This window comes from Rattus norvegicus, chromosome 1 (assembly GCF_036323735.1).
Source record: "Rattus norvegicus strain BN/NHsdMcwi chromosome 1, GRCr8, whole genome shotgun sequence".
Classification (NCBI taxonomy): Eukaryota; Metazoa; Chordata; class Mammalia; order Rodentia; family Muridae; genus Rattus; species Rattus norvegicus.
The window spans coordinates 148696214-148768302 of record NC_086019.1 but is presented as its reverse complement, the minus strand read 5'-3'; the positions used below and the strand labels follow the sequence as shown (position 1 = coordinate 148768302).

The 72089-nt window shown below is 38.7% G+C and overlaps 1 protein-coding gene and 1 long non-coding RNA gene across 2 annotated transcripts; one reads left to right on the top strand and one right to left on the bottom strand.

The window, feature by feature from the left end:
* Positions 1–45840: 45840 nt before the first annotated feature.
* Positions 45841–46788, bottom strand: LOC134484904 (olfactory receptor 5V1-like). Its single transcript, XM_063280770.1, has one exon. The coding sequence runs from the start codon at positions 46786–46788 to the stop codon at positions 45841–45843; it is 948 nt and encodes a 315-aa protein (XP_063136840.1).
* Positions 46789–65443: 18655 nt separating this feature from the next.
* LOC134485149 (uncharacterized) lies at positions 65444–71393 on the top strand. Its single transcript, XR_010063098.1, has 2 exons — positions 65444–65967; positions 69490–71393. It is a non-coding gene; the product is annotated as an uncharacterized LOC134485149 (long non-coding RNA).
* The last annotated feature ends 696 nt before the right edge of the window (positions 71394–72089 follow it).

Sequence of the window (72089 nt, the reverse complement as noted above, 5' to 3'; positions counted from 1 at the left end):
TTAGTATATTAGTATACTTTCCCAGAAGTCTTGGAATTCAATTGCCTTTTTTTTTTCTGGAGCTGGGGACTGAACCCAGAGCCTTGAGCTCACTAGGCAAGCGCTCTACTGCTGAGCTAAATCCCCAACCCCCCAATTGCCTTTTTAACTTTAGTAGGACTGCCTTTTCAGGGCATTCCAGAGACATCAGAACTTGGAGAAGCATTTTATCAACAGAATGCTGGCACATTGTTGCATAAGTGACTATCCAAGAGAGATCAAAGAGCCTTTTAAGGTTGTTCTATACTTTTGTGATGAAGCTCACTTCAAAGGATATAGCCACAGGTATAGAGAAATTTATCTTATGTATTTGTGCCCTGAGAAGTATGCAACATTTGAGGAACTTGGTGGACAAATTTCACCTTGATGTAATAGGCCAAATAGGTGTGGGATAGAATTACACACCTAGTAGGGTGTTAGGCAAAAGAAAAAAAGCAAAACATAGGCTGGCATGTAATAAATAGCCTGTCCTCTAACATCTCAAGTTCTTCTGACAACAGACCAACCTGTTGTAAACTACTTAATTACAAAGAGCAGTAGGAATAGGGCTGAGGGTTGACTGACCTAGGGCAGGCAGCTGTCTAACTTCACAAGAAATCCAATCACAATATCCTTAAAGCTAATTGAATCTGACTAGAAGGGTTGTGTCTCAGAGCAGAAGGCAAAATGATTTTATCTAGCTCTTGATTGTAGACACCCCTTGTTGCTGCCTCTGCCTTAAGGCAAAATTGGAATAGACTTGGTGAAGCCGCATTAGTGGCCCATCCTGCCAAGTAACACCAGTATATCGTTAACAGTCCATAGAATTATAACCAACAGAGATTTGGAGGGACTATATTGCTCCAGAAAGGCAGATGCCAGCATGGTGGCCACTTGCCTTTGCCTCTGTAGTTAGTTTGATTAGCAAGGAGACACTAAAGGGACCCTCCAGGTTGGAAAAAATGTGTTACATCTCCTGCTCATATCCTCCAGCAAGTCTCTGCCCCATTGGTTATTAGGCACATAACTTATTATAGGAATAATTGACCCCTGATTGCCATTAAGAACTTCCAAACGCACTGGTCAAACAGTAGTTTGGGTTGAGCATCCCCCACACATCACCCCACACACATACCTCTTATTATGGGTTAAGGCTGAACTTCCAGTGAGGGAACCTTAAAGCTTCATTATTCATTAATGCAGTAGCATTGGCTCCAGTATCACTACTCTCTTGACAGCATAGTAATATGGTCCAGAATATTTTTGGGTGAGTGCTTTCTCTTCTTACTGGGATCTTGAAGGATGGCCCTCTTAGAGTTGAAAGGGAGAAGCAATTAGATTTCTATGGGGGGTTGGGGATTTAGCTCAGTGGTAGAGAGCTTGCCTAGCAAGGGCAAGGCCCTGGGTTCGGTCCCCAGTTCCAAAAAAAAAAAAAAAGGGTACGATTTCTGTGGGCCAGCAGTCCCTGGCAGACTGGAAGCCTTTGCAACACTTTAGGTACTGAGTTTGGGGATTGGGGGATTGGAACAGTCACTCTGCATGTACCTAGACTTACTGCATTCTCAGCACATCTTTGACTATGTTCCTTCTCTTTAAACTTTTTGAAATAAATTGCAGTCTTAGTACTAACTCTTTTTGCAAAGTCTAGTAGAGTTCTTCAATAAAACAATCTGGCACTGGCCTCTTTTGTAGTTTGTAGATTGTCATAATTGCTTCTTTTACCTTAGGGACTGTACATATATTTATACGGCAGTCTTATTTTGATTTAACTTTGGTACGTCCAAGGACTTTTATATTCTGTTATTTTTGTTGTTGGTAGTAATGCGGATGGTGCGTTTGTATATAAATATGTGTGTTCATGAATTTCTTTTAAGTATTTATTAATTTCCTCTTTAAGTGTCTTGTTCAACTTTATAAAATTAAATTAGTTGTCAACTATTGTGTGTGTTTTACATGTGTTGAAACATCTAAAGCTTGCTATTATAGGATACCTTGGCTCCAGTGGTACCCTAGCTGCTGTTGATTTTGTTCTTTTAGGCTTTTGACACTGGGGTAATTGTATGTTTAAATACCAATTGCTGAGTTTGTGTTTCTTGGATAAATGTATTTCCTTAGTTTGTGTTACTTCTCTTATCTTCTAGCATGAGTGCTTTTGGTTGTGGTGACAGATGACTCCAAGGTCTACATATTTTAGTGGCCAGTGAGACCACTGAAATTCAGGTGCTGTTGTTGTCTGTAGGGTGCTGGACCTTGGTATGGACTCTATGATTCTGGGTAACAATACGGCCTCTGATATGTAGGCAAGAGGTGCATATGCTCTGTTAGAAGCTGGGTAGTATTTGAAGGAGCACTGTGGGTAGGTCCTTACCTGGGAATGGGGATAGACTCTTAATTTCTGGGTTCTCATGTAGACTAAGAATATGGAGACAAGGAAAGGGTGTGCTGTTTTGGATGCTAGGTGGACTTTAAGGGGCCTTTTTTGGCTGTGGGTGGGATTTTGTCTGGGTTGAAAGGTACTAACATGTCCTCCTATACTACTATGGCCTTTTCCTGTACAACATTTTAAAATAGTCATTTGTTTCCTTGATATTCAGTGCTTTAGTTCATTATAAATATGAAACACCAGTGTATATTGGATAAGTAATTGTTACAGCTGTCTTACCATTCTGTATGCTGCTCATTTATCTACATGATGGTATAATTTCTAATGGAGAAGCTTCTCTATTTCATAAGATCATGTTTACTAAGTGATGATTTTAGTACTGGAACTATCAGCTTTCACTTTAGGAAGTGTTCTACAGATCCAGTAACTTCAAGGCTATTCACCATTTTCTCTTCTATTAGGTCCAATATACTTGGCTTTATGTTGAGGTTTTTGATTTATTTGTAGCTTAGTTGTATTGCATTAATAAGCATGAATGTATTTGGGTTTTTCTGCATGAAGATACGTACTTTAACAGCACTATTTGTTGAAAATGCTGTCTTTTATCAATTGTGTGTTTCTGCCTTTTAAAAAATTCATAGGCCTCTATATATGAATTTATGTCTGTCTCTGCAATTTGAGTTCAATAAACAATGGATCAGCTTTTGTGCTAATATAATGCTGATTTTTTAAAATAGTATATTTTTAAGTATAGTTTTGTGATACAACTTGAAATTGAAATCATATCTCCAGCAGTTTTATTTATTTTTATGATTGTTTTAGCTTGTGCGCTCTCTCTCTCTCTCTCTCTCTCTCTCTCTCTCTCTCTCTCTCTCTCTCTCTCTCTCTCTCTGTGTGTGTGTGTGTAGTTGCATATGAAGGTAAAAATGTCCTTTTAAGGTCTGTTAAGTATTGTCTTGTAATTTTAATAGCGATTACATCGAATCTGTGGATTACTTTTGGTAGAATGACCAATGTTTCATATTAATTTTACCAATCCATTAGCATGTGAGATTTCTCTATTATTTATATCTTTATCCACTTCGTTCTTGAATGACTTGAAGGTTTGTCATAATAATGCTTATTAAATAAATTTCTTAGATATATCCACAAATATTTTATATTATATGAGGCAATTGTAAAAGGTGTTCTTTGATTATGTTTCTGAATTTTGTCTTTTGTAGATAGGACGTCAATGATTTCTTTTTGTAATTTGAGTGGTGTCAAGCCACTTCACCTAAAGCTATAGGAGTTTCTAAGTGCTAAGGGTCTCTCTCTCTCTCTCTCTCTCTCTCTCTCTCTCTCTCTCTCTCTTAAAGAGCATTACAAAGACTGAGGATTACAGAGTACAATTTAAATCAGCACTGTCTATCAAAGTTTTGCAACAAAATTGATCTTTGAAGAAACCAATGGAACAGAAACATTCCACGCTGTTTAACTTTAGTATCTTCTTAGGTGTAAAACTCTGGTATTCACTGATCTTTTCTGAAAACAGACTGTAATAATGATACATGAAGGTTCTTTTGTTATTTTACTATTTATTATGTGCTGGTTGTTTGGGATATTGCCTTATTCTACCTATATTCTGGGGAAAGGGTTTATGATATAGATAAAAGAATGTCAATAATGGAGTGATTTGCCATTGAGAAAACCACTCGAGAGACAAACAAATACAATAATACTTCCCAATGTCTTGCAATACTATTGTTTAGTTAATGAAAAAAAATAAATTAAAAAAGTACAAAAGGTATGCCACATTGTTGAAAAAAGACAGTTCCAGAGGCTGTAAAATAATTAAATAAAAATGTCCATGATAGGACTAGGCCTCATTTCTGTGACTTGTTGATTAGAGAAGACCCTAAACAACATAAGTTATATAGGTTCCTAGTAGTGCTCTTGTTTATAAGCCAGGGATAGATGTAAAAATCCTATGGTTAAAGACACTGCACATGCATATTGTGACTGTAGGACATGAAGAATTTAAGCTAGGACTAGACTGAAAACTTCAACCATGTTGGCTGGCTTTTACATTGTCGGTGAAGTGGAGGACATGAAGGTTGCTGGTGAACCATCAACAATATTCCTGCTTGGCTTATGACACTACATGTTAAACTATCCTCATAACATGCATTCTATGTCTGCCTGTGCAATCTTGGCTCACTTATCATGGATAAGATTAAGTGTCTTCCAGTTGTATTCATTGCTCGCTCAACAAGAGGGAGTTCAGACATGGTGCTATAAGGAAGATTAAAACCCTGTGGCGGGGGGAGCTATCTCTGTGGATCTTCTAAGGAGATGGGATATATGAGGGAAGCTGTCTTCTAAGTGTATGTGTTTAACTGCATATTTCAATGTTATTGTCAGCCTCAACTCATAACAACTGATGAAGGTATTGAAAACAAGCCATTCAGTAAAGGAGAGGTACAAAGAAGACGCTGAGGCTGTACTTCTTCTTAGAAGAAGAAGAAACATACAAATATACCTAAAAGAAGTTTAGGCCAGTCATTTAGAAAGGACATGCTGTCTCCTAACTTTTAAGTGTACTGATAGTTGGGCAGTATGTTCCAAATTCCCAGTTTTGAGTGGTTTCACCCATGCTGGTATGTTCTTTTGAATTTGTTTCCTGCTTTTGTAAGTAATATTTACTAAAATTTTGGTAACCAAATACAATAAAATGTACTAGTTCAAAAATTGGACTTTGTTTTTTGTGAGTTCCCTATCATGGGTTAATAGATATGTAGGTTTCATTTACCCAAGCACAGTTTTGTAATTCAACAAATTTCAAGATTACATGTAAGGATTTAGAAATGTCAATTCCATATCACAGTCTATAAATAATTCTATTCTGTAAAGTAGCAGAACTAAACACATATAACTATCTAATAATTTGTAATATACACATGCATTGACTAACAAGTTTTTCTAAAGTGTTATCATGTCCAAAGGGATATTGCCATGTCTGAAATTTTACTAATAGTTTTCCCTGTCACAATTTCCTCTTAAGAAACCAATGATTTCCTTTATTTACATGATTCTTTTTATAAAAGAATTATTTATTTTCTGTATAAGAGTAGATTGTAGCTGTCTTCAGACACACCAGAAGAGAGGATTGGATCCCTTTGCAGAAGGTTGTGAGCCACCATGTGGTTGATGGAAATTGAACTCAGGACCTCTGGAATAGGAGTCAGTGCTTTTAAATCTTGAGCCACCTCTCTAACAGACTTCTTTAAATCATGAATTAATAAGAGATTTGCTGACTTACATTAAATTGTAGATTATTGGTGTATTGCACCTATGGAATAATCTAGGACCAACTCACATATTGTCAATGAGCATGACTAAATTAGCTTATAAAATATTTTATTGCTAGAGGGTTGTAAATTATTCAATTTTTTGAGTCCACACACTAGTTCTTAACCTTACACTTATTTCAAAAGTAGTATTAAGGTACTACCTGGTTTATTTTTTTAATGTTTTAACCAGTGCTCTTTTCACCCCCTTTTGAAATCTACTCTCAGCTCATACGAATAGTCTAGAACTAGAATCTCTACTTTCATGTCAAATAATAGATTATTTTATCTGACCTTCAGAATTAGATTAGTGTGAAGTCATCTCTGATGACTAGCTGGAGGCCTGGAGACTGAATGTAGGGAACAGAGGGAGTTTATGGGCTAACCCTAGCTACAACTATTACCAGGTGATATAGGAACTGAAGTAGCCACACCCTATAGACAAGCAGGACTTCCAGAGGAGGGAGAGTAACAACAATCCACCCACGAAAATCTCAACCCCAAAATTTTTCTTGCAAAATGTGAAGGGTTAAAAATGAAACAGACATACAGAGAACACCCAACCATTGACCACCCCATCCTAAGAGCCATCCTATGTGAGAGAGCATACAATAAACACTATTTTTTTTGGTTCTTTTTTTTCGGAGCTGGGGACCGAACCCAGGGCCTTGCGCTTCCTAGGTAAGCGCTCTACCACTAAGCTAAATCCCCAGCCCCACAATAAACACTATTAATGACACTCTGAGAGTCTTTGTCTTGCACAAGCTGGAGGCAGGTGCAGACACCAACAGTCCAACATCAGGTGGAGCTTCCGAAGTTTTGTTGAAAAGTAGGGGATAGAAGTGAACAACCGGTAGGGCTCAAGGACACCACAAGACAACCTAAAAAATCAAATAATCTGGAACCATGAAGGCTCCATACTACCAAAACATACTACCAAAATTCTCTGCAAGTCATAAATATCACCAAGTTTTGTGACTCACTATGTACTTTGGAGGGGCTCATTTTCTGCCAGCTTTACTAATTTCTGTAAAATTTGACTGCCCCTGCGTCCAAGCTTGCAGCATTTGTCAAGAAATACCATGCTATAGTTACTATTCTATTTATCAAATATAAATCTTGACAAATTTTACTGCTGATGTTTAGGACTTCCTTCTACTCATATCCTCATGATTTATGCTACAGCTCATTGAGTTTTATTTTAGTTGAACAGAGCCAAAAGATCAAACTGAAAATTGTACTGTTTTCCACGACTGAATCTCTGTGTTGTATTATGTACATGCTATTTTGCTTTATATTCCCTTTTTTACTTTTGCTGACCAGTATTGTCTAAATTCATGAGTAAAATTATACAAATACTGCAACCTGTATCCATCTAAAAATAGTAAAACATTATAAAGAATGTCTTTTCAATTAGATAAAATTCATGAAGCTAAAAACGCATGCTGAAAGTGACTGAATATCTCCTGAAAGATACATCCAGAGTATGACCAATTTAGAGGTCAATGCTAGCAGCAAACCACTGAACTGAGAACAGGCTCCCTTGGTGGGAAATTAGAGGAACTATTGAAAGAGTTGAAGGAGCTTGCAATCCCATAAAAACAACAATGCCAACCAACCAGAGCTTTCAGGGACTGAAACAAAAGACTACACATGAACTGACCCAGGGCACCAACTGTACATCTAGCAGGAAATAGACTTGATGGGGCACCAGTGGAATGGGAAGCCCTTGGTCCTGCCAAGGTTGGACCCGCAGTGCAAGAGAATATGTGAGGGAGTAAGGGGGATGTATGGGGGAATACCCATATGGGGGAGGGGGAGAGGAGGGGATGCAGGATTATGGACAGGAAACCAACAAGGGGAATAACATTTGAAATGAAAGTAAAGAAATATATATAATAAATAATTTTTAAAAGAATGTCTTTTCAAGCTTTTATAAATATGCGTAGAAGAGATAGCTCCTGATCAACCATATGCCAAACCTGCACAAAGACCAAGTTTCTTGTCTGGAGGGAGGAAAGAAGGGAGGGAGAAAGGAAAGGAGGGAAGGAAGGAAGGAGGGAGAGAGAGAGATTATAGGAACCCTTGAAAAGAGCATGAATACATGCCTTAAATAAATCTAGGATAGAACAAACAAACAAAGTAAATCTCCAATGTATTGATTTCAATCCTACGTTTGAGTTTTCTGCTGTCTACTCCTATTGAGTGTGTTTACTTCTTTTTGTTTTACTGATTTTTGTTGTGTCATTCAGTTGTTAGTATGAAATCGTGCCAATTTCCTTATATACACAAATAGAGGCAACACGGAGATGGAAACCTAGGAAAGAGAAAAGGACCTACAGACAGAAGCATCAACAAAAGAAAACAAGAGATTGAAGAGATAATCTCAGATAAAAGAAACAACAGAAGAAATTGATGCATTATCAAAGAGAATGCCAAATGTAAAAAGTATCAAACTCAAAACATCTAGGAAATTTGGGACACTATGAAAAGACCAAACTAAAGAATAATAGGAATAGGTATAGAAGAAATTAAGGCCTAGGAAAACATCTTTAACAAAATCATAGAAGAAAACTTTCTCAAAAGAGTTAGCTAAAAATGAACAATTGCCTTGGAGAATACCATATATTTTAGACCAGAAAAGAAAATCCTCCCAAGAGATAATATGCAAAACAATAAATATACAGAACAAAGAAATAATCTTAAGAGCTGAAGTGGAAAAAAGGACAAGTGAAATATACAGGCAGAACTATCAGAATTATACTTGATTTTTAAACAGAGACACTAAAAGCCTGAAAATCCTGGAAAGATGTCTTGAAAACCCTAAAAAACAACAGATGCCAGCTCAGATGACATAAAACAAGCTCCATAAAAAAAAGAAACCAAGATATTTCATGGCAAAATCAAATTTCAAATGTATAATTCTACTAATTCATCTCTTCAGAGGATACTAGAAGGAAAACCCCAACATAAAAAGGGTTACTACACCCACAAAACCCAAGAAATTAATGATTTCACAATAAAACCAATGGGGAGAATGATCACACACACACACACACACACACACACACACACACACACACACACACACACCACACTACAAACTACAAGCACAAAATAAAAGAAACTATTACTGGTCATTAATGTCTCCATAGCAATGGACTCAATTCACCAATAAAAAGACAAAGACTAACAAATTGGATATTTAAACAATACCTATCATTCTATTGCATACACAAAACACGTTAGTAACAAAAAATACACACTACGTCAGAGCAAAGGGATAGAAAATGGTTTGCCAAACAAACAGACTTAAGAAAATATCTGCAGTAGCCATTCTGATACCTAATAAAATAGACTCTGAACCAAGAGTAATCAAAAGAGATGGGAAAGAACATTTCATACCCATCAAAGGAAAATACATTAAAATGGCATCTCAAATTTGAATATCTATGCCTCAAATGCAAGGGCACCCATATATGAAAAGAAACACTACTAGCTCAATCACAAACCATACCCAACACAATAATAGTGGAGGACTACAATACCCCACTCTCCCCAGTGGTTATATCATCAAAACAAGGACTAAATATAAACAATGAAACTAAGGGATGTTAAAATCCAAATCAATCTAGCAGATATCTTCAGAACCTTTCACATAAACACAAAAGAACATAGCTTCTTAGAATGTCACAGAACCTTCTCCAAAATTAACCATATAAATGATCACAAAGGAAGCCTACCAGATAAAGGAAAATTGAAATAACCCTTGCATCTTATCAGATCTCCCTAAACTCAGGCTGAACTTCAACAACAGCAGAAACAACAAAAAGTTCAAATACTCATGGTAATAAAACAACTCTCTAATAAATGATCACTATGTCAAACAAGAAATAAAAGAGAAGTTAGACTTTCTAAAATCCAAGAGAAATGAAGGTGCAACATCCCCAAACTTATAGGACACAGGAAAACAGTGTTAAGAGGAAAATTCATAGCAATAAGTGTCTTTATAAATAAATTGCAGAGGTCTTACCCTAGCAATTATAGCACACCTGAAATCCATAGAACAAAAATAAGTAAACACACACAAGAGGAGACAACAGCCCAAAATGTTCAAACTTAAGGCTGAAATCAAGCCATTAGAAACAAAGAGTACAACACAGAGAATCAACAAAACCAAGTGCTGGTTCTTTGAAAAATTTAAAAAGATATAAAAACTCTTAGACACACTAACTTACAAAATCACAAATAAAAAGGGAGACATAACAACAAAAACTAAGGAAATTTAAAAAACACATGTACGTCTTTTTAAAAGCCTACTCTTCGGGAAAATAAAAAATCTAAGTGAAATGTATAATTTTTCAAGGTAGATACCACTTATGAAAGTTAAATTAAAATAATAAAAAAACCGACAAAATTCTCTAAACCCTGAGGAAATATAAAAACACATTACAAATCTCCCATCTTCCCAAGAAGAGGAGGAGGAGGAGGAGGAGGAGGAGGAGGAGGAGGAGGAGGAGGAGGAGAAGGAGGAGGAGGAGGAAGAGGAGGAGGAGGAGGAGGAAAAAGAAGAAGAAGAGGAGGAGGAGGAAGAGGAGGAGGAGGAGGAGGAGGAGGAGGAGGAGGAGGAGGAAGAAGAAGAAGAAGAAGAAGAAGAAGAAGAAGAAGAAGAAGAAGAAGAAGAAGAAGAAGAAGAAGAAGAAGAAGAAGAAGAAGATGAAGAAGAAGAAGAAGAAGAAGAAGAAGAAGAAGAAGAAGAAGAAGAAGAAGAAGAAGAAGAAGAAGAAGATGAAGAAGAAGAAGAAGAAGAAGAAGAAGAAGAAGAAGAAGAAGAAGAAGAAGAAGAAGAAGAAGAAGAAGAAGAGGCTGAAAACCAAACAGTTTTAGCACAGAATTATACCAGGCTTTCAAAGCTCTAATACTAATAGTCCTCAAACAAATCCACAATATAAAACCATAAGGAACACTGTCAAATTCATTTTATAAGGTCACAGTCACCTTAACACCTAAATTATATAAAAACCCAATCAAGAATAAGAATTTCATAATAATTTTGCTTATGAATATCAAGGCAAAAATACTCAATAAAATTTTCTCAAACCAAACATGAAAACATAAAAAAAAATCAATCACCATGATCAATTAGGCCTCATCCCACCAAGGCAGGAATGGTTTAATACACAAGCTGGGATAGACATATTATTGTAAAATAAAACTAATTTTCAACCAAAATCTATCAAAAGAGATAAAGAAGGATACTTCATAATCATCAAAGGAAAACTCTACCAAGATGAACTATCAACTCTGAACACCTATGCTCCAAATGCAAGTGTACACACATTCATAAAAGAAACTTCATTAAAGCTCAAAGCACATATTACATATCACACAATATTAGTGGGAGACTTCAACATCCGACTCTCAGCAATGAACATGTCATGCAAACAGAAACTAAACAGAAGGAGTGAAACTAACAGAAGATATGAACCAAATGGATTTAGCAGATGAATACATATCCCATCCTTTAAAATGAGAATATACCTTCTTCTCAGCATCCCATGATACATTCACAAAAATAGACCACATAATTGGATACAAAAGAGTCCTCAACAGATACAAGAAGATTGAAATAATCCTATGCATCTTTTCAGATCATCATGAACTGAGACTGGTCTTGAAATAGCAACCAAAACAAAAGAAAGCCCACATACACATGAAAGCTGAACAACATTCTACTCAATGATTACTTGGTCAAGGAAAAAATAAAGAAAAAGTTAGACAATTTTATGAAAATGAAGGCACAACATACCAAAACTTATGAGACACAATGAAGGCAGTGACAAGAGAAAAATTCATAGCTCTGAGTGCCTCCATAAAGAAACTGGAGAAAACATACTCTAGCAGTTTGACAGCAGACCTGACAGCTCTAGAACAGAAAGAAAAGAATACATGCAAGAGGAGTAGACATCAGGAAATAATCCAACTTGGGGCTGAAATCCACCACCTAGAAACAAAAAGAACTATTCAAATAATCAACAAAACAAGGAGCTGCTCCTTTGAGAAAATTAACAGGATAGATAATTCCTTAGCCAGACTACATGGAGGGTACAGAAACAGAATCCAAATTAACAAAATCAAAAATGGAAAGGAAGAAATAACAACAGAAACTGAGGAAATTTTAAAAAAATCATCAGATCCTAATACAAAAATACATACTGAACAAAAAATGGAAAATTTCGATAAAGTTGACAATTTTCCATACAGATACCAAACATGAAAATTAAATGAAACCATCTAAACAGTTGCATAACCCCTAAAGAAATAAAGCAATTGGTAGAAGTCTCGCACCAAAAAAAAAAAAAAGCCCAGAACCAGGTAGGTTTAGTACAGAATTCTAGCATACCTTTAGAGAAGACCTAATACTAATACCTCTAACTATTTCACAAAATAAAAACATAAGGAGCACTATCCAGTTCCTTCTATGAAACCACAATTACACTTATACCTAAAGCACACAAAGACCCAACAAAGGAAGACATTCAGAACAATTTCCCCTAAAAATACTCAATTAAATTCTTCCAAACTGAAACTAAGAATAAACAAAAATGATCATCCATCATGATCAAATAGGCTTCATCCCAGAGATGCAGGGATCATTCAATTTATGGAAATCTATCAACATAATCCAATATATAAACAAACTCCAAGGGGAAAATGAATGATTTTCTAATTAGATTCTGAGAAAGCATTTGACAAAAGTCAACAACCCTTCATGATAAAAGTCTTGGAAAGATCAGGAATCCAAGAGCCATACCTAAGCATAGTAAAAGCAATATACAGCAAACCTGTAGTCAATATTAACCTAATGGAGAGAAACTTGAAGCAATCCCACTTAAATGAGAGACTAGACAATACTGCCCACTCTTTCCTTAACTATTCAATATAGAACTCAAAGTCCTAGACAGAGCAATTAAACAAAAAAAAAAGAATGTCAAAGGGATAAAAATTGGAAAGGAAGAAGTCAAAATATCTCTATTTGCAGATGATATGATAGTATAATTAAGTGACCCAAAAATTTCACCACAGAATTCCTACAGTGGATAAACAACTTCAGCAAAGTGGCTGGATATGAAATTCAATCAAAGAAATCAGTAGCCTTCCTCTACTCAAAGGATAAACAGGCTGAGAAAGAAATTAAGGAAATGACAGCATTCACAATAGCCATAAATAATATAAAATGCTTGGTGTGACTGTAATGAAGCAAGTGAAAGAACTGTATGACAAGAACTTGAAGTCTCTGAAGAAAGAAATCAAAGATCTCAGAAAATGAAAAGATCTCCCATGCTCAAGGATTGGCAGGAATCATATAGTAAAATAGGCCATCATTCTGAAAGCAGATTCAATGCAAGCCCCATCAAAATTCCAATTTAATACTTCATAAAGTTAGGAAGAACAATTTGAAAATTCATTTGGAATAATTAAAAAAAAAACAGGATATTGAAAAGTCTTTTCGGCCCTGGAGCGGCAGGCCCCGCAATCCAGACACCGCCCAGACCTGAAGGAACTGATGAACAGTTCTCTGCACCCAAATCCCATGGGAGGGAGAGCTAAAACTTCAGAGGGGCAGGTACGCCTGGGAAGCCAGAAGAGACTACACTCTACCCACATTTCTGACTCCAGAGGAAAACACCTAATGCCATGTGGGACTCCAGTGCACTGGGGCTCTGGGAAAAGGCAACGAAGGCCCTCTTGGTTGCTGCCCTCATGGAGAGCTCAAAAGCAGCGCCCCAGAAGCAACTTGAGCCCCGAGACTACAGGTAAGACAAACTTTTCTGCTCCAAGTGACCTGCCTGGTAGACTCAGGACACAGTCCCACAGAAACAGCTGAGGAGCAGTAGGCAGGAAAGACTACATGCCCAAAAGCAGAATACTCTGTTCCCACAACTGGTGAAAAGAAAACAGGAAAACAGGTCTATAGCACTCCTCACACACAGGCATATAGGAAGGTCTAGCCACTGTCAGAAAGAGCAGAACAAGTTAACAACAGAGACAACCTGATGGCAAGAGGCAAACACAGAAAGAGAAGAAACAGAAAACAAGATTGCATGGAATCATCAGAGCCCAATTTCCCACCAAAGCAAACACTGAATATCCAAACACACCAGAAAAGCAAGATCTAGATTTAAAATCACATTGGATCACGATGCTGGAGGACTACAAGAAAGATATGAAGAACTCCCTTAGAGAAACGCAGGAAAATATAAATAAACAAGTAGAAGCCTATAGACACGAATCACAAAAATCCCTGAAAGAATTCCATGAAAACACAATCAAACAGGTGAAGGAATTAAAAATGGAAATAGAAGCAATAAAGAAAGCACAATGGGAAACAACCCTGAATATAGAAAACCAAAGGAAGAGACAGGGAGCCACACATACAAGCATCACCAACAGAATACAAGAGATAGAAGAGAGAATCCCAGGAGCAGAGGATTCCATAGAAGTCATCGACACAACTGTCAAAAATAATGTAAAACGAAAAAAGCTACTAGTACAAGACATACAGGAAATTCAGAACTCCATGAGAAGATCAAACCTAAGGACAATAGGTATAGAAGAGAGTGAAGACTTCCAGATCAAAGGACCAGTAAATATCTTTGACAAAATCACAAAAGAAAACTTCCCTAACCTAAAGAAAGGGAAGCCCAAAAACATATGAGAAGCCTACAGAACTCCAAATAGACTGGACCAGAAAAGAAACTCCTCCCATCGCATAATAGTCAAAACACCAAATGCACAATATAAAGAAAGAATATTAAAAGCAGTAAGGGAAAAAGGTAAAGTAACATATAAAGGCAGAACTATCAAAATCAGGCCAGACTTCTCACCAGAGACTATGAAAGCCAGAAGATCCTGGACAGAAGTCATCCAGACCCAAAGAGAACACAAATGCCAGCCCAGGTTACTGTATCCTGTAAAACTCTCAATTAACATAGATGGAGAATCCAAGATATTCCATGACAAAACCAAATTTACACAATATCTTTCTACAATTCTAGCACTACAAAGGATAATAAATGGTAAAGGCCAACATAAGGAGGCAAGCTACACCCTAGAAAAAGCAAGAAACTAATCATCTTGGCAACAGAACAAAGAGAAGAAAAACACACAAACATAACTTCACATTCAAATATGAATAAAACAGGAAGCAATAATCGCTATTCCTTAATATCTCTCAACATCAATAGTCTCAATTCCCCAATAAAAAAACATAGAATAACAAACTGGATACACAATGAGGACCCTGCATTCTGCCACCTACAGGAAACACACCTCAGAGACAAAGACAGACACTACCTCAGAGTGAAAGGCTGGAAAACAACTCTCCAAGCAAATGGTCAGAAGAAACAAGCTGGAGTAGCATTCTACTATTGAATATAATCAATTTTCATCTAAAAGTCTTCAAGAAAGATAAGGAAGGCAGGTCATATTCATCAAAGGAAAAATCCACCAAGATGAACTTTCAATCCTAAATATGCTCCAAATACAAGGGCACCAACATATGTAAAAGAAATCTTTCTAAAGCTCAAAACAACTCACACAAAGATATTAGGAGATTTTAACACCCCACTCTCATCAATGGACAGGTCATGGAAACAGAAATGAAACAGAGAGGTAGACAGACTAAGAGAAATCATGAACCAATTGGACTTAACAGATATTTATAGAACATTCTATCCTAAAGCAAAATGATATACATTCTTCTCAGCACCTCATGGTACTTTCTCCAAAATTGAACATATAATTGGTCATAAAACAGATCTCAACAGATACAGAAAGATAGAAATAATCCCATGTGTCTTATCAGACCACCACGGCCGAAAGCTGGTCTTCAATAACAATAAGGGAAGAACGCCCACATACGCATGGAAGTCGAACAATGCTCTACTCAATGATAACCTGGTCAAGGAAGAAATAAAGAAAGAAATTAAAGACTTCTTAGAATTTAATGAGAATGAAGGTACAGCATACCCAAACTTATGGGACACAATGAAAGCTGTGATAAGAAGAAAACTCATAGCTCTGAGTGCCTGCAGAAAGAAACAGGAGAGAGCATATATCAGCAGCTTCACTGTACACCTAAAAGCTCTAGAACAAAAAGAAGCTCATACACCCAGGAGGAGGAGAAGGCAGGAAATAATCAAACTCAGAGCAGAAATAAACCAAGTAGAGAGAAAGAGGACCATAGAAAGAATCAACAGAACCAAAAGTTGGTTCTTTGAGAAAATCAACAAGATAGATAAACCTGTAGCCAGACTAATGAGAGGACACAGAGAGTGTGTCCAAATTAACAAAATCAGAAAGGAAAAGGGAGATATAACTACAGAATCAGAGGAAATTCAAAAAAAATCATCAGATCCTACTACAAAAACCTATATTCAACAAAATTTGAAAATCTGCAGGATATGGACAATTTCCTAGACAGATATCAGGTACCGAAATTGAATCAGGAACAGATAAACCATTTAAACAACCCCATAATTCCTAAAGAAATAGAAGCAGTCATTAAAGGTCTCTTAACCAAAAGAGCCCAGGTCCAGACAGGTTTAGTGCAGAATTCTATCAGACCTTCATAGAAGACCTCATACCAATGCTATCCAAACTATTCCACAAAATTGAAACAGATGGAGCGCTACCGAATTCCTTCTATGAAGCCACAATTACTCTTATACCTAAACCACACAAAGACCCAACAAAGAAAGAGAACTTCAGACCAATTTCCCTTATGAATATCGACACAAAAATACTCAAAAAAATTCTGGCAAACCGGATCTAAAAGCACATCAAACAATCATCCAACATGATTAAGTAGGCTTCATCCCAGGCATGCAGGGATGGTTTAATATATGGAAAAAAGAACAACGTAATCCATTATATAAACAAACTGAAAGAACAAAACCATATGATCATTTCATTAGACTCTGAGAAAGCATTTGGGAAAACTCAACACCCCTTCATGATAAAACTCGTGGAAAGAATAGGAATTCAAGGCCCATACCTAAACATAGTAAAAGCCATATACAGCAAACCAGTAGCTAACATTAAAATTATTGGAGAGAAACTTGAAGCAATCCCACTAACATCAGGGACTAGACAAGGCTGCCCACTCTCTCCCTACTTAGTCAATATTGTTCTTGAAGTTCTACCCAGAGCAATCAGACAACAAAAGGAGATCTCGGGGATACAAATTGGAAAAGAAGAAGTCAAAATATCATTATTTGCAGGTGATATGATAGTATATTTAATTGATGCCAAAAGTTCCACCAGAGTAATACTAAACCTGATGATCACTTCAGCAAAGTTGCAGGGTATAAAATTAACTCAAATAAATCAGTAGCCTTCCTCTACGCAAAAGAGAAACAAGCCGACAAAGAAATTAGGGAAACGGCACCCTACATAATAGACCCAAATAATATAACATACCTCGGAGTGACTTTAAACAAGCAAGTAAAAGATCTGTACAATAAGAACTTCAAGCCTCTGAAGAAAGAAATTGTAGGAGACCTCAGAAAATGCAAAGATATCCCATGCTCATGGATTGGCAGGATTAATATACGAAAAATGGCCATTTTACCAAAAGCGATCTAAAGATTCAATGCAATCCCCATCAAAATCCAATCCAATTCTTCAAAGAGTTAGACAGAACAATTGGCAAATTCATCTGGAATAAGAAAAAACTCAGGATAGCTAAAAATATCCTCAACAATAATAGGACTTCTGGGGGAATCACTATCCCTGAACTAAAACAGTACTACAGAGCAATAGTGATAAAAACTACATGATATTGTTACAGAGACAGGCAGATAGACCATGAAACAGAATTTAAGACCCAGAAATGAACCCACACACCTATGGTCACTTGATTTTTAACAAAGAACCCAAAACCAACCAATGGAAAAAAAGATAGCATTTTCACCAAATGGGGCTGGGTCAACTGGAGGTCAACATGTAGAAGAATGCAGATCGATCCATGCTTATCACCCTGTAAATTGCTTAAGTCCAAGTGGATCAAGGACCTCCACATCAAACCAGATACACTCAAACTAATAGAAGAAAAAGTGGGGAAGCATCTCGAACACATAGGCAATGGAGAAAATTTCCTGAACAAAACGCCAATGGCTTATGCTCTAAGATCAAGAATCAACAAATAGAATCTCATAAAACTACAAAGCTTCTGTAAGGCAAAGGATACTGTGGTTAGGACAAAATGGCAACCAACAGATTAGAAAAGATCTTTACCAATCCTACAACAGATATAGGGCTTATATCCAAATTATACAAAGAACTCAAGAAGTTAGACCACAGGGAGAAAAATAACCCTAATAAAAATTGGGGTTCAGAGCTAAACAAAGAATTCACAACTGAGTAATGACAAATGGTTGAGAAACAACTAAAGAAATGTTCAACATCTTTAGTCATAAGGGAAATGCAAATCAAAACAACCCTGAGATTTCACCTCACACCAGTGAGAATGGCTAAGATCAAAAACTCAGGTGACAGCAAATGCTGGTGAGGATGTGGAGAAAGAGGAACACTCCTCTGTTGTTGGTGGGATTGCAGATTGGTACAACCATTCTGGAAATCAGTCTGGAGGTTCCTCAGTATATTGGACATTGAACTACCTGAGGACCCAGCTATACCTCTCTTGAGCATATACCCAAAAGATGCCCCAACATATAAAAAAGACACGTGCTCCACTATGTTCATTGCAGCCTTATATATAATAACCAGAAGCTGGAATGAACCCAGATGCCCTTCAACAAAGGAATGGATACAGAAAAATTTGGTACATTACACAATGGAATATTATTCAGCTATCAAAGACAATGACTTTATGAAATTTATAGGCAAATGGATGGAACTGGAAAATATCATCCAGAGTGAGGTAACCCAAACACAGAAAAACACACATGGTATGCACTCATTGATAAGTGGCTATTAGCCCAAATGCTTGAATTACCCTAGATGCCAAGAACACATGAAACTCAAGAAGGATGATCAAAATATGAATGCTTCACTCCTTCTTTAAAAGGGGAACAAGAATACCCTTGGCAGGGAATAGGGAGGCAAAGATTAAAACAGAGGCAGAAGGAACACCCATTCAGAGCCTGCCCCACATGTGGCCCATGCATATACAGTCATCCAATTAGACAAGATGGATGAAGCAAAGAAGTGCAGGCTGACAGGAGCCGGATGTAGATCGCTCCTGAGAGACACAGCCAGAATACAGCAAATACAGAGGCGAATGCCAGCAGCAAATCACTGAACTGAGAACAGGACCCTCCTTGAAGGAATCAGAGAAAGGACTGGAAGAGTGTGAAGGGGCTTGAGACCCCATATGAACAACAATGCCAACCAACCAGTGCTTCCAGGGACTAAGCCACTACCCAAAGAATATACGTGGACTGACCCTGGGCTCCAACCTCATAGGTAGCAATGAATAGCCTAGTAAGAGCACCAGAAGAAGGGGAAGCCCTTGGTCCTGCCAAGACTGAACCCCCAGTAAATGTGATTGTTGGTGGGAGGGCTGCTGTGGGGGGAAGTTTGGGAGGGCAACACCCATACAGAAGGGGAGGTGGAGGGGTTAGGGAGATGTTGGCCTGGAAAGGGAATAACAATCGAAATGTAAATAAGAAATATCCAAGTTAATAAAGATGAAAAAATTCATCTAAAATGTAAAAAAGAAAAAAAAAGAAGAAATGTTCAAAGGCTTTAGTGATCAGGGAAATGGAAATCAAAAAGACCCCGAGATTCCACCTACACCTACCAGAAAGGTAAATATAAAAAACTCAGGTGAACATATGTTTACAAGGATATGTACAAAGAAGAACATTCCTTCATTGCTGGAGGGATTACAAGCTGGTACAAGCACTCTGGAAATTCCTTAGAAAATTGGAAATAGATCTACCTAAAGACCCAACTTTACCACTCCAGGACATCTGCCCAAATGATGTCCTATTATACCACAGGGGCATGTAATCTACTGTCTTCGTAAAAACATTATCTGTGACAGCTACCAAACCTAGACAATATTGATGAAGCCAAGAAGTGCATGATGACATGAGCCTGATGTAGTCATCTCCTTAGAGGCTCATCCAGAGCATGACAAATACAGAGGTGAATGCTAGCACCAAACCATTGTACTGAGAACAGGATTCCCATCAGGGGAATTAAAGAAAAGATTGAAAGTGCTTAAGGGACTTGCAACCCCATAATAACAATACCAACTAACTATAGCTCTCAGGGAATAAATCACTACCGAAAGACTATACATGGTCTGACCCATGGCTCCAGCTGCATATGTAGCAGAGGATGGCCTTGTTGGGCACCAATGGAAGGAGAAGCCCTTGGTCAGGCTAAGGCTAGAGCCCTCAGTGTAGGTGAATTTTGGGGGGAAGGGAGTGCAGGAATAAGGGTGGATGGGAGGGGAATACCCTTATAGAAGAAGGGGAGGAGGATGGGATAAGGGGCTTATATCTGGGAAACCAAGTAAGGGAATAACATTTGAAATGTAAATAAAAATATCCAATAAAAGGAGAAAGGGAGAGAGAGAGAGAAAGAGAGAGAGAGAGAGAGAGAGAGAGAGAGAGAGAGAGAGAGAGATCACAAAGTAGCTGTTACTTCAAGAAGAAAGGGACATCATCACCTAAGCCAGGGGTTCTTGACCTATAAGTCAAAATCCCCTTAAGGTCAAGTGACCCTTTACCAGGGGTCACACCTTGGATACCCTGCATATCAGACATTTGCATGAAAAAAACCAATTATTAAAACAAAATTTGTGATTTCAGTTCTTTTTTCTTTTGTTTGTATGTTTGTTTGTTTGTTTGTTTTACACTCCAGGTTATATTCCCCTCCTGTTCCACTCACCTAGGATTCTACATCCCATACCCCCTCCTGACCCAACCCCAAACAACCAACCTGGTCTCCTCAAGGACATACCTACTCCAACCACCCCACCCACTACACCCACTCCACCCACCCCACAGACTTCTAAACTTCCTGGGGCAACTAGGCTCTTGAGGATTAGGTACATCTTCTCTGACTGAACCGAGACCCAGGAGTACTCTGCTGTATATGTGTTGGAGGTAACATCTCAGCTGGTGTATGCTGCCTATTTGGTGATCCAGAATCTAAGAGATCTCAGAAGTACAGGTTAATTTAGAGTGCTGGTCCTCCTACAGGGTTGCCCACATCCTCAGCTTCCACCATCTTTTCCCTAACCCAACCAGAGGAGTCAGCAGCTTCTGTTCATTGGTTGGGTGCACATATCTGCATTTCACTCTTTCAGCTGCTTGTTGGGTCTTTTGGAGAGCAGTCATGGTAGGTCCCTTTCTGTGAATACCCCATACATTCAGGAATGGTGTCAGGACTTGGGACCTCTCCTTGAGCTGGATCCCACTTTTGGCCTGTCACTTTGAGTGGGAGGTGAATAACTCTGGAGTGTAAAAATAAATAAATAGATCCAAATACCATGGTGAAGAAAGCTGGACTCTCAGAAGTGAGAAATCAGAGGAGATTGCCCTCTGCTGTCATTCCTGACCCAAGAGGAAAATACCTAGTGCCATCTATGCCTCCAGAGCACAGGGACCCAGGAGCAGTCAGGGGCAGGACCCTTTGGGTATCTGAATGCACTGAAAGTTGAAAGCAAGTCTGCAGGAGCACCTACACACCTACACAGCAGAGCTCTCTGGACCCAGAATCAGCTAACAGAAAACAGGAAAGTAGGTCTACTGGAGGGCTGACACACAAGATGACAGGAGGGTCAAAATACTGTCAGAAATAGAAAGACAAGCTAACACCAGAGACAACCTGATGGGGAGAGGCAAGCACAAGAACCTAAGCAACAGCAACTAAGACTACTTTGCATCATCAGAGCCAAGTTCTCCCATGAAAGCAAATACTAGATATCCAAACACACTGGAAAAGCAAGACTTGGAATTAAAATTACATTTCATGATAATGATGAAGGATTTAAAGAAGGACATAAATAGCTCCCTTAAAGAAATGAAGGACAACACAAGTAAACAAGTAGAAGCCCTTAAAGAGGAAACACAGAAATCCCTGAAAGAATTACAGGAAAACACAACCAAACAGGTGACAGATCTGAACAAAACCACCCAGGATTTAAAAATGGAAAAAGAAACAGTAAAGAAAGCACAAAGGAAGACAACCCTGGAGACAGAAAGCCTAGGGAAAAGATCAGGAGTCACAGATGCAAGCATCACCAACAGAATACAAGAGATAGAAGAGAGACTCTCACGGACAGAAGATACCATAAAAAATGTCAGCACAACTGTCAAAAATAATGTAAAATGCAAAAAGCTCAAAAATTACAGGAAATTCAGGACACAATAAGAAGATCAAAACTAAAGGTAATAAGTATAGAAGAGAAGGAAGACTCTCAACTTAAAAGGCCAGTAAATATCTTCAACAGATTTATTGAAAAAAACTTCCCTAACCTAAAGAAAAAGATGCCCATAAACATAAAGGAAGCCTACAAAACTCCAAATAGATTGGACCAGAAAAGAAATTCCTCCTGTCACATAATAGTCAAAACACCAAATGCACAACAAAGAAAGAACATTTAAAGTAGTAATGGAAAAAAGTTAAGTAACATATAAAGGCAGACTTCTCACCAGAAACTGTGACAGCCAGAAGATCCTGGACAGATGTCATACAGACCCTAAGAGAACACAAATGCCAACCCAGGCTACTATATCCAGCAAAACTCTCAATCAACACAGATGGAGAAACCAAGATATTCCATGACAAAACTAAATTTACACAATATCTTTCTATAAATCCAGCCCTACAAAAAATAATAGATGAAAAATTCCAACATAAGGAGGGGAACTCCACCCTAGAAAAAGCAAGAGACTAATCACATTGCAACAGAACTACAAGAAGAGAGACACACAAACATAATTCCACCTCTAAATATGAAAATAACAGGATGAATCAATCACTATTCCTTAATATCTCTCAACATCAATGTACTCAATTCCCCAATAAAAAGACATAGACTAACAGACTGTATATGTAAAGAGGACCCAGCATTTTGCTACATGCAGGAAACACACCTCAGAGATAAAGATAGACACTACCTCAGGGATAAAAGCTTGAAAACAAATTTCCAGGCAAATAGTCTGAAGAAAAAAGCTGGAGTAGGCACTCTAATATTGAATAAAATCGACTTTCAACCAAAAGTCATCAAAAAAGATAAAGAAGGACACTTCATGTTCGTCAAAGGAAAAATCCACCAAGATGAACTCTCAATACTAAATATCTATGTTACAAATGCAAGGGCATCTACATTCATAAAAGAAACCTTACTAAAGCTCAAATCACACATTGCCCCTCACACAATAATAGGAGATTTCAAAACTGCACTCTCATCAATGGACAGATCATGAAAACAGAAATTAAACAGAGACATAGAGAAATTAGTAGAAATCATGAACAAATGGACTTAACAGATATTTATACCACATTCCATCCTAAAACAAAAGGATGTACCTTCTTCTCAGCACCTCATGGTACCTTCTCCAAAACTGACTATATAATCAGACACAAAACAAGACTCAACAGATACAAGGAGATTGAAACAATCCCATGCATCCTTACATGGACTAAGGCTGGCCTTCAATAACAACAATAACGACAGAACGCACACATATACATGGAAGTTGAACAATGCTCTAGTCAATGATAACTTAGACAAAGAATAAAGAAAGAAGGAAATTAAAGACTTCTTAGAATTTATCGAAAATGAAGGCACAACATATTTAAACTTATGGGACAATGAAAGCAGTGTTCAGAGGAAAATTCATAACTCTGAGTGCCTGCAAAAAGAAACAAAAGAGAGCATGCATCAGCAGCTTGACAGCACACCAAAAGGCTCTAGAACAAAAACAAGCAAATACATCCAAGAGGAGTAGAAGGCAGAAAATAATCAAACTCAAGGCTGAAATCAACCAAGTAGAAACAAAAAGAACCATACAAAGAATCAAAAAAACCAGGAGCTGGTTCTTTGAGAAAATCAACAATATAGATAAACCCTTAGCCAGACTAACCAGAGTGCACAGAGAGTTCACCTGAATTAACAAAATCAGAAATGATAAGGGAGACATAACAACAGATTCCGAGGAAATTCAAAAAATAATCAGGTCCTACTACAAAAGCATATATTCAACAAAACTAGAAAATCTGGAGCAAATGGACAGTTTTCTAGACAAATACCAGGGACCATAGTTAAATCAGGAACAGATAAACCATCTAAACAACCCCATAACTCCTAAAGAAATAGAAGCAGTTATTAAAAGACTTCCAACCAAAAAGAACCTGGTACCAGATGGGTTTAGTGCAAAATTCTATTAGACCTTCCTAGAAGACCTCATACCAATATTGTCCAAACTATTCCATAAAATATAAGCAGATGGAGCACTACCAAATTCCTTCTATAAAGCCACAATTACACTTATACCTTAAACACAAAAAGACCCAACAAAGACAAAGAACTTCAGACCAATTTCCCTTATGAATATTGATGCAAAAATACTCAATAAAATTCTTGCAAACCATATCCAAGAACACATCAAAATGATTATACATCATGATCAAGTAGGATTTATCCCAGGGATGCAGGGATTGCTCAATATATGGAAATTCATCAATGTAATCCTCTATATAAATACACTCAAAGATCATTTCATTAGATGCTGAGAAAGCATTTGACAAAATTCAAAACCCCTTCATGATGAAAGTCCTGGAAAGATCAGGAATTCAAGGCCCATACCTAAACATAGTAAAAGCAATATAAAGCAAACCAGTAGCCAATATCAAACTAAATGGAGAGGAACTTGAAGCAATCCCACTAAAATATGGGACTTGATAAGGTTGTCCACTCAATCACTACCGATTTTGAGGATGTCTCAATTCTACTTGGAAATGAATTTAAAATAATCATGGTGGTTAGAGGGACAGAGGGACCTTGGTGGGAGAAGGGACATGGAGCGGGGAAAGGGAACATAATCAGGTATTGAGGATGGGGGCGATGGGGTGTAAGGACTGAAGCCTTTAGTTTCAGCAGAAAGAATGGAAACAGGCAACATTGGGATGTAGTATTTGGGAAGACCCTCTAGAAAGTACCAGAGACTTGCAAGGTGAGAGACTCTCAAGACCCAAAGAGAGACACCTGAGATGAAATGCCCAACAGTGGGGAAAGATACCTTGTAGAATCTGCATCCAGTAGAGAGACAGGACATCAAATGGAGGGATGGGGTTGCCTTCCACAATCAAAACCTCTGACTCAGTATTGTTCCTATCTAAAGGAACTGCAAGAACAAAAGCAGAGAAAAAACTGAGGAAAGGCAGTCCAGTGACCAGATTGGAATTCATCTTAAGGGGCTACTCCAAGGCCTGACATTGTTACTGAGGCTATGGTTTGCTTACAGACAGGAGCCTAGCAGTGTGACTTTCTCAGAGGCTCAACAAGCAGGTAAATGAGATACTGATGCTTAAACCTAAAGAACTGACAGAAGCTGGGAATCCCTGTGGTGAAATTAGGGGAAAGCTGGAAGAAGCTGAGGAGGAGGTTGACTCCATAATAAGACCAGCAGTCTCAACTAACCTCCACAGACATCCTCTCCTAACCCTTGAGAGACTTGAAGCCTAGGGATATAGGGAGATGGGGTGGGGTGAAAGTCAGGGATTGGGGAAGATATGGAATGAGGAAGAGTCAGAGGGCAGACCTGGATGGGAATAATGAATGGACTATAAGAATAAGATTAAAGAATAAGGGAAAAACAACAGCAACAATAAACTCTGCTTTTTTTCAGGAACAAAAAAAGTTAGCCAAATGAAAACTGTATTTGATTTATTGTAACATTAGTCAAATAGCATAGGTAAATATTGCTTTAAAATTAGGTCACATAATCAGAAAAAAATCAACAAGTTAAAGCAAATACACTGGCCAACAAAATAGATCAATAGACAAAAACAAAATCACCACTTTAATGTAAGACTGACATCAGGGGTTTGTTTGTAATTTATATTATTCCTGTTTTATCCTTGGGGAATTATAATAACTTAAGAGAGACTAAGTCAACCTAATAATAGAATCACATAGGTAAGCAAGGTAAAATTAAGTTAAATTAACTTAATGTGTGCTTCAAAATAAATGTATAATACAGCAGTGATATTTAAGTTTCTTTTTTTTCCTGATAAAATGCCATTTATTTAAAAGACATCTCCAAGTACCTGAAAGTCAATTTACATAATGTATCCGTAGACTGTTAAAAGGACAAAAATTATAGTCATCTTAGAAGATACAGAAATACCATTTGATGAAATCAAGCATGTGTTGTTCTTAATGCTAAAAAGAGTCAAGGACCTAGGAATAAGAGGACACTTAGCCACTGTGATAAAGGCTGCCCTGGTAAGCCTGTAACAGCACTGTACCCATAATAAAAGGCTGCGTTTACCCTGAAATCATGAATAAGGCAGCTCTTGCTGCTTCTAGCATTGCAGTAGAGGCTCCGACCACTGCAATTAGGAAATAAAATTAAGTTACTCTGAATGGAACAAAGAATTAAACAAGCTATTACAAATGATGATCTCAAACGTAAGAAACCATAGAAGATCTTCTAAAAAAACTATTGCAATAAATAAATGGGTTCAGTAAGGTGAGGATACAATGTATATTGATATAAAATATTGATCAATAATATCCATCTTTAGATAGATATAGATATAGATCGATGTATCTCTACATACCAACAATGGACAACCCAAAACTGAATTAAGAAAGTAATTCCATTTGTAACAGCACTGAATAGCATAATCTACTTGGAATTAAATGCCTCTAAAAAGACACAAAACATATCAGTGGAGTAAGTAAAAGAAAAAATTCCAATCTGAGAATTAAAAGATTTATATTGTTAAGACCACAGTTCTTCATGAATCAAGCTATTGATTCAACAAAAAACCCTTTAAAACTTCTGGTTGGCTTCTTGGAAGAAGTTCATCTTAAACATCATGTAGAAATATCAGAGAGACAAGATGAAGGTGACAGACTTGATCGAGAAAGCTATGGGCAGAGCCACTATCCCCAATTCTCCACCTAAGGTCTCCCAGACCACAATCTACTCTCAGCATCATTTCTTCCTTATGAAATCTAATTTCTTCATTAAAACAAATGAATTGCTCATTTGTCAAAGATGATATGAGTTATGTCTCAATAAGAATATTTTAATATATATAAACATATATATTATATTTCACTTTTTTGAAATTTTTTTCTTTTTTTTTTTTGGTCTCTTCTTTTTTTTTTTTATTAACTTGAGTATTTCTTATATACATTTCGAGTGTTATTCCCTTTCCCGGTATCCGGGCAAACATCCCCCAACCCCCTCCCCTTCCTTATGGGTGTTCCCCTCCCAACCCTCCCCCCATTGCCACCCTCCCCCCAACAATCTAGTTCACTGGGGGTTCAGTCTTAGCAGGACCCAGGGCTTCCCCTTCCACTGGTGCTCTTACTAGGATATTCATTGCTACCTATGGGGTCAGAGTCCAGGGTCAGTCCATGTATAGTCTTTAGGTCGTGGCTTATTTCCTGGAAGATCTGGTTGCTTGGCATTGTTGTACATATGGGGTCTCGGGCCCCTTCAAGCTCTTCCAGTTCTTTCTCTGATTCCTTCAACGGGGGTTCTATTCTCAGTTCAGTGGTTTGCTGCTGGTATTCGCCTCTGTATTTGCTGTATTCTGGCTGTGTCTCTCAGGAGCGATATACATCCGGCTCCTGTGGGTCTGCACTTCTTTGCTTCATCCATCTTGTCTAATTGGGTGGCTGTATATGTATGGGCCACATGTAGGGCAGGCTCTGAATGGGTGTTCCTTCAGTCTCTGTTTTAATCTTTGCCTCTCTCTTCCCTGCCAAGGGTATTCTTGTCCCCCCCCCCTTTTTTTTTTTTGGTTCTTTTTTTCGGAGCTGGGGACCGAACCCAGGGCGTTGCGCTTCCTAGGTAAGCGCTCTACCACTGAGCTAAATCCCCAGCCCCTCTTGTTCCCCTTTTAAAGAAGTAGTGAAGCATTCACGTTTTGATCATCCGTCTTGAGTTTCATTTGTTCTAGGCATCTAGGGTAATTCAAGCATTTGGGCTAATAGCCACTTATCAATGAGTGCATACCATGTATGTCTTTCTGTGATTGGGTTAGCTCACTCAGGATGATGTTTTCCAGTTCCAACCATTTGCCTACGAATTTCATAAACTCGTTGTTTTTGATAGCTGAGTAATATTCCATTGTGTAGATGTACCACATTTTCTGTATCCATTCCTCTGTTGAAGGGCATCTGGGTTCTTTCCAGCTTCTGGCTATTATAAATAAGGCTGCAATGAACATAGTGGAGCACGTGTCTTTTTTATATGTTGGGGCATCTTTTGGGTATATGCCCAAGAGAGGTATAGCTGGATCCTCAGGCAGTTCAATGTCCAATTTTCTGAGGATCCTCCAGACTGATTTCCAGAATGGTTGTACCAGTTTGCAATCCCACCAACAATGGAGGAGTGTTCCTCTTTCTCCACATCCTCGCCAGCATCTGCTGTCCCCTGAGTTTTTGATCTTAGCCATTCTCACTGGTGTGAGGTGAAATCTCAGGGTTGTTTTGATTTGCATTTCCCTTATGACTAAAGATGTTGAACATTTCTTTAGGTGTTTCTCAGCCATTTGGCATTCCTCAGCTGTGAATTCTTTGTTTAGCTCTGAGCCCCATTTTTTAATAGGGTTATTTGTTTCCCTGCGGTCTAACTTCTTGAGTTCTTTGTATATTTTGGATATAAGGCCTCTATCTGTTGTAGGATTGGTAAAGATCTTTTCCCAATCTGTTGGTTGCCGTTTTGTCCTAACCACAGTGTCCTTTGCCTTACAAAAGCTTTGCAGTTTTATGAGATCCCATTTGTCGATTCTTGATCTTAGAGCGTAAGCCATTGGTGTTTTGTTCAGGAAATTATTTCCAGTGCCCATGTGTTCCAGATGCTTCCCTAGTTTTTCTTCTATTAGTTTGAGTGTATCTGGTTTGATGTGGAGGTCCTTGATTCACTTGGACTTAAGCTTTGTACAGGGTGATAAGCATGGATCAATCTGCATTCTTCTACATGTTGAACTCCAGTTGAACCAGCACCATTTGCTGAAAATGCTATCTTTTTTCCATTGGATGGTTTTGGCTCCTTTGTCAAAAATCAAGTGACCATAGGTGTGTGGGTTCATTTCTGGGTCTTCAATTCTATTCCATTGGTCTATCTGTCTGTCTCTGTACCAATACCATGCAGTTTTTATCACTACTGCTGTGTAATACTGCTTGAGTTCAGGGATAGTGATTCCCCCAGGAGTCCTTTTATTGTTGAGGATAGTTTTAGCTATCCTGGGTTTTTTGTTATTCCAGATGAATTTGCAAATTGTTCTGTCTAACTCTTTGAAGAATTGGATTGGTATTTTAATGGGGATTGCATTGAATCTGTAGATCGCTTTTGGCAAAATGGCCATTTTTACTATATTAATCCTGCCAATCCATGAGCATGGGAGATCTTTCCATCTTCTGAGGTCTTCTTCAATTTCCTTCTTCAGTGTCTTGAAGTTCTTATTGTACAGATCTTTTACTTGCTTTGTTAAAGTCACACCGAGGTACTTTATATTATTTGGCTCTATTATGAAGGGTGTCGTTTCCCTAATTTCTTTCTCGGCTTGTTTCTCTTTTGTATAGAGGAAGGCAACTGATTTATTTGAGTTAATTTTATACCCAGCCACTTTGCTGAAGTTGTTTATCAGCTTTAGTAGTGCTCTGGTGGAACTTTTGGGATCACTCAAATATACTATCATATCCTCTGCAAAAAGTGATATTTTGACTTCTTCTTTTCCGATCTGTATCCCCTTGACTTCCTTTTGTTGTCTGATTGCTCTGGCTAGAACTTCAAGAACTATATTGAATAAGTAGGGAGAGAGTGGGCAGCCTTGTCTAGTCCCTGATTTTAGTGGGATTGCTTCAAGTTTCTCTCCATTTAGTTTAATGTTAGCAACTGGTTTGCTGTATATGGCTTTTACTATGTTCAGGTATGGGCCTTGAATTCCTATTCTTTCCAGGACTTTTATCATGAAGGGGTGTTGAATTTTGTCAAATGCTTTCTCAGCGTCTAATGAAATGATCATGTGGTTTTGTTCTTTCAGTTTGTTTATATAATGGATCACGTTGATGGTTTTCCGTATATTAAACCATCCCTGCATGCCTGGGATGAAGCCTACTTGGTCATGGTGGATGATTGTTTTGATGTGCTCTTGGATTCGGTTTGCCAGAATTTTGTTGAGTATTTTTGCGTCGATATTCATAAGGGAAATTGGTCTGAAGTTCTCTTTCTTTTTGTGTCTTTGTGTGGTTTAGGGATAAGAGTAATTGTGGCTTTGTAGAAGGTATTCGGTAGTGATCCATCTGTTTCAATTTTGTGGAATAGTTTGGATAATATTGGTATGAGGTCTTCTATGAAGGTTTGATAGAATTCTGCACTAAACCCGTCTGGACCTGGGCTCTTTTTGGTTGGGAGACCTTTAATGACTGCTTCTATTTCCTTAGGAGTTATGGGGTTGTTTAACTGGTTTATCTGTTCCTGATTTAACTTTGGTACCTGGTATCTGTCTAGGAAACTGTCCATTTCCTGAAGATTTTCAAGTTATGTTGAATATAGGTTTTAATAGTAAGATCTGATGATTTTTTGAATTTCCTCTGAATCTGTTGTTTTGTCTCCCTTTTCATTTCTGATTTTGTTAATTTGGACGCACTCTCTGTGTCCTCTCGTTAGTCTGGCTAAGGGTTTATCTATCTTGTTGATTTTCTCAAAGAACCAACTTTTGGTTGTGTTGATTCTTTCTATGGTCCTTTTTGTTTCTACTTGGTTGATTTCCGCTCTGAGTTTGATTATTTCCTGCCTTCTACTCCTCCTGGGTTTATTTGCTTCTTTTTGTTCTAGAGCTTTTAGGTGTGCTGTCAAGCTGCTGACATATGCTCTTTCCTGTTTCTTTCTGCAGACACTCAGCGCTATGAGTTTTCCTCTTAGCACAGCTTTCATTGTGTCCCATAAGTTTGGGTATGTTGTACCTTCATTTTCATTAAATTCTAAAAAGTTTTTAATTTCTTTCTTTATTTCTTCCTTGACCAGGTTATCATTGAGTAGAGCATTGTTCAATTTCCAAGTATATGTGGGCATTCTTCCTTGATTGTTATTGAAGACCAGTTTTAGGCCGTGATGGTCCGATAGCACGCATGGGATTATTTCTATCTTTCTGTACCTGTTGAGGCCCGTTTTTTGACCAAATATATGGTCAATTGTGGAGAAAGTACCATGAGGAGCTGAGAAGAAGGTATATCCTTTTGCTTTAGGATAGAATGTTCTATAAATATCCGTTAAGTCCATTTGGCTCATGACTTCTCTTAGTCTGTCTACATCTCTGTTTAATTTCTGTTTCCATGATCTGTCCATTGTTGAGAGTGGGGTGTTGAAATCTCCCACTATTATTGTGTGAGGTGCAATGTGTGTTTTGAGCTTTAGTAAGGTTTCTTTTACATATGTAGGTGCCCTTGTATTTGGGGCATAGATATTTAGGATTGAGACTTCATCTTGGTGGATTTTTCCTTTGATGAATATGAAGTGTCCTTCCTTATCTTTTTTGATGACTTTTAGTTGAAAATTGATTTTATTTGATACTAGAATGGCTACTCCAGCTTGCTTCTTCTGACCATTTGCTTGGAAAATTGTTTTCCAGCCTTTCACTCTGAGGTAATGTCTGTCTTTGTCTCTGAGGTGTGTTTCCTGTAGGCAGCAGAATGCAGGGTCCTCGTTGCGTATCCAGTTTGTTAATCTATGTCTTTTTATTGGGGAGTTGAGGCCATTGATGTTGAGAGATATTAAGGAATAGTGATTATTGCTTCCCGTTATATTCAAATTTGATGTGAGTTTATGTTTGTGTGCTTTCATTCTCTTTGTTTTGTTGCCAAGACGATTAGTTTCTTGCTTCTTCTAGGGTATAGATTGCCTCCTTATGTTGGGCTTTACCATTTATTATCCTTTGTAGTGCTGGATTTGTAGAAAGATATTGTGTAAATTTGGTTTTGTCATGGAATATCTTGGTTTCTCCATCTATGTTAATTGAGAGTTTTGCAGGACACAGTAACCTGGGCAGGCATTTGTGTTCTCTTAGGGTCTGTATGACATCAGTCCAGGATCTTCTGGCCTTCATAGTTTCTGGCGAGAATTCTGGTGTGATTCTGATAGGTCTGCCTTTATATGTTACTTGACCTTTTTCCCTTACTGCTTTTAATATTCTTTCTTTATTTTGTGCATTTGGTGTTTTGACAATTATGTGACGGGAGGTGTTTCTTTTCTGGTCCAATCTATTTGGAGTTCTGTAGGCTTCTTGTATGCCTATGGGTATCTCTTTTTTTAGGTTAGGGAAGTTTTCTTCTATGATTTTGTTGAAGATATTTATTGGTCCTTTGAGCTGGGAGTCTTCACACTCTTCTATACCTATTATCCTTAGGTTTGATCTTCTCATTGAGTCCTGGATTTCCTGTATGTTTTGGACCAGTAGCTTTTTCTGCTTTACATTATCTTTGACAGTTGAGTCAATGATTTCTATGGAATCTTGTGCTCCTGAGATTCTCTCTTCCATCTCTTGTATTCTGTTGGTGATGCTTGTATCTACGGCTCCTTGTCTCTTCTTTTGGTTTTCTATATCCAGGGTTGTTTCCATGTGTTCTTTCTTGATTGCTTCTATTTCCATTTTTAGTTCCTTCAACTGTTTGATTGTGTTTTCCTGGAATTCTTTCAGGGATTTTTGCGATTCCTCTCTGTAGGCTTCTACTTGTTTATTAATGTTTTCCTGTGTTTCCCTAAGGGAGTTCTTCATGTCTTTCTTGAAGTCCTCCAGCATCATGATCAAATATGATTTTGAAACTAGATTTTGCTTTTCTGGTGTGTTTGGATATTCCATGTTTGTTTTGGTGGGAGAATTGGGCTCCGATGATGCCATGTAGTCTTGGTTTCTGTTGCTTGGGTTCCTGCGCTTGCCTCTCGCCATCAGATTATCTCTAGTGTTACTTTGTTCTGCTATTTCTGACAGTGGCTATCCTATAAGCCTGTGTGTCAGGAGTGCTGTAGACCTGTTTTCCTCTCTTTCAGTCAGTTATGGGGACAGAGTGTTCTGCTTTCGGGCGTGTAGTTTTCCTCTCTACAGGTCTTCAGCTGTTCCTGTGGGCCTGTGTCTTGAGTTCACCAGGCAGCTTCCTTGCAGCAGAAAGGTTGGTCTTACCTGTGGTCCCAAGGCTCAAGTTTGCTCGCGGGGTGCTGCCCACGGGCTCTCTGCGGCGGCAGCAACCAGGAAGACCTGTGCCGCCCCTTCCGGGAGCTTCAGTGCACCAGGGTTCCAGATGGCCTTTGGTGTTTTCCTCTGGCGTCCGAGATGTGTATGCAGAGTGCAGTCTCTTCTGGTTTCCCAGGCGTGTCTGCCTCTCTGAGGGTTTAGCTCTCCCTCCCATGGGATTTGGGTGCAGAGAACTGTTTATCCGGTCTGTTTCCTTCAGGTTCCGGCGGTGTCTCAGGCAGGGGTCCTGCCACTCCTGGGCCCTCCCCTACAGGAACCCAGAGGCCTTATACAGTTTCCTCTTGGGCCAGAGATGTGGGCAGGGGTGGGCAGTGTTGGTGGTCTCTTCTGCTCTGCAGCCTTAGAAGTGCCCACCTGACCAGGCGGTGAGGTCTCTTTCCCACAGGGTCTGGGAGCAGGGAGCTGATGAGGGCCGGGATCCTCGGGTGTGGGACTTGCGGTAAACACAGGACGTACCCGGTCCTAGAGGAATTCTGCCTCTGTGTCCCGATTTCACCAGGCAGCTTTCTTGCAGCAGACAAGTTGGTCTTACCTGTGGTCCCGAGGCTCAAGTTTGCTCGCGGGGTGCTGCCCACGGGCTCTCTGCGGCGGCAGCAACCAGGAAGACCTGTGCCGCCCCTTCCAGGAGCTTCAGTGCACCAGGGTTCCAGATGGCCTTTGGTGTTTTCCTCTGGCGTCAGAGATGTGTATGCAGAGTGCAGTCTCTTCTGGTTTCCCAGGCGTGTCTGCCTCTCTGAGGGTTTAGCTCTCCCTCCCACGGGATTTGGGTGCAGAGAACTGTTTATCCGGTCTGTTTCCTTCAGGTTCCGGCGGTGTCTCAGGCATGGGTCCTGCCGCTCCTGGGCCCTCCCCTACGGGAACCCAGAGGCCTTATACAGTTTCCTCTTGGGCCAGGGATGTGGGCAGGGGTGGGCAGTGTTGGTGGTCTCTTCTGCTCTGCAGTCTTAGGAGTGCCCACCTGACCAGGCGGTGAGGTCTCTTTCCCACAGGGTCTGGGAGCAGGGAGCTTCTGTGGGCCGGGAACCTCGGGTGTGATATTTAAGTTTCTTATAATAGCCCAACCAATGTTATTAACCACTGGTATGTAGCCAAAAATAAATATAAAATATAAATTCATAAACTTTCTCAAGCAATTATTTTAGGATTTATGACACATTGAGTTGTTTTCATGTAAACTAAATAAATGGCAACACATGTTCCCAATGAAAATATTTATATGTTTACATACTTTGTAAACAAGGTAAAGCAAAATAGTTTTTATTGGATCTTGACCATTTTTTATTGACATTTAGGTCTCTGAAACAAAGCAACAACAAAGTAATACAGCACAAAATTGTTGGTTAATCAAAGAGGATATAAACCTTGACACTTAAAGTACAACTGGGAAACACAATTGGACACACACAGTTTTACCACCTACTAATTCCTCCTATGTGTTGTCATTCTTTCTCTGTTAGGACAAAATTTCGATTTACATTATGTGCTAATTTTTTAAAGGAAAAAAAAAACATAGTCAATTCCTTCTCTGCCTGTTCTAAAGGCATATGTAAGAATTTGACCCCTCTCCAAAGAAGGCAGCAATTCACAGTCATTTATATTTCTCAAAATACTTTCCCTCTGTTGCTTTTCTGGCAAACCATTTTCAATGGCTCTTTGTACCAGTCAAGTGAAACTACATTTATTGCTATCCATAGGCTCTGGACATCTTGCCTCTCTTTCCTTCATGCCATGGGCTCACCCAAATAAGTTGTTCTGCTTGGATTTGCTACTCTTAGTTTTTCAAGCACCATCTACAAACTCACTGCTGGGCACAGCACCATTTTCCCCACATGGAATGCACTCACATCTTTTCTTCTAACAATTCAAGTCCCACTAATGAGTGATTACAGGTTCGAAGGAGGTTGAATATTCTCTCTGAAATAGTACCTAATTTGAACATCTCATATTTATCAATTCTTTCTAGAGACTCATTCAATTGTCTTTGATAACTAATACTTATTCTACTCTTTATATTTTAATTAGCTACATGAATATATATAGTCTACCACACTACATATTTAGCCTTAATAAGTTGATACAGATAATTTAAATGACGTTTTTCCCATCTTTATTAAATTGGATATTTCTTATTTATATTTCAAATATTATTACCTTTCCTGGTTTCCATGCCAACACCCCCTAACCTCTCCCCTCCAATTTACCCTCCCAATCCTCCATCCAATACCACCCTCCCCCCAAGAATCCCTTCACTGGGGGTTCAGCCTTGGCAGGACCAAGGGCTTCCCCTTCCACTGGTGCCCTTACTAGGCTATTTATTGCTACCTATGCAGTTGAAGCCCAGGTCAGTCCATGTATAGGCTTTGGGTACTGGCTTAGTCCCTGGAAGCTCTGGTTGGTTTGCATTCTTGTTCATATGGAGTCTCAAGCCCCTTCAGCTCTTTCAGTCCTTTCTCTGATTCCTTCAACGGGGGTCCAGTTCCCAGTTCAGTGGTTTGCTGATGGCATTCACCTATGTATTTGCCGTATTCTGGCTGTTTCTCTCAGGAGAGATCTACATCAGATTCCTGTCGGCCTGCACTTCTTTGCTTCATTCATCTTATCTAGTTTGGTAGTTGTATATACAGGGGCTGCATATGGGGCATGCTCCGAATGGCCATTCCTTCAGCCGCTCTTCTAAGCTTTGCCTTCCTAACCCCTCCTGAGGGTATTCATGTTCCCCTTTTAAAGAAAGAGTGAAACATCTGCATTTTGGACATCCTTCTGGAGTTTCATATGTTCTGTGCATTTAGGGTAATTTGAGCATTTGGGTTAATATCCATTTATCAATGAGTGCTTTTCTGTGATTGAGTTACCTCACTCAGGAGGATATTTTCCAGTTCCATCCATTTGTCTATGAATTTCATAAAGTCATTGTTTTTTATTGCAGAGTAGGATTCCATTGTGTAGATGCACCGGATTCTCTGTATCCATTCCTCTGTTGAAGGACATCTGGGTTCTTTCCAGCTTCTGGCTATTACAAGTAAGTCTGCTATGAACATAGTGGAGCCTGTGTCTTTGTTATATGTTGGAGCATCTTTTGGGTATATGCCTAAGAGTGGCATAGCTGGGTCCTCAGGTAGTTCAATGACCAATTTTCTGAGGAACTTCCAGACTGATTTCCAGAATTGTTGTACCAGTCTGCAATCCCACCAACAATGGAGGAGTGTTCCTCTTTCTCCCCATCCTCGCCAGCATGTGGTCACCAGAGTTTTTGATCTTAGCCATTCTGACTGGTGTGAGGTAAAATCTCAGGGTTGTTTTGATTTGCATTTCCCTTATGACTAAAGATGTTGAAAGATTCCTCAGGTGCTTCTCACCCATTCTGCATTTCTCAGCTGTGAATTCTTTGTTTAGTTCTGAACGGTATTTTTAGTAGGGTTATTTGTCTCCCTGCAGTCTAACTTCTTGAATTCTTTATATATTTTGGATATGAGCCCTCTATCAATCTGTTGGTTGCTGTTTTGTTCTAACAGCAGTGTCCATTGCCTTACAGAAGCTTTGTAGTTTTATGAGATCCCATTTGTAGCTTCTTGATCTTAGAGCATAAGCCATTGGTATTTTGTTCAGGAAATTTTCTCCAGTGCCCATGCGTTCCAGATTCTTCCCCACTTTTTCTTCTATTAGTTTGAGTGTATCTGGTGATGATGTTGAGGTCCATGATCCATTTGGACTTAAGCTTTGTACAGGGTGATAAGCATGGATCGATCTGCCTTCTTCTACATGCTGATCTCCTGTTGAACCAGCACCATTTGCTGAAAATGCTATCTTTTTTTCCATTGGATGGTTTTGGTTCCTTTGTCAAAAATCAAGTGACCATAGGTGTGTGGGTTCATTTCTGGGTCTTCAATTCTATTCCACTTGTCTATCTGCCTGTCTCTGTACCAATACCAGACAGTTTTATCACTATTACTCTGTAATACTGTTTGAGTTCAGGGATAGTGATCCCCGCAGAAGTCCTTTTATTGTTGAGGACACTTTTAGCTATCCTGGGCTTTTAGTTATTCCAGATGAATTTGCAAATTGTTCTGTCTAACTCTATGAAGAATTGGATTGGAATTTTGAAGGGGATTGCGTTGAATCTGTAGATCGCTTGTGGTAAAATGGTCATTTTTACTATATTAATCCTGCCAATCCATGAGCATAGGATAACGTTCCATCTCCTGAGATCTTCTTCAATTTCTTTCTTCAGAGGCTTAAAGTTCTTATCATATAGATCTTTCACTTACTTGGTTAAAGTCACACCGAGGTATTTTATATTATTTGGGACTATTATGAAGGGTGTCATTTCGCTAATTTCTTTCTCAGCTTGTTTCTCTTTTGTGTAGAGGAAGGCAATTGATTTATTTGTGTTAATTTTATACCCAGCCACTTAATTTGAGTTAATTTTATAACACTTTGCTGAAGGTGTTTATCAGGTTTAGTAGTTCTCTGGTGGAACTTTTGGGATCACTTAAATATACTATCATATCATCTGCAAATAGTGATATGTTGACTTCTTCCTTTCCAATCTGTATCCCTTTGATCTCTTTTGTTTGTCTGATTGATCTGGCTAGGACTTCGAGAACTATACTGAATAAGTAGGGAGAGAATGGGCAGCCTTTTCTAGTCCCTGATTTGAGTGCGAATACTTCAAGTTTCTCTCCATTAAATTTAATGTTAGCTACGGGTTTGCTGTATATGGCTTTTACTAGGTTTAGGTATGTGCCTTGAATTCATGTTCTTTCCAGAACTTTTATCATGAAGGTGTTGAATTTTGTCAAATGCTTTCTCAGCATCTAATTAAATGATCATGTTGTGTCTATCTTTCAGTTTGTTTATATATTGGGTTATGTTGATGGTTTTCTGTATATTAAACCCTCCCTGGATCGTGATAGAAGAAGGTTTTGATATGTTCTTGGATTCAGTTTGCAAGAATTTTATTGAGTATTTTTGCATTGATATTCATGAGAGACATTGGTCTGAAGTTCTCTTTCGTGTTGGGTCTTTGTGTGGTTTAGGTATAAGAGTAATTGGGGTTTCGTAGAAGGAATTCGATAGTGCTCCATCTGTTTCAATTTTGTGGAATAGTTTGGATAGTATTTGCATGATGTCTTCTATGACGGTCTGATAGAATTCTGCACTGAACCCATCTAGACCTGGGCTCTTTTTGGTTTGGAGACGTTTAATGACTGCTTCTATTTCTTTCGTAGTTATGGGGTTGTTTAAATGGTGTATCTGTTCCTGATTTAACTTCGGTACCAAGTATTTGTCTAGGGAATTGTCCATTTCCTCCAGATTTTCAAGTTTTCTTGAATATATGCTTTATAGTAGGATCTGATGATTTTTTTTTAATTTCCTCTGGCTCTGTTGTTATGACTCCCTTTTCCTTTCTGATTTTGTTAATTTGGACAGACTCTCTGTGTCCTCTGGTTAGTCTGGCAAAGGTTTATCTATATTGTTGATTTTCTCAAAAAAAAAAAAACAGCTTTTGATTCTGTTGATTCTTTCTATGGTCCTTTTTGTTTCTACTTGGCTGATTTCATTCCTCGGTTTGATTATTTTGTGCCTTCTACTCCTCCTGGGTTTATTTGCTTCTTTTTGTTCTAGAGCTTTTACATGCACTGTCAAGCTGCTGACATATGCTGTCTCCAGTTTCTTTCTCCATGCACTCAGAGCTATGAGTTCTCCTCTTAGCACAACTTTCAGGGTGTTCCATAAGTTTGAATATGTTGTACCTTCATTTTCATTAAATTCTAAGAAGTCTTTAATTTCTTTATTTATTTCGTCCTTGACCAGGATGTCATTGGGTAGAGCATTTTTCAACTTCCATGTATATGTGGGTTTTCGTTCCTTATTGTTTTTGAAGACCAGCATTAGCCTGTGATAGTCTGATAGGGCGCATGGATTATTTCTATCTTTCTGTACCTGTTGAGACCTGTTTTGTGCCAAATTATATGGTCAATTTTGGAAAAAGTACCATGAGGTGGTGAAAAGAGAACATATCCATTTTGTTTTAGGATAGAATGTTCTATAAATGTCTGTCAAGTCCATTTGTCTCATGACATCTGTCAGTCTGTCTATGTCTCTGTTTAATATCTGTTTCCATGATCTGTCCATTGATGAGAGTGGAGTGTTGAAATCTCCTACTATTATTATGTGGTGTGCAATGTGTACTTTGAGCTTTAATAAGGTTTCTTTTATGTATGTAAGTGCCCTTGTATTTGGAGCTTAGATATTTAAGATTGAGAGTTCATCTTGGCAATTTTTTTCTTTGATGAATATGACATGTCCTTCCTTACCTTTTTTGATGACTTTTGGTTGAAAATCGATTTTATTCAATATTAGAATGGCTACTCCAGCTTCCTTCTTCAGACCATTTGCTTGGAAAGTTGTTTTCCAGCCTTTCACTCTGAGGTACTATCTGTCTATTTTTCTGAGCTGTGTTTCCTGTAGGAATGCTTGGTCCTCATTATGTATCCAGTTTGTTAATCTTTGGCTTTTTATTGGGGAATTGAGTCCATTGATGTTGAGAGATATTAAGGAATAGTTATTGTTGTTTCCTGTTATCTTTGTATTTGGAGGTGAGATTACGTTTGTGTGCTTGTCTTCTCTTTGTTTTGTTGCAAAACAATTAGTTTCTTGGTTTTTCTAGGGTGTAGCTTGCCTCCTTGTGTTGGGCTTTACCATTTATTATCCTTTGTAGAGCTGGATTTGTAGAAAGATGTTGTGTAAATTTGGTTTTGTCATGGAATATCTTGCTTTCTCCATCTACATTAATTGAGAGTTTTGCTGGATACAGTAACCTGGGCTGGCATATGTGTTCTCTTAGGGTCTGTGTGACATCTGTCCAGGATCTTCTGGCTTTCATAGTCTCTGGTGAGAAGTGTGGTATAATTCTGATAGGTCTGCTTTATATGTTACTTGACTTTTTCCCTTACTGCTTTTAATATTCCTTCTCTGTTTTGTGTATTTGGTGTTTTGACTATTATGTGACAGGAGGAGTTTCTTTTCTGGTCCAATCTATTTGGAGTTCTGTAGGCTTCTTGTATGTTTATGGGCATCTTTTTCTTTAGGTTAGGGAAGTTTTCTTCTATGATTTTGTTGAAGATATTCACTGGTCCTTTGAGTTGGCAATCTTCACTCTCTTCTATACCTATTATCCTTAGGTTTGATCTTCTCATTGTGTCCTGGATTTCCTGTATGTTTTGGGCCAGTAGCTTTTTCCATTTTACTTCATCTTTGACAGTTGTGTCAATGATATCTATGGAGTCTTCTGCTCCTGAGATATTCTCCTCTATTTCTTATATTCTGTTGGTAATGCTTGTATCTATGGTTCCTTGTCTCTTCCTTTGGTTTTCTTTATCCAGGGTTGTCTCCCTTTGTACTTTCTTTATTGTTTCTATTTCCATTTTCAATTCCTTCACCTGTTTGATTATGTTTTCCTGTAAATCTTTCAGGGATTTTTGTGTTTCCTCTCTAAGGGCTTCTACTTGTTTACTTGTGTTTTCTTGCATTTCTCTAGAGAGTTCTTTATGTATTTCTTAAGTCCTCCATCAGCATGATCAAATGTGATTTTAAATCTAGATCTTGCTTTTCTGGTGTTTTTGGATATTCAGTGTTTGCTTTGGTGGGAGAATTGGGCTCTGATGACTCCATGTAGTCTTGGTTTCTGTTGCTTGGGTTCCTGTGCTTGCCTCTCCCCATCAGTTTGTGTCTGGTGTTACCTTGTTCTGCTATTTCTGGCAGTGGCTTGACCATCCTACTGGCCTGTGTGTCAGAAATGCTGTAGACCTGTTTTTCTGTTTTCTTTTAGCCAGTTATGGGAACAGAGTGTTCTGCTTTCAGGCATGTAGTTGTTCCTGTATACTTGCTTTCAGCTGTTGCTGTGGGCTTGTGTCCTGAGACCACCAGGCAGGTCACTTGGAGCAGAAAAGTTGGTCTTACCTCTGATCTCAGGCCTGAAGTCACTCCTTGGTGATAGGTTTCAGCTCTCTATTAGGGCAGAAACCAGAAGGGCCTGCCTCTCTTCTCTGGAGTCCCTGTGCACAGGGGCCCCAGATGGCACTAGGTTTTTTCCTCTAGAGTCAGAAATGTGGATAGAGATTAGTCTCCTCTGGTTTTCCAGGCATGTCTGCCCCTCTGAAGGTCTAGTTCTCCCTCCATGGGATTTGAGTATAGGGAGCTATTTGACTGGGTCCCTTCAGATCCGAGCACAGTCTGGAACTTAGGGCTACTGCAGCTTGGGTGCCACTATCTTCCTGTTCCCAGAGGTCCTATACAGTTTCCTCTTGGGCCAGGGATGTGGGCAAAGGTGGGAAGAAATGTCAGTCTTTCCTGCCCTGCAGTCTCAGGAGTACCCACATGTCTGGGTGATCAGCTCTCTCTCCCACGGGGTTTGGGAGCAAGGAGCTGTAGGTTCAGGCATCAGCTAGAAACCAGAAGTGTCCAGACCCAGAGGAATTTTGCCTTTTTGTGTGCTGAGCCCACCAGCCAGGTCACTTGGAGCAGAAAAGTTGGTCTTACCTCTGGTCTCAGGCCTGAAGTCACTCCTTGAGGCTGGGTTTCAGCTCTCCATGAGGGCAGCAACCAGAAGGGTCTGCCCCTCCCTCTCCAGGGCCCCTGTGCTGTGCATCTGGGGTCCCAGATGGTGCTACTTGTTTTCCTCTGAAGTCAGAAATGTGGGCAAAGCGTAGTCTCCTCTGGTTTCCCAGGTGTGTCTGCCTCTCTGAAGGTTTAGCTCTCCCTCCCATGGGATTTGGGTGCAGGGAGCTGTTAGACCAGGTCCCTTTAGCCAAAATATTTTTTTGAAAATCATGCAAGCAGAAAGTAACAAAAAAAACTAAATGTATGCCAACCATTGTTTCAAAATATCATTAAATTATCACATTTTCTTAAATAATGTCTTTTTATTGTTGAACAAAATGCATTTTATGTATTATTATTTAGTTTATGTTCTAAATGTTACATGTCATCCATCTGACCATTAAACACCTCAGATCCATTGTGAATAGAAGCACAACTAATTTTAAATCATACCTTTTAACTTGACTCCTGATAACACAATAAAATTATGTAGATAGTTGACTGATTATCTAACTGATAATTGGTAGATAGAGAAAAGCTTGGAGATAGCTCAGCAGGTATGAACACTTGTTGTAGACATAGCACAGAACTTGCCTAAAATATACCTGCCTAGACAAGATCACTTTGTTTGAGCTACAGACAACCACTGGGCTTTCACCATGACCTGATCTATCAGGCACCAATCATAGGTTCCTTGTTTGTCACAACCTGTCCACTCAGCCAGACCTCACACTTCCTTATTCAGGATCTAAACTGTTAAGTCTCCCATAATCTCTCCCCATAAACCTATTCTCCTAAAATTCAAGATCTAACCAGGGTCCCACTATTAGTGCACCATCTAATCTAGCCACAAATTATCTAAGTTGACATTCCCTACCTTTCGCCCACCCATCCAAATGTACATGTCTGCTTCTCTGTATATACATATGTTAGTATATGTGTATATATGCAAGTATGCATGATACTTGTAGAGGGTATGAAACATTTTGCTGGTTCCAACAAATTGTGAATGTACTAATGTATAAATGAGAATATCAATATAAATGTAATGTATATATGTATGAATCTATGTGTGTTTTGTGTGGTAAAAATCAACAACTGGCAGAACCAGTTCCCGAGCCTACCCTGACATTCACTAGTTCTGGCTCTAATGGGCCATTTAAACTAGGACTAATTTATCTCATATTAGTACTTCTCCCAGCAGCACTCTGCTAGCCATGAGTTTTCTGGTTCCAGCTACCCAGCAAAATCATGGTTCTAGAAGTCCAGCAGCAGCTAGCCTACAGTGGTTCCCTGCCGTGGACTCTTCCCACACTCTCAGCAACCACCACCTGGTAGTTAAAGTATAAACTCCCAACTGCCTGGTAAAATTAAGACTCAACAAACTGTAACCCAGCAATCAGGTTTATAAGTTAAATTCTCAATCCACAATGTATCCACACAATAAATTCACTGACAATTAATAAACTGACAATTAATAACTGTCCACCAAGACAAGATAAAATTTACCTAGTCCACCTGGATCTGGATCATCCTGCTCCATCATCTCCATCTTGATTTCTTTCTTTCTTGGACTTTTCCCCACCTACCCTTCCTTCTCATCCAATCACAGGCTTTGCCTTATCCTGGACCCGCCTTGCTGCATAATGACATCATCCTACATGTGTGTATGCATATTTGTCTCGATAAAGCATCTTAACTCTATTCTTTTACTTCCTCTCTGGTTCCCAAAGCGTTCACCAGCCTAGCCAAGAGGCTTCTGGCTGCCTGTTCAGAGGAGGGAGTGATAGAAATACATTTTTTTTCCTAAATTTCCCACTGCTAGGCAACAGGTGATAGTTGCCCAAGCCAGTGTTTTTTAACTATAGCAGAAGCAAGAAATTTTTTAGGATATTTTTGGAAGTTAGCAGCAATCATTCATTATAGTTAGACAGCAGGAACACCAGAGACTATCAGTCTTTAAAGCTACCTCTATATCCAACACTGCTTATTGCTTCAAACCAATCCCAGATGGACTGGTTCCCAGCATAGTAACCATGTTGATTCTGATGGGCCATGCTAGCATGGGGAAAGGGGAAGGATACACTAATATGAGTGTCCTGTGCTTCTACACATGGTCATGGCAATGCCCATGTCAATGCTGCCACCAAAAACCACATCTGGATTTGAGTTCCTGCTGCAACCCAAGTTTGTGTTGATATCCATGGCCCATGATGTCACCAAAAGCCACATGGATATCCATGATCATTTTTCCTGCAGCCTGAACCCATGCTGATTGCCATGAACCATGGAAATGCTCTTCCTCAGGCCCGTATTGATGTCGGTGTCCGGCAGTGTCTCCAAAAACTTGAATGTGTCCATGGTTCACTGCAACTGTAAGACTGTGTTACTCTTCTCTGATGTAATCAGCATCATGTGAGAGCCCATGATCTGTGTTCCTGCTAAATATTAACAGCAAGGAAATTACTTTTGCAGTGATATTAATGATTGCAGACACATGGTTGAGAATGAAGAACGTGGAAGGCCACTATGGCAATGCCTTTTCCCACTCCAACCACCACCATACCCCCAAAAAGTAGCAACAGAATCAGGAAGCCATCAAAGAGAAGTCTTTAAAACTGTGATAAAGATGCTGAAGTGTTGCTCTCCAGAACTAGTTGCTATCGGCAGGAGCGTGGAAGTGAAGAGACTCAGTTCTACTCAAGGGGAAGTCCTCTAAGAGTTTGACTATGTTTCAGTAAGTATATAGATAACACAATTAGATATTATTTTTAGTTGGTCTGAGGAGATCATGTGCATCAATAGTGGCCTATGGAAAGACTGGGAAGTAAGAGAGATTGAGGTGCATTTTGTGAAATTCCCAAAGAACTAATAAAAATACTATGTTGACTTGATTGTCTAATCCTGCATCATTTCCTGAAGCAACAGATGTTCAATTTATTAGATTAAATAATTTTTCTCTTATGACCTATATTTCAGTGGTATGTTTAACATAACAAAAAATATAGTTGTGTTACTAACTGAAAAATGGAAATGATTGAAAATTCTCAACAGAAAAGTTATAGATATTTGAGAGGAAGAAAATGTTAACTAACATTATTTAGTTACAATCCACAGCGTTTATAAATAATAGACAACTTGATTTCTTAAATGTTTATAATACTTTGTCAGATAAAAATAAAAAGGGTCTGGAGAGATAGCTCAGAGGTTAAGGCTGCTTTTCCAAATGACCTAAATTCAGTTACCACCACACATGTGATAGCCTAAATCAATGGAAACTCCTGTTCATGGGGATAAAATGACTTCTTCTGCCTTCTGTGTACACTAACCATGTGTGGTGCACATATAAACATGCAGACAAAACACACATATGCATATAAAAATAAATATTTAAATACAGTTAGTGGTAGATGAAATGATTCAGAAGTTAAAAACACTTATTTGCTCTTGCAAAAGTCCAACGTTTTGTCTCTGACATCCACAAGGTGATCCATTACTATCTATAACTGCAGTACCAGGATATCATAAATTTATGAATATTACAAGAAGTAAGTAGAAACAGGCACAAAGGTAAACTATGTACAATGGAGAAAATACATACATGCAAGCAAATCCTAATGTTCATAAATAGAAACAAAAATCATCTTAAACTAATAAAACATAATTGGAAAAATTGAAGATCTGTAACTACATGATAGATATAGAACAGAAAATACATAATACAGACAAAAGCTAATATAATTATAAACATGCATGTACACATAGATAATGAAATAAGTAACACAACAATAAATTCAGATTGCATACTAAAACTATAGTCTTAAAGATTTTCATATTTTAGTTACAAATTTAAATTTAAAATGTATATACAAATATGGATAATAATATCTAAATTTATATGCATGTTTGGATTTAACTTCTTTCTCTGCATTCATTATGTTTTACTGTTATGTTATACATTATGTTTTATTATTTTGCTATTTGGTTCTGTATATTCATTTTAAGGAGAGCTTGAGAAGTCTTATATTAACCTTTCTGTGAACATATCCTAAGATGTAAAACTTTTCTGAGTGCTCCTTTTACTTCTGTGTTTCTTAAGCTGTAGATAATGGGGTTTAACATGGGGGTGACAACTGCATACAACATAGAGATGAGTCTGTCTCTGCCAGGAGAGTGTTGACTGGAGGTTGGGCGGATATAGGTAAATATAGTTGTGCCATAGAACAAGAAGACTACAAGAAGATGGGAAGCACATGTGGAGAAAGCTTTGCGCTTCCCTTCTGCTGACCGGATCTTTAGGATGGTGGAAACAATGTATATGTAGGAGATCAAAGTGATCAGAAAAGCACCAACCCCAAAGATACCTCCCACCACTAAAACAAGCATTTCTGCCACATAAGTGGATGAGCATGACAGGGCCACCACAGGTGGAATATCACAGTAGTAGTGGTTAACTCTATTAGACTTGCAGAAAGACAGGCTAAAGGTGGACATTGTATGGACAAAGGAGTTCAGAAACCCAGCTGCCCAAGTCCCAAACAGCAGCTGCACACAGCGAACCTTGGTTATGATGAGAGAATATCGCAGAGGGAAGCATATGGCCACATAGCGGTCATAAGCCATCACAGCCAGCAAGAAAACTTCTGTCCCAGCTAGGGCCACCAGGAAATAGAGTTGCAAAGCACACCCAACATAAGAAATTCTGTGATCCTCAGCCAACAGATTCTTGAGCATCTTGGGGACAGTAGCTGATGGGCAGAATATGTCCAGCAGAGACAGATTTGTCAACAGATAGTACATGGGAGTTTGAAGCTTTCTCTCAGTCAAAATGGCCAACAGGATGACCCCGTTTCCCAGTAAAGTGATCTGATAGATCATGACAAAGGCCACAAAGAGTGGATAGCGTACCTCAGGGAGGTCAGAAAGCCCTATGAGGATGAACTGAGTCACTGTGGTAAGATTGTAGACAGCCATCTGTTCTCACTTAAAGGATGTTTCTAAGGGAAATGAAAGCAAAGAATGCAGGTTAGGGTGACAGGGCAGGGAGCTCTGGGATAACAATATCAGAATAATAGTCAATATAATTGCTCCTCTTCAATTACAGACTTTAGTTCTTAACATTTCTGTCCAAAATTTTGTGTATTCATGTTCTTCTTAAAATATTCATTTTCTGTTTGTCATCTTTAAGAAGTCCTCTGAGACCCTAACAACATGCTCTTGTTTAAAATATTCATTATCCATTTGTCATCTTTAGGAAGTCCTCTTAGACTGTAACAAGAACTTGAACGTATATCTTCTTTATAACCATTAGCAACCCTTAAATTATACAATTTTATTCATGAAAACTGATGGATTTCTCATATGCCCATATATTTGCTTCATTTCGACTTATCTTAATAGCCATAAGTTTATGTACTCTTTCAAAATAAATTAATATAACATAGTTATATAATGCATCCATTAATATATCTCATTTGTTTTGTGCATTTGTTGATACATAAATTAGATACATATTAGGAATTTTCAAATGCATAGAAAAGGAAGTCATTCATAAAGACTTTCTCCTCCAACCAAGTATCTTCACTTTGAAAGAATAAATATAAAAATGTTGCTATGACTTTAAAATCATATGTTTTAGATACAAATGTTAGAATTAAACTTCATTGGGTACATTCAACATTAGCTGAAATGTGCAGAGAAGGGGAGATGGAGCCTATAAAGACCACCTCCAGTAGATAGGCATGGTCTCTGATCAATGGACGGTGCCATTCACCCATATCAAAGTTTTTAATCCATAAATGTTCTTGTCCAAGTGAACAGGGATGAAAATGGAGTCAAAACTGAAGGAAGAGACATCCAGGAACTACCCTACCTAGGGATCCAAGCTGTCTACAGACACCAAACGCTGAAACTGTTGCTGATGCTAAGAGGTGCTTACTGCAGGAACCTGTTGTGGCTGTTCCTTGGGAGGTTCAGCCAGCAACTGAACAATGAAGATGTGGATGTTTGGAATCAAACATCAAACTGAGCTCAGGGACCCTAGTGGGAGAGCTGGCAGAAGGACTAGAGGAGCAGAGGAGGATTACAACCCCCCAGGAAGAACAACATCAGCTGGTCAAACACACCCAGTGCTCCCAGGGACTTGACCACCAACCAAGGAGTATATAGGGAGGGATCAATATATCAGAAGATGCCCTTGTTTGATATTAATGGAAGGGGTGACCCTTGGTCTGTGGAAGTTTGCTGCCCCAGTGTAGGGAATGCTGGAGTGATAGAGCAGGAGAGATTAGGTGTGTAGGGAAGCACTCTCATTGAGGCAAAGGGGAGGAGGAAAGGGCACACACAGAATGGAGGGTTTGTGGAAGTGTAAAGGGGAAGTGAGGTATCATTTGAGATGTAAAAAATGAAATTATTAATAAAAAACAAAAACAAAAATTTCAATACATGAAAATAGACAGAGAATCAATAAAGAAAACACACTGGGGGAAATCTGGAAATGAACAATTTGGGGATGGAAACAGGAAATACAAGGGAAAGCTATATCAATAATGGAAGATATGGAAGAGAAACACTTAAGCATCGAAGATACAATAGAAGAAATAATACATTGGTGAAATAAAATGTTAAATCTAAAAAATTTGCAGCCCAAAACATTCAGTAAATCTGGGAAACTATGAAAAGATCAAAACTAAGACTAATGGGAATAAAAGAAGAGGAAAAAACAGAGCACAAAGCACAGAAACTATTTTCAACAAAATTATAGGAGAAAATTCCCTAACCTAATGAAGGAGGTGCCTATAAAATTAAAAGGGACTTGCTTTCCAGCCTGCACCTTCCTCAGAGGCAGATTATCAGCTTGTCTGCTCCTCTGAAGATGCCACAATTCAAAAGCTTCCCAGGACATCTGCTGCACGAAGGGCAACATGTAACCAGCTTCTCTGCCCTCCTGAAGACACCACAGTCTGAAGGCAACCCAGAGATCTGATGTACCCAGGGCAACAGACCCCACAGTCTGAAGGCCTCCCAGGAGATCTGAAGCATCCAGGGCAACAGGGCAGCTCATCTGCATGTCTGACTCTATGAATACCCATAGTCTAAAGACCTCCCAGAAGATCTGCTGCACCAAGGGCAGCACACTCCATTGTCTGAAGGTCTCCCAGAAGATCTGCTGCAGCAAGGGTCACAGGTCTCCCAGGAGACATTCAGCAACCTAGGGACACAGAAGGCAGGCTACAGACCTAAACACCCAGGCCACTTAATATCAAAGATAACCAAATGGTGAGAGACAAGAACAAGACCATAAGCAACAGAAGCCAATATACTTTCACACTATTAGAATCCAGCTTTCCCACCACAGCAGGTCCTGGACACCCCAACACACCTGAAAACCAGGATGCTGTCTTAAAATGTTATCTCATGAAAGAAATAGAGTCCTTTAAAGAATATATAAATAACTCACTGAAAGAAATACAGGAAAACACAGGTAAACAGGTAAAAGCCCTTAAATAGGAAATAAATAAATGACTTAAAGAAAAACAGGAAAACCCAACAGATGAAGGAACATAAAAAAGCAGTCCAAGACCTACAGAGATAGAAATGGAGATAACCCTAGAAATGGAAGCTACAGATGCAAGCATCAACAACAGAATACAAGAGATAGAAGAGAGAATTTCTGGCATAGAAGATACCTTAGAGAATATTGACACAATGGTCAAAGACAATTTAAAACATAAAGGCTTCCTAACACAAAACATCCAGGAAATTCAGGACACGGTGAAAATAGCAAATCTAAGAATAATAAGAATAGAAGAGCACAAAGATTCTCAGCTCCAAGACCAGAAAACATCTTCAACAAAATCATATAAAAAACTATCCCAGCCTAATGAAATGTACCATATTTGTGGTACATAAATGTACAAGAAGTCTATAGAACATCAAGTAGATTGGACCAGAAAAAATTTCTTCTCATCACATAATAATCAAACAATAAGTGCACAGAACAAAGAAAAAGAAAAAAGGCCAAGTAACATATAATGATAAACCTATCAGAATTGGACCAGACTTCTCAACAGAGACCCTATAAGCCAGAAGGGAATGGACAGAGGACATAGAGACTCTAACAAAACACAATGGCTGTCCAGGCTACTATACCCTGTAAAACTAATCATCAAAGATAAAGGAACCAAAATATTCGAGGACAAAACCAAATTTAAACAATGTCTATCCCTACAAAGGATTCTAGAAGGAAAACTGCAACACAAGTAGGGTACTCGCACCAAAGTGTGGGGGGGGGCGGATTAATCATCTCACAACAAAATCAAAAGGAGAGAATTTCATATACATACATAATGCCACTTACAACAACAAATAAGCAGGAATAAACAATCATCTGTCTTTAATGTCCATCAATATCAATGGACTCAATTTCCCAACAAAAAAGACATAAGCTGACAGACTGGATATACAATAAGGATTCAGTGTTTTGCTGCATACAAGAAACACACCTCAATAAAAACGACAGGGACTAACTCAGAAGAAAAGGCTGGAAAAAAGTCTTCCAAGAAAAGGGTACTAAAAAATAAGCATAACTTGCCAGCCTAATACCAATAAACTAGACTTTCAACCAAAAGTTTTAAGTGAGATGGAAAGGATACTTCATATTCATCAAAGGAAAAATCAACAAAGAGGAAAATCTCAATTCTGCAATTGCAAGGGCACCTGCATTGATAAAAGTAACTTTACTAAAGCTCAAAATACACACTGAACACAAAAATAATAGTGGGAGACTTCAAAACCCCACTCTCACTTAATAAACAGGTCATTGAAGTAGAAACTAAACAGAGACACAGTGAACTAATAGACGTTATGAACCAAATGGATTTAACAGATATATATATATAGAGAGAGAGAGAACATTTCACCATAAAACAAAAGCATATAACTTCTTCTCTGCTCTTCATGGTATCTTCTCCAGAATTGACTATGTAATTGCCTACAAAACAAATTTCAACAGATACAAGATGATTGAATTAATTCCAAGTATCCTATCAGTTCACCATAGACTAAGGCTAGACTTCAATAACAACAAAAACAACAGAAAATCCACATACAACCTACAACAACACACCTGGCATGTTTAGGTATGAGCCTTAAATTCCTGATCTCTTAAATACTTTTTATAGTTTTCATGGAAACTAAACCACTCTCTACTCAGTTACAACTTGGGCAGGGAAGAAATAAAGAAATTAACGACTTCCTGGAATTCCATAAAAATTATGGCACTGCATACCCAAACTTATGGGCCACAAAGAAATTAGTGCTAACAGGAAAATACATAGCGTGAAGTGCCCACATAGAGAAATTGGAAAGATCCTACACTAGCAATTTAAGAGCATACCTGAAAACCCTAGATCAAAAAGAAGCAAATACACCCTACCTAATTCATTCTATAAAGCCACAAATACTTTGATACCTAGACCACACAGAGACTCAACAAAGAAATCAAACTTCAGACCATTTTTGCTTCTAAATATTGATACAAAAATACTGAATAAAATTCTAGAAAACTGAATCCAAGAACACATCAAAACCATCATTCACCATGATCAAATCTGCTTCATCTCAGGGATGCAAGATTGGTTCAATATACAAAAATCCATTAACGTAATCCACTATATAAACAAACTCAAAGGAAAAAAATCACATGATCACCTCATTAGATACAACAGCCCTTTATGTTAAAAGTATTTAAAAGATCAGGAATTCAAGGCTCATACCTAAACATAATAAAAGTAATATACAGCAAACCAGCCAATATCAAGTTAAATGGAGAGATATTTTAAGTAATCCCACTAAAATCAGGGACAAGACAAGGATGCCTGCACTCCCTGTATCAATTCAATAGAATACATGAAGTATTTGTATGGGGGGATACAAGTGGAAAAAGAAGAAGTCAAGGTATCAAAATTGCAGATGATATGATAGTATACCTAAGTGATCCCAAAAACTTACCCAGAGAACTTCTACAGCTGATAAACAACTTCAGCAAAGTGGATGGATATAAATTTAACTTAAACAAATCAACAGCCTCCCTTCATACAAATGATAAACAGGCTGAGAAAGAAAATAGGAAAACAACAATTGTAGGGCGCCCTCCAGTGGTGAATGATGGTACTGCGCATGCACAGGTTTTGCACCTAGTGTCAATTGGCTGTTGATATGCTAATGAAGGGCGGTACCATGCTAATGAGGTGATTCATTCTCCACCAATCCCTGGAGGACAAGTAGTGGGGTGATAGTGGGGTGACCCGTGCCCCACCAATCCCTGAGAGATTATTAGCATACTGTTGTGTATATAAGGCGAGCGACTTTGCCGCTCATGGTCCCCCGTATCAGCAATGAAGATGTCCTGCAATAAAGGCTGTTGACAAGGATCCGACAGTGTTGAGTCTTCCTTGCTGGCCGAGGTGGGCATGACAAACAACCTTCAAAATAGTCATGTATAATATAAAAAAATCTTGAGGTAACTCTAATCAAGCAAGTGAAAGATCTGCTTGACAAGAGCTTTTAAGTCTCTTAAGAAAGAAATCTAAGAAGACCTCAGAAAATGGAGAGATCTCCAAGGCTAATGAATTGATAGGATAAACATAGTATAAATGGCCTTCCTACCAAATGAAATCTACAACTTCAATGCAATCCCCACCAAATTTCAACACAAATCTTCAAAGACATGTAAAGATCAACTCTCAATTGCATCTGGAAAAACAAAAAATCCAGGACAGTGAAACAATTCTTAACAATAAAAGAACTTCTGGGAATCGCCTAAAGCTATATTACAGAACAATAGTGATTAAAACCTGCATGGTATTGGTACAGAGACAGACAGGTTGATCTGTAATAGAGCTGAAGATCTAGAGATAAAATCAGTCTGGCACTTCCTCAGAAAATTGGACGTAGTACTACCTGAGGAACCAGCTATACCACTTCTGGGCATATACTCAAAAGATGCTCCAACATATAAGCATTCATGCTAATGGAAGAAATATTAGCAGAACAATAAAAAACTAATTTATTTTATGAAATTAATCAAAAGCAGTGTTTTTTACTATTTTATTGTTTTTCTCAGGGAGATTTCATGACACCATAAGTTTGTAAATGTCACACTATGGGAATCTCTCTAGAAACAAGATAAATTGTGTGGGTCATTAATTAATCATCCACCTAGAAATTGTGACTCAAAAACTGACAAACAACAAGCTAACCCATAAACTACCATAATTAGAAAAATAACCAGCAATAAAACATAGAACAAATTTTAGTTATATCCTACAGGACAGCCATAAGACACATAGAATAATTTCTAGTGCTCAGCGTCCCTAGAATAATTTATCCCCCAGGATAAACTAAAATATGTAAATGAAATGTGCTTTTACTGCTTGTCTAGATTCCCACTGAAATAATCATTCTTCACATAATCAGGCTTTGTATAAATGGAAAAGGAACAATTAGCATTTTATCCCCTAGATCATCTGTCTTTTATTGTCCAAAAGCACTTGGGATTATTCAAATCCCAAAAAAGAAAGGAAAGCAACTAGAAAATACCATCCAGAGTGAAGTAACCCAGACCCAAAAGGCCATGCACAACATGTACTCACTAAAATGTGAATATTAGACACAAATGTAAAGAATACCTAGGATACAATCTACAGAACTCAAGAAGTTTAACAAACTCATGGACCCAAGTGAGAATAATTCAATACCACTTGGAAGGAAGTAGAAAGTAACCATGGGAGGCAGAGGGAGGAAGGGACCTGTGTTGGAAAGGAGAGGGAAAGGGGGAAAAGGAAACATAATCAGATATTGGGGGGAACAGCAGAGATGCCCTGAGGACCAGCAGAATAAATGACCTCTCTGCCCACCTTCATCAGATCTTCAGGTCCTGAACCATAACAAACTTTCAAGTTCAGAACCGTACAACCCAAGAGGCCTGCAACCAAGTCCTGCACCAATACCATCAAGGTTCACCCCCTTCCTATTACCTACTAAAAAAGGACCTGATGACTAAAAACCATCCTGATGACTAAAGGTTCTCGAAAGAACACAATCAACAAAAGTCAGGGCACACTCTTGCTCTTCTCTTGCTCTCTTGCTCTTGCCCTCTTCCCCTTTTTCCCTTCTCTCCTCATTCCCCTCTGCCCTTCCCTCCATGTGCTCATGGCTGGCCTTTACTCCTCTCCTCTCACTCTCCTCTCATTAAACCTTTCTACATGGAAAAATATCAGGGCACAAGGACACCTTCAGAGCACATCTACCCTTTTCTGCAAGCAGATATCCTAACACAACCAAAGAACAAAATATCGACCTTAAATCCAATTTTATAAAGATGATAGGGGCCTTTAAAAAGGAAATAAACAAATTGATTAAAGAAATACATGAAAATACATTTAAACAGGTAAAGGTCTTAAAGAAACATATAAACACTTAGAGACATACAGTAAAATGCCATTAAACAGATGAAGGAAATAAATAAAACTGTACAAGATCTAAAAATAGAAATTAGAAGAAATAAAGAAAACATAACTGATAAAATCCTGGAGATGAAAAACCTACGTAAGGGAACAGGAAAAACAGATGCAAGTATTGCCAACGGAATCCAGGAGATGGAATCTCAAGTGTAAAAGATACAATTGAATAAGTTGATACATCTGTCAAAGAAAATGTTGAATCCAAAAAATTGTCTGACATAAAACATCCAGGAAATCTGGGATAGTATGAAAAGACCTATCCTGAAAACAATAGGAATAGAAGAAGCTGGGCTCCAAGACCCAGAAAATATTTTCAACAAAATTATAGAAGAAAACTTTCCCAACTAAAGAAAGGGATGCCTCTAAACAAACAAGAAGCTTGTGGGACACAAATTAGAGTTGACCACAAAAGAAATCCTCCTGCCACATAATAAAAGAAGCAAAAAATCTACAGAACTAAGAAAGAATATTAAAAGCAGAAAGAGAAAAGGGCCAGGTAACATGCAAAGGTAGGTCTCCTCTACAAGGACTGTAAAAGCTAGAAGGGCCTGGACAAGTTACAAGTTATCTTGTAACTTCTAAAAAACCTCAGATGCCAACCTAGACTATAACATCCAGCAGAACTCAGTGACCATAGATGGAGAAAAGAAAATATTTCAAGGCAAATCAAAATTCAAACAATATCTATCAACAAATACAGCCCTACAGAAAATAAAAGAAGGAACATTCCAATCCAAGGAGGGTAACTACATCCAAAAAATTACAAGCAATAATAATTCCATACCAGCAAAAAAAGACAAGCACAAACATGCACACACATACACACACACATACACACACATATATACACACTAACACAACCAACATCAAAATAACATGAAATAACAATCACTTTTCACTGATATCTCTCAACACCAATGGACTCTACCACAATAAAAGAAACAGGCTAACAGAATGGTTACAAAACCAGGATCCACCATTCTCATGGTCCACCCTATTTGGCAATTTGTAAGCTTCTTGTATGTTTTTGGGCATCGTTTTCTCTAGGTTAGGGAAGTTTGCTTCTATACTTTTGTTACTACCTTCCTCAAGAGAACACAAGTGACTCAGGCTCTAAATTCAACTATTGACAAATAGGATCTCATAAACCTGAAAAGCTTCTGTAAGGTAAAGGACACTGTCAATCAAAAAAACATGGCAACCTACAGATTTGGAAAAGATCTTTACCAACCCTACATCCAATAGAGGGCTAATATCCAACATACACAAAGAACTCAAGAAATTAGACTCCAGAGAACACAATAAACCTATTAAAAATAGATGAAGAACTAAACAAAGAATTCTCAATTGACGAATCTTGAATGGCCAAGAAAGACGTAAAGAAATGTTCAAAATCCTTAGTCATCAGGGAAGTGCAAATCAAAATGACCCTGAGATTCCACACCAGCCAGAATGACTAAGATCTAAAACTCGGGTGATAGCATATGCTGATAAGGATGTGGAGAAAGAGAAACACTCCTCCATTGCTGGTGGGTTCATAAACTGGTACATCCATTCTGGAAAACAGCCTGGCAGTTCTTCAGAAAATAATAAAGAGTTCGACCTGAAGACCCAGTTATACCGAACCTAGATATTTACCCAAAAGATGATCCAAAATATACCAAGGATAAAATGCTCCAACATGTTCTTAGCAGCCTCATTTATAATAGTCAGAAGCTGTAAACAACCCAGATGTCCCTCAATTGAGGAATGGATGCAGAAAAATGTGGTACATTTACACAATGGAGTACTACTCAGCTATTAAAAACAATGACTCCATGAAATTTGAAGGCAGATGGATGGAAATAGAAAATATTTTGAGTGAGGTAACCGAGTCACAAAAGAATATACATAGTATATACTGACTGATAGGTGGATATTAGACCAAAATCTGGGAATACCTACAATACTACTCACAGACATTATGAAGCTCAAGAAGATGAAAGACAGAGGCATAGATGCTTTAGTTCTACTTTGAAGGGGGAACAAAATAATCGTGGGATGTAGAAGAAAATAGAAAATAGGAGGGCAGGATCAGGTGCGGTAGGAGTAGTACAGAACGTCAGTAAATTGAATGGAGGTGTATAGCTGTCCAGGATGGGAAACTGAGGGTAGCCACAAGAAAGTACAAGATGGCAAGGAAGCAAGAGTTTCCCAGGACCCAAAGGGGATGACATTAGCAAAATACCCCAAAAAGTGGGACTAGAACCTGTAGAGATAATATCCACTGGATAAGTATGGCCCCCAGTTAAGAGATGGGACTACGTACCCATTTCAAAAATTTTAACCCAGAATGGTTTCTGTATAAAGAAAATGCAGGGAAAAAGGATAGAACAGAGACTGCCCCACCTTTGGATCCATTCCATCTGCAGATACCAAACTCCAAAACAGTTCCTGATGCCAAGAAACACTTGCTGAGAGGTGCCTGGTATGACTGTTTCCTGAGAGGTTCTGCCAGAGACTGACCAATACAGTTGCAGATGCTCACAACCAAACATCAGACTGAGTACAAAGACCCCAATGGAAGAGTTAGGGGAAGGACTGAAGGAACTGAAAAGAATTACAATACCATAGGAAGAACAACAATATCAATTAACTGGATCCCCCAGAGCTCCCAGGGACTAAACAACGAACCAAAAAGTACACATGGTGGGACCAATGGCTCCAGCTGCATATGTAGCAGAGTATCACCTTATCTGGCATCAATGAGAGGGGAGGCCCTTGGTCCTGTGGAGGATCAATGCCCCAGCAAAAGGGGCTGCTACAGTAGTGAGGCAAGAGTGGGTGTGTATATGGGTAGGTGGGATGGTGCGTCCATGCGTGCACCCTCATGGAAGCAGGGGAGATGGGATAGGGGTTTTGTGCAGGGGAAACTAAAAAGGGAGGTAACATATGGAATGTAAATAAAACAACCAATGAAAAAGAAACATACCTCTGCAATAAAAATGAACATTACCTTAGAGTAATGTGCTAGAATAATGTTTTCTAAGCAAATGGACCCAAGAATTAGACTGCAGTAGTCATTCTAATTGCTAATAAAATAGATGTTCAAACAAACTAATCAAAAGAGACAGGAACAGACATGTCATAAACATCAAAGAAATATTCTAACAAGATGATTTCTCTATTCTATACATCTATGCCCCACCAAAAGTGCACCCACATTTGTATATAGATACATTGCAGGGTTGGGGATTTAGCTCTGTGGTAGAGCACTTTCCTAGCAAGCACAAGACCCTGGGTTTGGTCCCCAGCTCCGAAAAAAGAAAAAAAGAAAAAGAAAAAAAAGATACATTGCTAAAGAGTACATTGCACATTGAATCCCATACATTAAGAGTAGACACTTTGATACCTCATGCATATCACTTGGCAGGTCATCTAAACAAAAATTAAACATAAATAATGACACTAACAAACATTATGAATGAAATGGACCAAACAGACACCTATAGAATATTTCAACCAATCATAAAAGAATATGCCTTCTTCTCAGCACTTCATGGATCTTTCTCAAAAACTGACCATATAGATGATGACAAAACAAGCTTCAACAAATACAAGAAAGTTGAAATAATGGCTTGTATCTTATCAGACCACCATGATTTAAAGCTGAAATTCAACAACAGCAGAAGCACCAGAAAGTCTACACACTCAAAGAAATTGAACCACTATCTACTCAGTGATCTCTGGGTCAGGGAAGTAATAAAGAAAAAAATTAAACCTTTTATAATTCAATAAAAATGAAGATCCAACATATGAATATTATGGGACACATGGAAAGCTGTGCTAAGAGGAAAGTTCATAGCACTAAGTGTCTCCATAAGGAAACAAGAAATTTCTCATTGGCGATTTAAACTCCACCTGAAGTTTAAATCTCTAGAAAAAGAAGCAACCATACAAAAGAGGAGTAGAGGTCAGGAAATAATCAAAATCTGGCCTGAAATCAGTCAGTTAGAAACAAAGAAACAATAAAATGAATCAATGAAACCAAGAACTGGTTCTTTGGGAAAACCAACAAGATAGACAAGCCCTTAATCAAACTAAGCAGAAGTCATACAATATCTAAATGAACAAAGTCAGAAATGAGAAAGGAGATATAAAAACAGACAATGAAGAAATTCAAAGAAACACTAAGTCTTACTTCAAAAACCTGTACTCCATTTTTTTAAAATTTCAACAAAACAGACAATTTTCTAGACAGGTGCCACTTCCTAAAGTTAAATAAAGATCAGATAAACTATTTAAACAGTCCTATAACCCCTAAAGAAAATGAAGCAGTCGTTAAAACTAAAAATCATCCCAGGGCTGGATGGTTTTAGTGCAGATTTCTACCAGAATTTCAACAAAGAGATAGTACCAATACTCCTCAAACTATTCCACAGAACAGAAACAGAAAGAACACTGCCAAATCTATTCTATGAGGCCACAGCCACCGTGATACCTAAACTGCACAAAGATTTAACAAAGAAAGAGAATTTCATTTGTCTTATGGACATTGATGCAAAAATAGTAAATAAAATACTTGCAAACTGAATACAGAAAACAATCAAAGGCATCATCCATCATGAACAAGTATGCCAAATCCCATGGATAAATGAATAGTTCGATATATGAAAATCCATCAATGTAATCCACCATATAAACAAACAGACAGAGAAAAAAAACCATATGATCATCTCATTAAATGTTGAAAAATCTTTTAATAAAATACAACACCCCTTCATGTTAAAGTGTTAGAGAGATCAGGATTGTAAGGCAAGTATAAAACATATCCAAAGAACTATACAGCAAACCAATAGCCAACATGAAGATAAATGGAAAGAAACGTAAAGTAATTCCACTAAAATTGGGGAAAAGGCAAGGCTGCTCACCCTCTTATATCTCATCAATACAGTACTTGAAGTTCTAGCCAGAGAAATAAGAAAACTAAAGGAGATCAAGAGGATAAAAATTGGAAAAGAAGAAGGCAAAGAATTACTGAAAAAAACACCAATGGCTTATGCTCTAAGATCAAGAATCGACAAATGGGATCTCATAAAACTGCAAAGCTTCTGTAAGGCAAAGGACACTATGGTTAGGACAAAACGGCAACCAACAGATTGGGAAAAGATCTTCACCAATCCTACAACAGATAGAGGCCTTATATCCAAAATATACAAAGAACTCAAGAAGTTAGACCGCAGGGAGACAAATAACCCTATTAAAAATGGAGTTCAGAGCTAAACAAAGAATTCACAGCTGAGGAATGCCGAATGGCTGAGAAACACCTAAAGAAATGTTCAACATCTTTAGTCATAAGGGAAATGCAAATCAAAACAACCCTGAGATTTCACCTCACACCAGTGAGAATGGCTAAGATCAAAAACTCAGGTGACAACAAATGCTGGTGAGGATGTGGAGAAAGAGGAACACTCCTCCATTTTTGGTGGGATTGCAGACTGGTAAAACCATTCTGGAAATCAGTCTGGAGGTTCCTCAGAAAATTGGACATTGAACTACCTGAGGATCCAGCAATACATCTCTTGGGCATATACCCAAAAGATGCCCCAACATATAAAAAAGACACATGCTCCACTATGTTCATAGCAGCCTTATTTATAATAGCCAGAAGCTGGAAAGAACCCAGATGCCCTTCAACAGAGGAATGGATACAGAAAATGTGGTACATCTACACAATGGAATAATACTCAGCTATCAAAAACAATGACTTTATGGAATTCATAGACAAATGGTTGGAACTGGAAAATATCATCCTGAGTGAGCTAACCCAATCACAGAAAAACACACATGGTATGCACTCATTGATAAGTGGCTATTAGCTCAAATGCTTGAATTACTCTAGATGCATAGAACACATGAAACTCAAGACAGATGATCAAAATGTGAATGCTTCACTCCTTCTTTAAAAGGGGGAACAAGAATACCCTTAGCAGGGAATAGAGAGGCAAAGATTAAAACAGAGACAGAAGGAACACCCATTCAGAGCCTGCCCCACATGTGGCCCATACATATACAGCCACCCAATTAGACAAGATTGATGAAGCAAAGAAGTGCTGGCCGACAGGAGCCGGATGTAGATCGCTCCTGAGAGACACAGCCAGAATACAGCAAATACAGAGGCGAATGCCAGCAGCAAACCACTGAACTGAGAATAGGACCCCCGTTGAAGGAATCAGAGAAAGAACTCGAAGAGCTTGAAGGAGCTCGAGACCCCTTATGAACAACAATGCCAAGCAACCAGAGCTTCCAGGGACTAAGCCACTACCTAAAGACTATACATGGACTGACCCTGGACTCTGACCTCATAGGTAGCAATGAATATCTTAGTAAGATCACCAGTGGAAGGGGAAGCCCTTGGTCCTGCTATGACTGAAGCCCCAGTGAACGTGATTGTTGGGAGGAGGGCGGCAATTGGGGAGGATGGGGAGGGGAACACTCATAAAGAAGGGGAGGGAGAGGGATTGGGGGGATGTTGGCCTGGAAACCGGGAAAGGGAATAACATTCGAAATGTAAATAAGAAATACCCAAGTTAATAAACATGAAAAAAAAAGAACTGAGTTGAAATTTTGATGAGGATTGCATTGAATCTCTAGACTGCTATTGGCAAGATGGCCATTTTTACTATATTAATCCTGCCAATCCATGAGTATGGAGATCTTCCCATCTTCTGAGATCTTCTTCAATTTCTTTATTCAGAGAATTGAAGTTCTCATACTGATTTTCTCTTGCTTGGGTAGAGTCACAATAATGTATTTTATGCTTTTGTGACTATTATGAATGGGGTTGTATTCTTAATTTCTTTCTCAGCTTGTTTTACTTTTGAGTAGAATGTTTGTTTGATTTAACTTTATATCCAGCAACTTTGCTGAAGTTGTTTATCAGGCTTAGTAGTTGTCTGGTGGAACTTTTTTTATACTTCAACTATACTGTCATATCATCACAAGTAGTGATACGTTTGTGTCTTTCTTTCCAATTTGTATACATTTTACATCCTTTTGTTGTCTGATTGCTCTGGCTAGGCCCTCAAGCACTGTATTGAATAAGTAGGGGGAAAGTGAACAGCCTTGTATAAACCCTGATTTTAGTGGGATTGCTCAAGTTTCTCTCCACCTATTTTTATGTTGGCTAGTGGTGTTTTCTTTATTGCTTTTACTATGTTTAGGTATGAGTCTTCAGCTCCTGACCTTTCCATGACTTTTAATATGAAGGGGTATTGAATTCTGTCAAATGCTTTCTCAGCATCTAATGAGATGAACATTTTTTTAAAATTTGTTTATATAGTGGATTATATTGATACTTTCCTGTAGATTGAACCATCCCTGCATACCTGGGATGAAGTGGATTATATTAATAGTTTCCTGTATATGGAACCATCCCTGCATACCTGGGATGAAGCATATTTGACCATGATGGATGATCACTTTGATGTGTTATTTGATTTGATATGTAAGAATTATGCTGGGAACTTTTGTGTAGATATTCATAAGGGAAATTAATTTGAAGTTTTCTTTCTTTGTTGGGTCTTTGTGTGGTTTTGTTATAAGCATAATTGTGACTTCATTTTGTGAAATAGTCTGGACAATATTGGTATTATGCCTACTATGAAGGTCTTATAGAATTCTCCACTAAACCATCTGGTCCTAGGCTTTTTTCTTTGGTTAGGAGAATTTTAATGCCTGCTTCTATTTCTTTAGGACTTATGAACAGTTTCGATGGTTTTCCTGATCCTAATTTAACTTTGGTACCCTGTATCTATCCAGAAAATTGCCCATTTGATCCAGATTTTCCAGTTTTGGAGACTATAAGCTTTTGTAGTAGGTTCTGATGATTTTTTTTAATTTCCTCAGATTCTGTTGTTATGTCCCCCTTTTCATTTCTGATTTTGTTAATTTAGATACTCCTTTTGTGTCTTCTGGTTAGTCTAGCTAAAGGTTTGTCTATCTTGTTGATTTTCTCAAAGAACCAGGTCCTGGATTTGTTGATTCTTTGTATAGTTCTTTTTGTTTCCACTTAGTTGATTTCAGGCCTGAGTTTGATTATTTCCTGCCTTGAACTCCTCTTGGGTGTATCCACTTCTTTTTGTACTAGAGATTTTAGGTGTTCTGTTGAGCTGCTAGCTTATGTTCTCTCCAGTTTCATTTTGAGACACTCAGAGCTATGAGATTTCCTCTTAGCACTCTTTCATGTTGTCTCATAATTTTGGGTATGTTGTACCTTCATTTTCACTAAATTCTAGGAAGTCTTTAATTTCTTTCTTTATTTCTTCCTTGACCAGTTTTTCTTTGAGTATAGCAATGTTCAATGTCCATGTGAATGTGGGTGGGATTTCTGTCATTTTTTTGATATTAAAATCTGCCTTTATCCATGCTGATCTGATTGCATGCATGGGATTATTTCAATCTTCTTGTTTCTGTTGAGTCCTGTTTTGTGACTGGTTATATTGTCAGTTTTGAAGAAGGTACCATGAGCTTCCGTGAAATAGGTATATCTTTTGTTGTAGGATTAAATGTTCTGTAAATACCTGTTAAACCCATTTAGTTTATAATTTCTGTTAGTTTCTCTATGTCTCTGTTAAGTTTTTGTTTCCACGATCTGTCTATTGCTGAGACATGGGTGGTAAAGTCTCCCACTATTATTTTGTGAGGGGTAATGTGTGCTTTAAGCTTTATTAAGGTTTCCTTTATGAATGTAGGTGCCATTACATTTGGTGCATAGATATTCTGGACAGTGAGTTCATCTTAGCAGATGTCTCCTTTGATGATTATTAGGTGTCTGTCTATCCTTTTTTGATAAGTTGTGGTTAAAAGTTGATCTTATTGACTATTATAATGGCTATTCCTGCTTGTTTTCTGGGGCCATTTGCTTGTAAATTTGTTTCTCATGCATTTTCTCTGAGGTACTGTCTGTTTTTGTCAATGAAGTATGTTTCCTGTATGCAGCAAATTGCTGGGTCCTCTTTATATATCCAGTCTCTTAGTATATGTCTATTTATTGAGGAATTGAGTCTATTGATGTTAAGAGATATTAAGGAATACTGATAATTTTTCCTTTTATTTTGTTCTTAGAGTTGGAATTATGTTTATGTGGCTCTCTTCTTTTAAGTTTGCTGCAAGAAGATTATTTCTTGCCTTTTCTTGTGTGTAGTTTCCCTCCTTGTGTTGGAGTTTTCCATTTATTATCCTTTGTAGGGTTGGATTTGTAGAAAGCTATCGTGTTAATTTTGTTTTGTCATAGAATATCTTAGTTTCTCCATCTACGTTAATTGAGAGTTTTGCTGCATTTAGTAGCCTGTGTGGACATTTGTGGTCTCTTAGGGTCTGAATGACATCTGCCCAGGATCTTCTGGCTTTCATAGTCTCTCTTGAGAAATCTGGTATAATTCTGATAGGTCTGCCTTTATATTTTACTTCACATTTTTCTCCTACTGCTTTTATTATTCTTTCTTTGTTTTGTGCATTTTCTGTTTTGACTATTATGTGAAGGGAGATCCAATCTCTTTGGAGTTCTGTAGGCTTCTTTTATGTTTCTGGGCATCTCTAACTTTATGTTAGGGAAAATTTCTTCTATAATTTTGTTGAAAGTATTGACCGGCCCTTTAATTTGAGAATCTTTCCATATATATATATATATATATATATATATATATATATATATATATATATATATATACATATATTATCATATATATACATATATATATATATGAAATCTTTCCATAATATATACATATATATTATCCTTAGGTTTGATCTCATTATATCCTGGATTTCCTGTATATTTTGTGTTAGGTGCTTTTTGCATTTTGCATTTTCTTTGATGTTTGTGTCAATGTTTTCTATGGACTCTTCTGCCCCTGATATCCATTCTTTTATCTCTAGTATTCTGTTGGTGATGCTTGTATCTATGACTCCTGATCTCTTTCCTATGTTTTCTATCTTCAGAGTTGTCTCCCTTTGTGATTTCTTTATTGTTTCTATTTCCATTTTTACATCCTGGATTGTTTTGTTCAATTCCTTCACCTGTTTGGCTGTATTATCCTGTAATTTTTAAGGGAATTTGTTTTTCCCTTTTAAGGGCTTCTACTTGTTTACATGTGTTTTCCTGTATTTCTTTAAGGGAGTTATTTATCTCCTCCTTAAAGTCCTCTATCATCATGATAAGATGTCATTTTAAATCCAAATCTTGCTTTTCCAGTGTGTGGGGATACCTAGTATTTGCTTTGGGCTCAGATTATGCCAAGTAGTGTCGGTTTTTGTTGCCTATGTTCTTATGCTTGCCTCTTGCCATCCTGCTGTCTGTGATGTTAGCTGGTATTTTGTCTCTGACAGTGGCTTGAAGTCCTGTAAACCTGTGTTTCAGCATTTCTAGAGACTGACTTTCTCCCTGTGGGATCTTGGTACAGAGAACTGCAGGACTGGTTTAGCTCAGGCCACAGGCAGAAACCAGAAGGGACCTGTCCCAGACTTTTCCTGGGTTCTTGTGTCCTGACAGCTTCAGGCTGGTCCCTCAGAGCAGAAGTGTGGGTCTTATTTCTGCTCTCAGGTGTGTCAGAAACTCCTGGAAACAGGATTTAATCTCTAGGCACAGGCAGAGACCAGAGACCAGTCCTTGACTGTTTCTAAGTTTCTCTGACAGAATAGTCTAGTGGGATTCACTTTGGGCCAAGAAGGTGAGCAGAAATCATGGTGTCCCCTGAGCTCTCAGGATTGTCTTTACTTCTGAAAGTTGAGTTCTCTCCCCCATGGGATTTGGGTCAGGGCTCTGTGGGATTGGGTCAACTCCGGGAACAGGCCCAGTCTGTACAAAGTTTTCTTTATCCATACTTCAGTTTAGGGTCATACATGTTGTTTTCAGTTTCTGACAGTTACAAATAAAGCTTCTATTATCAGAGTTGAGCAAATGTTCTTCTGGGTATATACCCAAGGGTAGTATAACTGTGTCATGAGGTAGTGCTATTTTAAATTTACAGAGGAACAACCCAATTGATATCCAAAATGGTTGTACAAGTTTGATCTACCACCAACACTGGAGAAATGCTACCCTTGCTCTGTGTCTTACTGTAGAGAGCGGCGCGGCGAAACAAAGATGGCGCCGACATCCAGCCTTGTCTGGATATAAACGACTTACTGCGCATGTGCAGGCTTGTCCCCTTGCTAGGGCTCCCTCTAGTGGTGAACAGCGGTACTGCACATGTGCAGTTTATTCACCAGGTGTTAGTTGACCGTTAATATGCTAATGAGGTGATTCATTCTCCGCCAATCCCTGGAGGACAAGTAGTGGGGTGATCCAAGCCCCACCAATCCCTGAGAGATAATTAGCATACTGTTGTCTATATAAGCCGAGCGATTTTGCTGCTCGGAGTCCCTGTTCAAGAGAGCTGTAACACTAAGAGAGCTGTAACACTAAGAAGAGCTGTAACACAGTAAAGGCTTGCTCGCAGAAGAATCCTGTTGCCACGCGTCGTTCTTGCTGGCGGGACATTGGGCGCGCGACAAGTGGTGCCGAGACCCGGGAACCAACATCGCCGGTGCCAGGGGACCCTTCAGTGTGCTGAAGAGGATTCAGAACTGCGAGAAGGTAAATTAAAAGGTAAGCTTCGAGAGGCATGCCCCTTTTTGGAAGAGAGCATGTCAGAAACGGAGCAGAGTGAGAAATTAGGCTTCGAGAGGCATGCCCCTTTTTGGATTTAAGAGAGCATGTCAGAAACGGAGCAGAGTGAGAAATTAGGCTTCGAGAGGCATGCCCCTTTTTGGATTTAAGAGAGCATGTCAGAAACGGAGCAGAGGCAGAAACGGAGCAGAGTGAGAAATTAGGAGCTCAAATTAGGAGCTGGCAAAAAGAAAAAGGTTACTAAAACAAAAGTGAAAGAGATACAAAAGGCGGAAGAAATGCCGCTGGAGGAAAAAATAGGCGTACCCCGGAGGATGAAGTACAAGTCATCCGGAGAGGATACTTTGTATCCATTAAAAGAATTAGAAGCCTTAGAACGGGCTGGCAGTGACTCTGAGCAAGAGTTGTCAGAGTCCGAGGAGGAGGAATTAGAGGAAGAGGCAGCCATATATGAGGAAGAAAGATATGGGCCTAGGTGGAGAGCCACTGTGAAGAAACCTAAAGTTATGGATCCTTTGTGGGCAAGGCTGGTAATTTTGTTTCTTTTTTTCTTTGTGTGGGATAGAGAAGCCACTGACAGCAATCTTAAGCCCGGACCAAAACCTCTTTGGCAAATGGTCCCTGCCTGCTTAGAGGATAAACAATGTGAGGAAGCCGTTAGAGCCGTTAGGACAGGTCAGAGGGTCCTTGCAGAGCAACAAAGTATGTCAGAGGGAGAAAAGGTCTCCAAAGAAAAAGAGAAAAGAAAAGGAGATAAAAGGAACAGAGAGAAGGCAGAGATAAAAAAAGAGGATAATCAGGACCAGGAAACAAATAAGATATATTCTTTAAAAGCCTTGACCTTAGAAATGTCAGACAATCTAGAAAGCATCACCGACAGCTTAGAGAAAGTGAAACTAAAGGTAGAACCATCAGGTCCCGGGCCTCCCGCAGAGCAACAAGGGAAGCGCAGGACTCGACCTCAGTTCGACCACCAGACTCATATTGACCCCTCGAATGGGAACTCAGGTGGTGGATACAGATTTTAAAGGCCCCAGTAAGCAGAATTCAGAAGGATCACAGAAACTGAAAGCATGTGCAAAGATAAAGATTTGGGGTATTGGTAGTGGACAAGGTAATAATGGTAAAATGTTTTTGTGTATGTGTTCTTTTAGAGTTATGTTAAAATCTAGAGAAGCAAAGTCGATTCTCATAGATGCTTCTAGTCTTTGGACCCTGACTAGAGACAGTTTACACCCTGGACAAGAGAGAGAATGGGGTTGAGAAAAACATTCCTCCCGAACTCTCCACAGATGCTTTGGCAAAAGAAGGAAATGAGCTTAAACTTTTTGGAGCTCTCCTGGGAACAGAAGGAGGTGGGAGACGTCTTGCCTCCTTGCTGGCTCCTATTGGAGAAGTGCTTATTTCTGGTTCTGGGTTCTTTAGGTAGGATGTTTGGGTCCTTTTGGTGGAACACCATCTAGTTCTTTTCCTCTGTGTCTATTGTCTGTCCTTGGTGCACCAAGCTGTCCATGTATGTCAATTTATGTCTGGGTTTTGCTTCTCCTTGCTTGAATGTTTTGTGTTTCATGTTTAAAAGAAAAGGTTAAAATTTTAAATGCTGGTTGATTCACCCATTGATGTAGCTTTAACTCCTTTCAAGAAAGGAACAAATAAATAAAAAGTTTCAATTGGCTTTTGGAGCCTGCATCTGTAGCTAGAAGCCTAAGTCGGCTGGGCAAGCTCCCCAGGGGGCTGGCTAAATGTTTACACTAGCCGATCCTAAAGACACAAGGAGCTTCACAGCTTCTAAGGTAACGGAACTGATCGCTGTCTCTCTTAGAAAAATCTTTGACTGTGATTATTGGACTCAACAGGTGACAAGGTGTTTCTCTTAAAACTACAGCTAGAAAAAGTAAAAATGGTGATTGATTTAAATATTAAAGGTATGTGTAGCCACTTCATTTTTGTTTTCTGATTGGTTTTAAATGTATAAATATTCTCTACATGCCTTGGTTATGGACTATTGGCTTTTAAGTTATTGGATATGGTTAAAAAAATGTAACATTGGTAACAGAAAGTTGACATAAAACTGGAAAATTTGGATGGAGTCATTCTAGATAACATGTGGCATGAGCCAATCTAGGGAAACAGGTCTAAATTGGGATGCCTTTGCTACAATTTTTTACTGAACATCCAGTGATTTTTCCAAAGGTCACTGCCTCAGAGCCTTTGTCTGGAGCGTTAAATATTTATACAGATGGCTCCAAAACAGGTGTAGGTGCCTATATGGTTGATTCTCAAGAACCAGTATTAATTCAATATAGTCCAGGCACCCCCCAAATTACAGAACGTAAAATTGTATTGGAAGTTTTCAAAAGATTTCATGATTTTTTTAATTTCTGACTCTGCTTATGTAGTTAATGCGGTGCGCTCACTTGAAATTGCAGGGCCAATTCGGTCGACTAGTACTGTATGTCAAATTCTTTTAGAATTACAAAATTTGATTTGGGCCAGAAAAAATAAAATTTTTATACAACATATTCGAGCCCATACTAATTTGCCTGGTCCCATGACCAGTAATAACACCCTGGTGGATGCTAGTACTCGTAGAAAGTTTATTTTTCATGCCACTCCGGTTGATCTCGCTAGAGGATTTCATCAAAAGTTTCATGTACCTGCTTTTACTCTTCAACAAAAATTTAAAAATCTCTAGAGCTGCAGCTTGTGATGTGGTGTTAAGTTGCCAAAATTGTGTTCAATTTCACCACCCTCCTCATGTGGTATTAACCCTCGTGGTCTGATCCAGCTAAAACTTTGGCAGATGGATGTCACACACATATCTCAATTTGGAAATTTAAAATATGCTCATGTTTCTGTTGATACCTATTCCGGTATTATACATGCTACTCTGATGACTGGTGAAAAGGCTCGTAATGCCATTAGCCATTGCTAAAACTTTGGCAGATGGATGTCACACACATATCTCAATTTGGAAATTTAAAATATGCTCATGTTTCTGTTGATACCTATTCCGGTATTATACATGCTACTCTGATGACTGGTGAAAAGGCTCGTAATGCCATTAGCCATTGCTTAGAGGCATGGGCAGCCTGGGGAAAGCCTGATAGTCTCAAGACAGACAACAGGCCTGCCTACACTGCAAAGTCCTTTCAGGCATTTTGCCAGACAATGCAGGTCAAACATACTACAAGATTGCCATACAATCCCCAAGGTCAAGGAATTGTGGAAAGAGTACATCGTACCTTAAAAGAGCTTATACAAAAACAAAAAGGGGGAATTGCCAGCAGCTGAACACCAAAAGAACAACTTTCTTTAGCTCTTTTTACTCTAAATTTCTTAATTCTGGATGCGCATGGCCGTTCTGCCACGGATCGCCATGCTGCTACTACACCTATAACTAATGTAGAAGTAAAGTGAAAGGATGTCTTAACTGATGAATGGCGTGGCCCAGATCCCGTGATTTCGAGATCTAGGGGAGCGATTTGTGTTTTTCCGCAGAATCAAGAAAATCCAATTTGGGTACCTGAGCGTTTGACTCGAAAATTGCCTTCTGCTCTTCCTGAAGATGAGACTACGAACCCTACTATTACTACTGGGAATGGTAATACAGGTTAATTCTCTCACCCTGTGGGCTATTGCCAGATCCTGGCCAGTACCCATGCCAGTTCATAGCAATTCTACTGTTTTGAGAATAAGACTGACAAGCATAATCTCTGGTCTTGGTTTCAATGGGTGCTGTCCAATGAGCAAGGGGCATATACATCCCTGACCCCATTTGCTAGGTTGATGGGAGAGAACTTCGTGCTGTATAATGTTTCAGCTACCAGAAAAAGGTGATACCAGGTTGATCAATATTCAATATAATAACCTCTTGGTAAATAATACTGCCACTAGTACTTCAGTATGTGCTAGATCACCTTTTTTCTGATAAGCACTAATGTAAGCAGTGGTGCTTTAAATTGTAATAGCTCTGATGTAGTCTGCTATTTAGCTGAATGCTGGGATGGCACTAATGACACCGCAGTGATGGTTAAGATTCCCTCCTTTGTGCCAATCCCAGTGGAGGCAAACCCAGATAGCTTTCCTATTCTTAATTTGCTGAGAGCCAAAAGAGATTTTGGAATTACGGCAGCCATAATTTCAGCCATTGTGCTGTCTGCTGCCACAGCTACCACAGCTGAAATCGCTATGACCAATCAAATACAGACGGCTGAGACTGTCAATCAGATTGTAGAAAGAACTGCAGTGGTGCTAGAGATACAAGAAGAATTTAATACCCATTTGGCATCTGGCCTTCTATTAGCCAATCAAAGGATAGATTTAGTTCAAGAACAAATTGAAGCACTGTATCATATGACACAGCTGTCTTGTGTTTCCTCCCTTAGAGGTTTATGCATTATTCCTTTGTGAGCTAACTTTTCTCAGAATTTTCAACAGAGCAAAGAAATCTCGAATTATCTGAAAGGAAACTGGTCCATGAAAGCAGAGCAACTATCAAGACAATTGCTGATGCAGATTGCTGTCCTCAACAGCACTAGGCTGGACCCCATCACAGTTGAAGACTTTACCTCATGGATTACCAATGCTTTCTCCCTTTTCAAGGAGTGGGCGGGCATGTTTGTCCCGGGGAGCTATTGTCCTCCTGGGATGCGGAGTAGGTCTCTGGCTTATTGGCTGTTTAAAAAGAGAACATGCCAGACACAAAATGGTTGTTTACCAGGCTATGACCACCATTAAAAAGGGTGCTTCTCCCAACATATGGCTGGCCTCTTTGAAAGATCAAGAGTTCGCCCTAGATCATTTTTGTCACAGTCATGTGGAGTCATTGTATCCAGGGACGGGCAACTTTCCTCGAACTCGGACCAACCTAAGACACGGGGCCCGGTGGCGATAGGGTAACTCTATGACGGGTAAGGCCGAGTTTGGATGAGAACGACCTAAGACAGGAGCAATGACAAGATTGACGTGACACCCAGATCTAGACCAGTCATTTTATTAAACAAAAAAGGGGGAGATGTAGAGAGCGGCGCGGCGAAACAAAGATGGCGCCGACATCCAGCCTTGTCTGGATATAAACGACTTACTGCGCATGTGCAGGCTTGTCCCCTTGCTAGGGCTCCCTCTAGTGGTGAACAGCGGTACTGCACATGTGCAGTTTATTCACCAGGTGTTAGTTGACCGTTAATATGCTAATGAGGTGATTCATTCTCCGCCAATCCCTGGAGGACAAGTAGTGGGGTGATCCAAGCCCCACCAATCCCTGAGAGATAATTAGCATACTGTTGTCTATATAAGCCGAGCGATTTTGCTGCTCGGAGTCCCTGTTCAAGAGAGCTGTAACACTAAGAGAGCTGTAACACTAAGAAGAGCTGTAACACAGTAAAGGCTTGCTCGCAGAAGAATCCTGTTGCCACGCGTCGTTCTTGCTGGCGGGACATTGGGCGCGCGACATCTTACCCAGTATGTGATCTCATTTGAGTATTTGATCTTAGTTTCGATCTGCTCTTCTGATAGAAGTAAGATGGTATCTCAGAGTTGTTTTGATTTTCATTTTCCTGATAACTCAGGACATTGAACGTTTAAGTGTGTCTGTGTCATTTGTGATTCCTCTGCTGAGAATTCTTTTTCATTCTGTATCCATTATTTAACTGGGTTATTGTAGTGCTGTTTTCTACTTTCTTGAATTCTTTATAAAGTGGATATTGGCCCTTTGTCATATGTAGGTCTGGCAAGAGCCTTTTACAACTTGTAGGCTGACATTTTGCCCTATAGTCAGTGTCTTTTGCTGACAGAATCTTTTTAATTTCAGAAGGTCCCATTCAACAATTATTAATCTTACAGCATGAGACATTGTTCTGTTCAGGAAGTTGTCTCCTGTACCAGTGAGTTCAAGGCCATTCCCTAATTTCCGCTCTAATAGATTTAGTGTGTCCAGTTTTATTTTGAGGTCTTTGGTCCACTTTAACTTAAGTTTTCTATCTGGTGATATAGGTATAGATCTGTTTCCATTCTTGTACATGCTGCTATTCAGTTAGATGTTTTCTTTTGTTGAACATTATTTTTTCCATTGTACAGTTTTCCCTTCTTTGTCAAAATTA

Bases quoted from the DNA above. Each gene is read 5' to 3' on its own strand.
- LOC134484904 (XM_063280770.1), bottom strand. From the start codon at position 46,788: ATGGCTGTCTACAATCTTACCACAGTGACTCAGTTCATCCTCATAGGG.